The 72089-nt window shown below is 44.4% G+C and overlaps 2 long non-coding RNA genes across 4 annotated transcripts; both read right to left on the bottom strand.

Annotated features, from left to right (window-relative positions):
- Positions 1-16817: 16817 nt before the first annotated feature.
- LOC123486232 lies at positions 16818-22237 on the bottom strand. 3 transcript variants are annotated; one of them, XR_006659293.1, is made up of 4 exons: positions 22183-22237; positions 21903-21943; positions 21016-21102; positions 16818-16903 (listed from the first exon to the last, which is right to left on the bottom strand). It is a non-coding gene; the product is annotated as an uncharacterized LOC123486232 (long non-coding RNA). The 3 variants fall into 3 exon arrangements; XR_006659295.1 differs by having other exon boundaries at positions 21016-21099; XR_006659294.1 differs by lacking the exon at positions 16818-16903 and adding an exon at positions 19874-19987.
- A 10980-nt stretch (positions 22238-33217) lies between these two features.
- LOC123486233 lies at positions 33218-70953 on the bottom strand. The gene is made up of 3 exons (XR_006659296.1): positions 70846-70953; positions 61281-61392; positions 33218-33240 (listed from the first exon to the last, which is right to left on the bottom strand). It is a non-coding gene; the product is annotated as an uncharacterized LOC123486233 (long non-coding RNA).
- Between the last annotated feature and the right edge of the window lie 1136 nt (positions 70954-72089).

Below are 72089 nucleotides of genomic sequence, written 5' to 3'. Positions count from 1 at the left end.
AAAATGACAGTCTCACATACATTTCACGTTCCTTTTCCCTCTCTGGTTTTGTCACGCCGGGTTGTTCGCTCCAAAGGTGAGATATTTCATAAACTCTACTCTTTACACAAATAACTGAAATACTGCCAGGCTTTTGACGTGGAGAAACATGAACATAGATACAGCGGTAGGTTTACGATTACTACCCAAGACAGGTCTGCTAAAATAAATATTGCAGCCAAACATTACACAGGAGAGAGACAGCCTACGCCAGGGTGTCAAACGTCCGGCCCAGCTGGGCCGGATCAGGCCCGCATAACGGGTTTAATCCGGCCCGCGAGATGATAAAAAAATATATATATATACAGTGGGGAAAGTATTTAGTCAGCCACCTATTGTGCAAGTTCTCCCACTTAAAAAGATGAGAGGCCTGTAATTTTCATCATAGGTACACGTCAACTATGACAGACAAAATGAGAAAAGAAAATCCAGAAAATCACATTGTAGGATTTTTTTATGAATTTATTTCCAAATTATGGTGGAAAATAAGTATTTGGTCACCTACAAAACAAGCAAGATTTCTGGCTCTCACAGACCTGTAACTTTCTTCTTTAGAGGCTCCTCTGTCCTCCACTCGTTACCTGTATTAATGGCACCTGTTTGAACTTGTTATCAGTATAAAAGACACCTGTCCACAACCTCAAACAGTCACACTCCAAACTCCACTATGGCCAAGACCAAAGAGCTGTCAAAGGACACCAGAAACAAAATTGTAGACCTGCACCAGGCTGGGAAGACTGAATCTGCAATAGGAAGCAGCTTGGTTTGAAGAAATCAACTGTGGGAGCAATTATTAGGAAATGGAAGACATACAAGACCACTGATAATCTCCCTCGATCTGGGGCTCCACGCAAAGATCTCACCCCGTGGGTCAAAATGATCACAAGAACGAAGTGAGCAAAATCCCAGAACCACACGGGTACTCTGGTGAATGACCTGCAGAGAGCTGGGACCAAAGTAACAAAGCCTACCATCAGTAACACACTACGCCGTAGGGGACCTCCAAATCCTGCAGTGCAAGATGTGTCCCCCTGCTTAAGCCAGTACATGTCCAGGCCCGTCTGAAGTTTACTAGAGTGCATTTGGATGATCCAGAAGAGGATTGGGAGAATGTCATATGATCAGATGAAACCAAAATAGAACCTTTTGGTAAAAACTCAACTCGTCGTGTTTGGAGGACAAAGAATGCTGAGTTGCATCCAAAAGAACACCATACCTACTGTGAAGCATGGGGGTGGAAACATCATGCTTTGGGGCTGTTTTTCACTGCAAAGGGGACCAGGACGCACTGATCCGTAAAGGAAAGAATGAATGGGGCCATGTATCGTGAGATTTTGAGTGAAAACCTCCTTCCATCAGCAAGGGCATTGAAGATGAAGCATGGCTGGGTCTTTCAGCATGATAATGATCCCAAACACACGGCCCGGTCAATGAAGGAGTGGCTTCGTAAGAAGCATTTCAAGGTCCTGGAGTGGCTTAGCCAGTCTCCAGATCTCAACCCCTATAGAAAATCTTTGGAGGGAGTTGAAAGTCTGTGTTGTAGCGTACAGCCCCAAAACATCACTGCTCTAGAGGAGATCTGCATGGAGGAATGGGCCAAAATACCAGCAACAGTGTGTGAAAAACTTGTGAAGACTTACAGAAAAAAGTTTGACCTGTGTCATCTGCCAACAAAGGGTATATAACAAAGTATTGAGAAACTTGTGTTATTGACCAAATACTTATTTTCCACCATAATTTGCAAATAAATCCATTAAAAATCCTACAATGTGATTTTCTGGATTTTCTTTTCTCATTTTGTCTGTCATAGTTGACGTGTACCTAGTGATGAAAATTACAGGCCTCTCTCATCTTTTTTAAGTGGGAGAACTTGCACAATTAGTGGCTGACTAAATACTTTTCCTTTCCCACTGTATATATATATATATATATTTTTTTTTTAAGTATAAAAAATGCGCTGCAATTTTCAATAAAATAAACTGCTGTTCAAATTGCGCGTCCACTGGATGGCGTAATAGCAATTGTGTTAAGCAAGCAAACTGTTTATACGGGGCAGAGCAAGTAGGTCAAGCACGTGCAGCCAATGAGCTACTTTGTTTTGCCCGCAATATTCTTATCACGGCTTCTACTTTTAACATTATGTGCTTTGGCACCCTCATTGCCCCAATATGTCTCTGTCAAAAAATAGAAAAGTGGACGTAGAGTGCAGAGTGTTCCAAGAAAAGTGGTCATCCTATTTAATCACGGAATTGAATGGGAAATCTGTATGTTTGGTGTGTTCAGGAGCATGTTGCAGTGCTGAAAGAATATAACCTTCGTGCCGCCACTATGTGAGTCTTCATGCCGACAAATATGACAACTTTCAAGGACAGGGAGATGAGAGAAGGTGAATGAACTGTTGGCGGTCTGAAGAAACAGCAGTCTGTGTTTACTCACAGCCTGAGACATCAGTGACGCTGCAGTGAAAGCTAGCTACCTCGCCCATTGCTAATGAAATTGCAGTGGCTTCAAAACCATTTAGTGAGGGTGAATTTGTAGTAAAACATGCATGATGAAGGCAGCGGAGATTGTGTGCCCTGAAAAGCGGCAGGCTTTTGCAAATATCAACCTGACAAGAAACAGTTGCAGACAGGATTTCCGATCTTTCAGTGGATTTGGACAGCCAGTTGAAGCAAAAGTAAAGTCATTTATTGCATTTTCGGTTGCAACTGATGAAAGCACGGACATTACAGATGTTGCACAACTGGCCATTTTTTCATTACATTTACATTTACATTTAAGTCATTTAGCAGACGCTCTTATCCAGGCGACTTACAGGAGCAATTAGGGTTAAGTGCCTTGCTCAAGGGCACATTTACGTCATTTGCTAGACGCTCTAGTCCAGAGAGCGACTCACAAATTGATGCATTCACCCTATAGCCAGTGGGATAACCACTTTACAATTTTTTTGGGGGGTAGAAGGGATTACTTTATCCTATCCCAGGTATTCCTTAAGAGGTGGGGTTTCAAATGTCTCCCGGAAGGTGGTGAGCGACTCCCGCTGTGTGTGGGGGTGGGGGGGTAGAATGATCACTTTATCCTATCCCAGGTATTCCTAAAGAGGTGGGGTTTCAAATGTCTCCGGGAAGGTGGTGAGTGACTCCGCTGTGGGGGGTTTAGAAGGATTACTTTATCCTATCCCAGGTATTCCTTAAAGAGGTGGGGTTTCAAATGTCTCCGGAAGGTGGTGTGAGCGACTCCGCTGTGTGTGTGGGGGGTAGAAGGATTGCTTTATCCTATCCCAGGTATTCCTTAAAGAGGTGGGGTTTCAAATGTCTCCGGAAGGTGTTGAGTGACTCCGCTGTCCTGGCGTCGTGAGGGGAGCTTGTTCCACCATTGGGGTGCCAGAGCAGCAGAACAGTTTTGACTGGGCTGAGCGGGAACTATGCTTCCGCAGAGAGAAGGGGAGCCAGCAGGCCAGAGGTGGATGAACGCAATGCCCTCGTTTGGGTGTAGGGACTGATCAGAGCCCGAAGGTACAGAGGTGCCGTTCCCCTCGCTGCCTCCAAAGGCAAGCACCATGGTCTTGCTAACGGATGCGAGCTTCAACTGGAAGCCAAGTGGAGTGTGCGGAGGAGGGGGGGTGACGTGAGAGAACTTGGGAAGGTTGAACACCAGACGGGCTGCGGCATTCTGGATGAGTTGTAGGGTTTAATGGCACAGGCAGGGAGGCCAGCCAACAGCGCAGTTGCAGTAGTCCAGACGGGAGATGACAAGTGCCTGGATTAGGACCTGTGCCGCTTCCTGTGTAAGGCAGGGTCGTACTCTCCGAATGTTGTAGAGCATGAACCTGCAGGAGCGGGTCACCGCCTTGATGTTGGCGGAGAAACGACAGGGGTGTTGTCCAGGGTCACGCCTAGGCTCTTTGCACTCTGGGAGGAGGACACAGCGGAGTTGTCAACCGTGATGGCGAGATCATGGAACGGGCAGTCCTTCCCCCGGGAGGAAGAGCAGCTCCGGTCTTGCCAGGGTTCAGCTTGAGGTGGTGATCCGGTCATCCATACTGATATGTCTGCCAGACATGCAGAGATGCGATTCGCCACCTGGTTATCAGAAGGGGGAAAGGAGAAGATTAGTTGTGTATCGTCAGCGTAGCAATGATAGGAAAGGCCATGTGAGGATATGACAGAGCCAAGTGACTTGGTGTATAGGGAGAAGAGAGAGAGGGCCTAGAACTGAGCCCTGGGGGACACTCCAGTGGTGAGAGCACGTGGTGCGGAGACAGCTTCTCGCCACGCCACTTGGTAGGGAGCGACCGGTCAGGTAGGACGAATCCAGGAGTGAGCCGCACCGGAGATGCCCAGCTCGGAGAGGGTGGAGAGGAGGATCCGCGGAGTTGATGACACATTGACCGTCACCGAGGAGTTCGTGGAGTTGGTGCCGAGTGACAGATACAACGACAGCAGCTGATATTTTTTACGGCACTCGTCGGCGCTGGACAGGGTCGGAGTGGACTGGTCCCTCGCTGTCAGCCTGGCTACAGATGGTGCGCCCTCAATGATCGGGAAAAAGCAGGCGTTGTGACAAAGTTCAGAGAGAAAGTGCAATCTGCAAATGGAGGACGTGATTTTTTTGACTTTTCACTGTATTTTGCACCAGGAGGCTTTGTGTTGCAAGTCATTAAAGATGGATAACGTCATGAAGGTGGTCATCCAAACTGTTAATTTCATCCGATCCAGAAGCCTGAATCACCGTCAGTTTGACAGCCTTCTCAGAGAAAGACCACATCTATGGCCTGCCATACCACACTGAGGTAAGATGGTTAAGCCGAGGTGCTGTGCTGAGGGCGTTTCTTTGATTTACGAAGAAAAGAAATTGAACAGTTCATGGAAGAAAAGGGCAAACCAGTGTTAGAATTTCATTCCGCAGAATGGATGCCGGACCTTGCATTTATGGTGGATGTTACAGAGCACCTGAATAACTTGAACAAACAGCTGCAAGGGCGCAGCAAAGTTGTCACAGCAGTATTATGACAGCATACGTTCTTTCTTGTGAAGCTGTCATTGTGGAGACGCAACTTGCCGGTGGTGATGCAGCTCACTTCCCTGTCTGAAAAATGTGTGCGCGACCCAACATGTGGCAGACATGAAGCGTTCAAAGATAAAATAACTGGACTGTTACGGGAGTTTGAGCAACGCTTTCAGATTTATGTTTATATGTTTTTATGTTGATGTGCTATTGTTTTTAATTGATTTTATTTTATTTGTATATTTAACCTATTCTTGACTCTGTGGTTCTTGCACTTGTTTGGGGAACAGGATTTCATTATTTTGATCTACATTTCTGCCTGAGAAATGACACCTGATATAGTTCTGTGATCTGTGATATACTTCTGCTGAATCACTGAGGCATTGTGTGTTTGTGTGTTCTTTGTCCTCAGAACTTTCAAATAACTTGAGGTGTTTTATGATTAATAGTGATGTTGTGCTTTTGGACACTGTCCTCAGGCTCCAGCTTTATGTTTATATGTTTTTATGTTGATGTGCTATTGTTTTTAATTGATTTTATTTTATTTGTATATTTAACCTATTCTTGACTCTGTGGTTCTTGCACTTGTTTGGGGAACAGGATTTCATTATTTGTATCTATATTTCTGCCTGAGAAAATGACACCCTGATATAGTTCTGTGATCTGTGAAACAGTTCTGTTAATCACTGAGGCATTGTGTGTTTATGTGTTATTTTTCTTTAGAATTTTCAAATAAATTTGACGTGTTTTATGATTAATAGTGATGTTGTGCTTGTACTATTTTGGACACACTGTCCTCAGGCTCCAGCTTTATGTTGTATGTTGATCGTATTATTAAACAAAGAAAACAATCTGAAGTTGTTGTTTTTAGGTTATATCTACCATGATTTTTCCGGTCCGGCCCACTTGGGAATAGATTTTCCTCCATGTGGCCCCTGAGCTAAAATGAGTTTGACACCCCTGTCACGTAATCGGCCCTTCTGTTTTTTTAATTAGCTCTTCACTGACAGATTTACCCAGTGCTTTAGAACGTATATGTGGCTGGCTGGCTTCCAACTGAACCTGGCTGGCTTCTTTAGACATCAATGACACTAATGCATGTCTGTAGAAGTCGCACCTTTACCTTCAATTTTAAGTTCAACTGGTCTTTAACTTTACCTTGAGGATTTATGAATGAATTGTCCCGTTCGATGAATTGTATAATCATTTTACAGTATGTCATTAAAGTATAATATAGGCCTATGAGATTATCATCTATTCTTAGTGTAGCTAACATTATTTTTGCAAATACATGAATTGCCTATGTCCATTGTTGGTCAAATTCTAACTACATTGAGCATTTATTTTCATTGTAAAATCTTGCACTTGGAAAGCTTTATGCCTCTATAATTTGGACAGTGCAGTGAATGGAAAAATATTATATAGCATAGCATGTGACATGTGTTATCAAAATCCAATGTCTTGTGTGACATTGGCAGGAAGGACTCCACATCTGGTCACATCATTGATGTGTGGATGATGTCCCACCATGATCAATGCAATGCAATATGTCATGCAACACACTCTATACTGTAGGGGTACCTGATGTCCTAGGGACAGTGAGGCTATACTGTAGGGGGTACCTGATGTCCTAGGGACAGTGAGACAATACTGTAGGGGTACCTGATGTCCTAGGGACAGTGAGACAACACTGTAGGGGTACCTGATGTCCTAGGGACAGTGAGACAATACTGTAGGGTAGTCCCTGATGTCCTAGGGACAGTGAGACTATACTGTAGGGGTACCTGATGTCCTAGGGACAGTGAGGCTATACTGTAGGGGGAAACCTGATGTCCTAGGGACAGTAGAGGCTATACTGTAGGGGTACCTGATGTCCTAGGGACAGTGAGACTATACTGTAGGGGGTACCTGATGTCCTAGGGACAGGTGAGCCTATACTGTAGTGGTACCTGATGTCCTAGGGACAGTGAGGCTATACTGTAGGGGTACCTGATGTCCTGGGGACAGTGAGGCTATACTGCAGTGACCTGATGTCCTAGGGACAGTGAGGCTGTACTGTAGGGGTACCTGACCTACTAGGGACATGTGTATATACAGTATATATTATTTTATAAATTCCTCACATGTGACTAGTAATAAGACTAAGCAATTAGCCATTTAAAATGTTTATCTGACTCCATAAAGATGATTTAGCAATATGCAAGAACACTATAGTTGAGTTACAGTAATAGGCAGTCAAGAAATGTCTGAGAATGGAATTCAAGTGTCTTTAATTACTTTGAAAAAACATTAACAAGCATCACAAGGCATTATTCTAAGTGTAAACAAAGAGATGCCTAGAAGCCTAGGAAATGAGAATTGATCGTATAACCTTCCTCCATGAACTGGATACAGGATAAGACAGTGAACAAAGGCATTTAATTCCATTTATAACATCTGAAGGTGTCACCTTTCAATCCAAAACCAACCACCATTGACCAATCAAATGATACCACGATTACACAACCTAAACACTCCCAGGCACAATCTCCACAGGGTGTCACAGCTTTTAAAGGCTTGTGTGGGGAATGAGACCAATGTAAACAAGACAGAATTCCTGAGAAGACAATCAAACACCTTTGCATAATAGAGTAATTCAGAGTTACCACAGAGATCATACATCCAAATAGATGGCATCAGAGTTATCTTCAGTGAACAAGTTTCAGAGAGATACCAAACATGGATACTATGGCATTATTCTGTCACAGTAGTCAGTCCTTTGGATACTGTAACAGAGAGATATATTTTGGCCCCTCAGAGGGGGAAGGACTGTGTCATTATCGTCGGGAACAGAGGAGTACCAAGGCGCAGCGTGGAATGCGAACATATTTATTAATTGATGATCACACGAACAAAACAACAAAACGAAAACGTGACGTCCCTGGTTACATTCACAAACCAACACAGAACAAGAAACCACACCAAATGAATGCCTAACGGCTACTTAAGTATGGCTCCCAATCAGAGACAACGAGCTACAGCCGTCTCTGATTGGGAGCCACCCTGGCCAACATAGAAATACAACAACTAGAACAAACACAAATGAAAACTCACACCCTGGCTCAACATACTAGAGTCCCCAGAGCCAGGGCGTGACAGACTGACTAGTCCTTGGGCATTGTCCTTTGTGCATTCCTTGTGTTCCTGGACAATTTGCCATGCAACTCCAGGTAACAGAGAGAACATAAAGTAGGGCCGAGCCTACAAATCCCCCTGGACAGAAGCTGTACATGGACAGCCTGTGTCCAATATAGGAAGAAATGGCCCGCACTCACACGAGAATTCCTTCTTGAGTCTTCAGTCCAACTTATGGAACCTAACTTCTAGTCCTTGGGCCCATGACATCTGGAGGGTCTTCCGGGGAATCGTTGACAATGTGCATTCCTTCAACCAAGCTCAATGAAACATAATTCTTTGTTGAGGGCAGAAAGATTAGTTCAGTCAGTTCTCAACATTTGATGAAACATTATTACAGTCAAGAGTTACTAGTCACTGTTTGGCTTTGTATGTTGGTCAGATTGGTTGGTCTGGTCAATGGTATCCCTCAAAGTTTAGCAAGTATGAATCAGATGGATATTAAATGGAATGAAAGGCCATTAAATGCATAATTAAAGTTATACTCTACCAAGTGTTAAATTGCACTTTTCTTTGAGAAAGACAGAAAGTTTAATTGAAAGAGCCTCTCTCCCTCTGGAAGTTTGCCTTGAAAATATGAAAACCCTATTGATGAAAACAAATCACCCCGAAGATCAATTCTTGAGTTTAGATGAATAGAACCAGAACATAATAATAACACATCATGTTAAAAGCAAAAAAACGATGTTCTGTAAAACAGTTAAATAACAACATTAAAGGTAGTATGTCTATGTGTAGTAAGAATTAGCAAATATGAATAATTCAGTCATTTGTTAACCCAATCTGAGCCCCCTCCCAAGTTGAAACCTGTCCTATGCGTAACCAAGACAACCACAGCATAATAAACTCTCATTGTGTGTAGGCCAGTGACAGAAAATCTCATTTTAATCCATTGTACATTCAGACGGTAACACAACAAAATGTGGAAAAGGTCAAGAGGTCTGAATACTTTCTGAAGGCATTTTAGCTATAGCTGTCTTTAACTCTCTTCCTGCTTCTGTTTGAGTGTATATGCCCCCCTCAGTGGCAGATAGAAACTATTACATTCTATGAACTAGTTGTAACATAAGGCTCTAAGGCACTACAACTGATTACCTTAATTAATTAGCACATTTGTATATCTTATATCAAATAAAATCACGTATAGTGTTAATAAAGATGGATGAACCAGCAGCCTATTTAGTTGGTGTTGAGAAGCAACAGAAGAGATGGAGTCAGAGGTCTCAGGCGCAAAAATATATATATTTTACAGTGAAGGTGATGAAGACTGGATCCAGAGGTTGTATTTACAAAAATTTACAGAGGACAAAAATGATTAATTATTAACTGGCAAAACTACACTTACCTGGCCAATAGCAACATACAACAATATGTAACCTCAAATCGAAACTAAAGCAAAACAGCCTACAGGACACATTTACACTCCTGAATACAGTTTTGCACCAGCGTTTTAAACTCACTGAGGGGCACTAGAACATCAAGATGAAGCATAGTTTGCAGACTATTCCATGCCTCTGGTGCACAATAGAAAAAGGCAGTCTTGTCTAACTGGGTAACGGCCCTGGGGACTTTATTTAGCAACCACCTAGTAGACCATGTCTGGTAACTGCTAGTGGTGAAGGAGAACAGGCTACAGAGGTAGTGGGGGAGTTTACCCAGAAGGGCTTTATTTATGAACACATACCAATGTAGTTGTCTCGCGCATTTAAAGCAAAGTCCAGGCCACCCCTTTGATACAAGGGCGCAATGGTGGGTGAGCGACTTGGCATTCGTAACAAAGCACAAGGATGCATGATAGACTGAGTCTAGTCTCTGTAGCACAGAGGAGGCTTAATGCATGTACATTAAGTCACTATAATTAATTACTGAAAGAAAAGTGGCTTGAACAAGGCTTGTTGCGAAAAAATAGAAACCCAATATATGTTTAAGTTTCCTCACAAGATTATCCATATGAACTTTGTAGTACAGCTTATTGTCCAACCATATACCTAGTTATTTGTAGGATGACACCTTTTTTATGGAGCAAAAATGGAGCCCGGGGTACACCTCTAGTAATCTAAAAAGGAAGCTAGACTTGGATTCTCAGCATAGACGCATTGTGTTCTGTCTGCGAGATAGTTTCTTAACCAGTTGACAGCCCCTTCAATGAGACCAACGTTATTGAGTCTGTCTTGCAACAGTTTGTGGTCAACAAAGCCAGACTGAACCCCCACACAGGATGTTGTTTCAAGTAGGAATTTATTTAGCTGAGAGTTCACTAGAGATTCAGTCTTTTACCATTTATTTCATTTATACTTAATCATTAACAGCAACAATGTATTTGGGCAGAGACACAACTTTCTAAGAATATCTTAATTGATTTGAAAGTTTATTAACAAAGCACAATTTATTTTAACATATAAAGCAGACAGAATAGTACAGTAAGGCTATGATTCAGTGAATTAGATCAACTATGAAACAAATCATATTTGGGGCAACAACATACGGACTAAAAAGTAAAATTAGGTCAAAGACATAGGTAAAATGTACCATTGTCACGCCCTGGCTCTGGGGACACTGTTATGTTGAGCCAGGGTGTGTAGATCTATGTATTCTATTTCTTGGTTGGGAGTTCTAGTTTGTTTATTTCTATGTTGGCCTGTGTGACTCCCAATCAGAGGCAACGAGTGTCAGCTGTGAATGGTTGTCTCTGATTGGGAGCCATATTTAAACTGTCTGTTTTTCCCTTTGTGTTTGTGGGTTCTTGTTTCCAGTCGGTTTGTGTTAGGCCGTGAACTGTCACGTTATCGTTTTTGTTCTTTTGGTCGTTTGACGCTAATAAAGAGTATGTTTGGCTGCAACGCTGCGCCTTGGTCCTCATCTGTTCCTGACGATCGTGACAGAAGAACCCACCAAGACAGGACCAAGCAGCGTGAAGAGGGAGAGAGGATGGACCTGGGATCAGTGGAGTAGGAGTCTCGACTGGGCCCAGCCAAGTGAAGAGCAGAGAGGCTGGTCTATGGAGCAATGGATGAAGAGTCTCGACTGGGTCAAGCCGGGTGAGCAAGAGAGGGGGCTTGACGTGGAAGGAGAAGGGCGAAAGGCTGGCGAAGAGTATGGAGACCTGGTCCACGGGTAGGAAAGAACCCCAGAAAATTTTTAGGGGGCTCACGACGTCGGGGCAGCAGGAGGCCGCGAGAAGAGGCGGTCCAGCGGGTTGGCAGAGGAGGCCGCCAGGTTACGGGGCCACTGGTCGAAGAGGGGATGGAAGGTGTAGAGGCACGGCGAGAGGTACTGGGGTGTGTTACCAGTCCGGTCCGGCCCGTTCCAGATCCCGGTGTAGGGCCAGTGGTGTGTGTCCCCAGTACGGTCCGGTCTGTTCCTGCTCCCCGCAACAAGTGTACGGTGCGCGTCGCCAGTCCAGCCCGGCCTGTTCCTGCCCCTCGCACCAAGCCTACGGTGCGCTTCGCCAGCCCGGCTCGGCCCGTTCCTGCCCCTCGCACCAAGCCTACGGTGCGCTCGCCAGCCCGGCTCGGCCGTTCTGCTCCCCGCACCAAGTCAGTGGTGCGCTCGTCAGCCCGGCTCGGCCCGTTCCTGCTCCCCGCACCAAGTCAGTGGTGCGCCCCGTCAGCCGGCTCGGCCCGTTCTGCTCCCCGCACCAAGTCAGTGGTGCGCTCATCAGCCCGGCTCGGCCCGTTCCTGCTCCCCGCACCAAGTCAGTGGTGCGCTCGCCAGCCCGGCTCGGCCCGTTCCTGCTCCCCGCACCAAGTCAGTGGTGCGCCCGTCAGCCCGGCTCGGCCCGTTCCTGCTCCCCGCACCAAGTCAGTGGTGCGCTCGTCAGCCCGGCTCGGCCTGTTCCTGCTCCCCACACCAAGCCAGTGATGTGCGTCGTCAGTCCTGTTCCACTGGTGCCTGGTTCAGCACGGGTCAGCTGCTTCACGCCGGAGCTAGAGCAATCCGCTCCACCAGTGTGCAGTCCAGCTCCGGTCAGCAGGGCCAGACCGGACCAGGGGTACTTTGGGGGGTTAGAGAGGGAGTGGGGATCATGCCCGAGCCGGATCCGCCGCCAAGGCGGAGTGCCCACCCGGTCCCTCCCCTGTGGTATTTGGTTGGCGCGGTCGGAGTCCGCGCCTTTAGGGGGTACTGTCACGCCCTGGCTCTGGGGACACTGTTATGTTGAGCCAGGGTGTGTAGATCTATGTATTCTATTTCTTGGTTGGGAGTTCTAGTTTGTTTATTTCTATGTTGGCCTGTGTGACTCCCAATCAGAGGCAACGAGTGTCAGCTGTGAATGGTTGTCTCTGATTGGGAGCCATATTTAAACTGTCTGTTTTTCCCTTTGTGTTTGTGGGTTCTTGTTTCCAGTCGGTTTGTGTTAGACTGTGAACTGTCACGTTATCGTTTTTGTTGTTTTGGTCGTTTGACGCTAATAAAGAGTATGTTTGCCTGCAACGCTGCGCCTTGGTCCTCATCTGTTCCTGACGATCGTGACAACCATAAATGAAAAGTTTCTTATTTTGTGTGTTTTATCCCTGAAAAAGCAGGTGCAAGAAGTAAATCTGTCCCTTGGTCTCACCAGAGAGACCTATCTGGTTTCTACTCATCCTCAGTTTTACCTTGGAGTCAGTTTGCCCTGAACTTCACCACAGCAATGATGGTGCACAGGAGGAAGAGCACTGCATTACCAATTTTTGGCAGGTAGAAGAATGTTCTCCCCGTCTGTAGAATAATTAAAAGCTTTAGAACATGTTCCTCTGTAAATTGCTGTAATACAAGGACAATTTTTTAAGGGAAAACTTCGTTTTGCTAAAGGCAGTGTATATTTAACAGTTTGCAGCGGCAGTGATGATTTTGACTGCACAAGGTATTTAATGAGTGTGGATCATTGAAGGTGGTAGTGTAGTTATCTTCCATGTGACTAGAACACCAGCTATCACCACCACCAGCATGCCCAGAGGAACCAGTAGGACTTTTAGATCTATGGAACTGATGGTGAAAGTCTGTTTATTGGTAAATAAAGTCCATGAAACATCATAGATAAATAGACATGTTTGTGCTGCTATGACGAAATTGAATTATTTGTTCAGCTCTTCACACTTTTCATGTGTGGAACTTGACCATACAAGTCTGTTCTATATCTCTCAGATATAGAACAGACACTTCAGAAGAAACTTCCATTATATATTTTTTTGACTACCTGTTGTTCCTTGTAGAGAATTTGTTATTAAATGTGTTTCTGTTGGCTAATATCAGTAATTCCAAAATCAATAATAATATGCAATTTTATCAAAGCGACTTGTGTGCATACATTTTTACGTACGGGTGGTTCCGGGGATCGAACCCACTACCCTGGCATGACAAGCGCCATGCTCAACCAATTGAGCTACAGAGGACCACAATGTTTCATCCAATAATGTTTGTATATATTTGTTTGATACCTAAAGGGGTCTAGAGGGATAACAGATATGTGGTGATAATCAAAACAAGCACAGCAGACTGTCTTCAGTAGTTTATGGACACAACAAGGAGACATGGGTGAGTTAGGAGGTGTGGGAAGAAGCATATTGGAGGCAGATAGATAGTCATGACGCATGTTGTGACACGGAGGGGGAGTGGGCTGTCCTTCCAGGATAAGGGCTCTTTAGGACCAAGATCTTAACTCAGTCAGTCACTGCTGTGTTGCTGCCCTCTGCTGGAAAGAAAGTAGTCTGGTGCACAATACAGGCATGTTCCAGAAATAATGATAACAATGTAGTCAGCTTCTCTGCATGATAAGGATAAGAAATGTGTGGCTAAAGAGTGATGTATTGTACACATACAATAGTAATGTATGGTCTTGTCTGTTTCTTTGTTGAGAGATTAGCATCATCTGTGTAGGTACATGAGAGAGAAGATAAGTCAACACTGACCTGTGTGTGTAGGGCTAGTGAGCTGTAGACCACATTATCATCTGGTTCTGTCTAGAAGAGAGGAGGGACACACACGGTAGAGAGGTGAAGAGGGACAATCTGTGATGATGGAATGTAGACTACAGCTTGGAATCACTTCAACCATTTGTTGCAGAATTGCTGAAACGGGATGAGATACATAAAGACATGAAAACTCAGAAATGTTTACAGCTTTACACATTTTCAGTGTCTACACCCTAAACACCAATGACTGCCAAAACACGGACCACAAAACCCTCCTTTTCAAGTATTCTGACTACGGAGCCATCCTGTTCCTCCTGAAGGAACCCCCCATCATTCCAGCAATATCAATCATCCGTTACCCAATTAGTTGAATGGTGCCGCAATAACTACCTGGATCACAACGTCTCCAAAACTAAATAAATAACCATTGACTATCCCAAAACCCCCCACCTGTGACGGCCCTATCATCAACAGAGAGGCCGTTGAAATGATTCCTTCATTCAACTACCTCTGAATTACAATAGACCACAAGCTAACCTTTGATCAACACACCACTGAAATAACAAAGAAGTCCCAGCATCTTCTGTCTATCATCAGGCGTCTGATCAACCTGTCTGATAAACCCAAACTCCTTCTGCTACTCTACCGGAGCATCATCACCACTACTCATCTACTGAAGTATCTGCTACCACAACCTGCTCACAGTCTCACACCACAATAAACTATTAAGGATCACCAACACAGCATCTAAACTGATTGGACTCCCCACTCCATAGTGGTCCCTTCTTAATATCGGACACTTAAATGTCTCACTGCAAGCTTCAGGAGGAGTTTCATCCCAGGGACAATGACAATTCTAAACAGTTCCATGTATCTTCCTCCCATGGGCAGGTGGGTGGGACTATTTATGTCTAACTGTTGTTTGTTTCCTGATGTTCCTCTTGTAGGACAATAAACCTGATTCTGATATGTGACTTCATCTATAACCCCATGCACCAGTCTGCCACATAGCCAATAGAACAACACAGATACAATTTCATCTATTAACATCATAGTGATCAGAATAGCAGCCTTACCTTGGTCTGTACATTTAGCTGGTTCCTCCTCTTGGGGACAACAGTGCTGTAAGTCACATCATCACCATTGGCAGGGAAATGGGTCCCGCTGGTAGAAACACACAAAGGGGGTTGATGATAAAAACTCATCATCAGTCTACATGTATGAGATATCTTTGTACATTTACATAATCCACAATATAAGGCATGTATTTGTTTTAACAACATTAAGATATGAGCTTTCTTCCTCTCAAACAGCACAGTGTCAGTCAGGTCAAATAGGAACAGGACAGAGAAGCAACATAGGCCTACTGTGTCTGCAAAGCTGACCAGGAAATCACCTTCAAGACCCACTGCAGCCTCCCTACAACATCATTTATCACCTGATTTACTGAACAAATGGCACATATCAATAGGTGGTCCAGGTGTCCTCTGACATGGCAGAAGTGTGTGTGTGTGTGTGGGGTGTGTAGTTTGTCTATTCTTGTCTATTCTTCCCGGAAGTGTTGCCAAACCCTTGAATTTTGCGATTGCATCTAAAAATATATATATTTTTACTCAGGTCATATTTTTTTTACCTTAAGTATATGTACTTTACTGTATTTATACTTGGAATATCCTTTTCAACTGGAATAGTTCAGAAATAGCTGGAGTGGTACTTTAACCAGAAACTGAAATCACACTGTCTCTACAGTCCTGGGTATGTTTCATTGACTGTAAATATAGAGTTAACATGTATAAATTATACAGTTACAATGGACATGACGCTGTAGCTGAAGAGCTAATGTGTTATTTAAGTCCATCTGATGTCCATGTCCTGTCCATGGCCACGTCCTGCATTTTTTCACAGACAGGGTCTTACCCACAAGGCCTTGAGTCAGATGAGAGGAACATGAGTGTAGCCTACCAATGAGGTGTTTGTTGTCTGGTCCATGGCCTTATTGTCCTCTGGAATAAAGAAAGAGAGATGCAGTATTAGAGACCTCTGAGATACACTAGAATAATACTGAATACATTCATCATAGAAGAGTTATACTTTGAGTCTCCTCCTCTTATGTCAAGATACATTGGTTATAACATAGGCTAATACAGTTGTCTTCAAGGAAAATATTGATTGTCTCATGAAAATATCTCCAAAATCAAACGTATCACTTTTTTATTACAGTCATTATAGAATGAATACTTACTATGCTTTCTCCACATCTTCCATGTGACTAGGACACCAGCTATCACCAACACCAACATGCCCAGAGGAATCAGTAGGACTTTTAGATCTATGGAACTGATTGTGAAAGACTATGTTTACTGTAAAATAAAGTATTTTTTTTGCATTATGTTTTTGTGCTGTTCTGACTAAATGGAAATATTTGTTCAGCTCTTCACACATTTTATGTGTGAAACTTGACCATCAAAGAATAGAATGCTGCTACTTCTACAACCACAGAGATATGAGGAAGCGATAAATGTCTCTATGAGAACGGTGTCTTTTTGGTCTATACTTAGTGTGGAAACATTTAAGGAGGGTATTTTTGTGTAGTGTGAAAAACAGAAAAGGTTACGTTTCTTCATATTTCTATTGCCATCCATTTTTAAGAGTAAGTGTACAGCTGAATGAGTGATCATTACCTCATGGTGTCCTTCTCCTTGCCCCCTCAGGTCCTTGGACTGTGTTGTCAGTCTGAACAGGCTCAGCAGTTGGAGAGAAAGAGGATTGTTCAGTGGTTGGAGCTTGGGTTGCTGTGAGGTAAAAACAACAATGGTATTATGACTGGTGTACCAGAGAGACACAGGGTAGACTGAACTGTAACAAGACATTGTGGCTAAGCTATGACCTTCTTGTCCAGCGTATTTCATTTACCCCCAACGTGGATTTTAACTTCATATTAGCACTGTTGAGTTCAAACCAATGGTAGGACCACAAAGTATTCCCAAAAGCCTTGAATCAGGTTAAAATCCAATTTGTTTTAGATGATCAGCCAGCAAGACTGGATAAAACCAGGTTAGTAATTAATTCTACAGTATCTGATTGCTCTCTACTCACTGGTCATAGTGGTGGTACTTTGTGTGGTGGTTTGTCGTCTGACAGTGATGTGAACAGGCATCATAAGGTCTCCCACTCTACACCTGTACCAGCCAGTGTTCTACATCTTCAGTCCACTCATAGTCACCGCTAAGACTGCTGTATGGTCAATGATGTTACATCAGTGGAGGCTGCCGGAGGAGAAAGGGGAGGACCATCCTCCTCAATGAATTTCATAAAAATTAAAATTGTGGAACATTTAAAATGTTATCCTTTTTAGATAGAACTATACTAAATATATTCACGTCACCAATTAATTGATTAAAACACACTATTTTGCAATGAAGGTCTACAGTAGCCTCAACAGCACCCTGTAGGGTAGCACCATGGTGGAGCCGGAGGACAGATAGCTTCTGTCCTACTCTGGGTACATCGACTTCAATACAAAACCATGGTTCTCACCCCCTTCCATAGACTTACACTGTAATAATGCCAACTTGTGGAGGCGTCCTCCAACCTATCAAAGATCTTCCATCAGGAACCTACATGTTGTCAACCAGATTCAAAGGATCAGAGAATGAATCTAGTATTGAAAGCATAAGCTACAGCTAGCTAGCACTGCAATGCATAACATGTGGTGAGTAGTTGACTCAAAGAGAGAAAGACAATAGTTGAACAGTTTTTAACAAAGATAGCTATGATTTGTCTTTTTTTTAAACTTTAACTTTAACTTATTTAGCTAGTGAATGCAGCTAACTAGTTTAGCCTACTCAAAAACCTGTCTCAAACAGAGGGATGCTATGTTAGCTAGCTGGCTATGACTATCCAACACTGGAACTCTTCTAAGTCAAGGTAAGCTTTTGGTTTTACTAATTTGTTGCCACTGGGGCCCACCGGTGTAACTTCTAAACAGCTTACTGACTGTACACTGTACTGCATGATTGTAGCGGGTTTACTAACACGTTGGCTATTTCTAGTATCTATGTTGACTATGAAATTAGCTAATATGGTGACAATGATGTAGGCTGTGTGTAGCGGTTAGCGGATATGATATGAAGGTTTGGCTTGAAAGGTTTTTTCGCCTGGTCAAATGCATCTGTTGTGCATTGATGTCCACAAGATAAGGTGAGAGGTTTAGAGCGCATGCGAGAAGCAATACAACGTGGCTGCTATGAAAGTGGACTGTGTTTACTTGTGATCAGGGGTGTATTCATTCCGCCAATTCTGTTGAAAAACGTTTCTTAAACAAAAGCAAACAGAACAATACAGGAATAAACATACCTGAATTTGTCCAATAGAAACTCTCGTTTGCAACTGTTGGACTAATAATTACACCCTAGATCAGCTAGATGCAGGCAAGAGTGTGCAAGTGTATTGAATGTGTCACTCTCTGTCCATGTGTTACTGTCTGTCTCCTCAAATGTTTCTCTCAACCTGTGTGCACCTATGTTGTAAACTTTCATTCATAGGCTAGTTTGTAGCAACCTCATGATGTGTATAGGGAAATTGTTAGTATCATGTAGTAGCCTAAACCTATCGATGTTACATTGAACTGGGTGACTGGAGTTGAAGGAGGGAGTGACATTGTAAATTGTTACTATAGTAACGTTGGAAATAGGAAGTGGTGGTGTAGGATGTTTGACAGTATGTCCTGTGTGGAGGGGGAATTCTGGTACTATAGATGGAACACAGTGGCGGTCGGTGCCATTTAAGATGAGGGAGGATGCTACTTTTGTTATGAGCATGGCCTTGTTTCAATTACATTATATTGGATATATGCTGTAATAGAAATAAGGCCATGCTCATAAATTGTTTGATCATCCTCCCTCATCTTAAATGGCACCGACAACCACTGTGTTACATGAAGAAGATGAGGAGTAGGATGGAGAGGGAGAGATGAAAAACATTTATGGGAATGTGTCTCCGTATGTTATATGGTACCAATGCACAATGTGTGTGTCAAGGACCAAGGCACCAAAGAGAATGACTGAACTTCCTAATAGCTATAGCTGTCTTTAACTCTCTTCCTGCTTCTGTTAGAGTGTATATGACCCCTCAGTGGCAGATAGAAACTACTACATTCTATGGACTAGTTGTAACCTACTTTTTAAATACTAATAATTACATATTTCATTCAGCATTAGCTATTTATTTTGTTACACAGCTTGTACATTTAATATACACATGATCAGTTAAATTTGACAAGATACATGATATCAATAAGATGGTGATGTGGGGAAAAAGTGACAAGGGAAAAGGGCATTGGAGCGGGTGGGCGGGACATACAGTAACTAATATAACAGATATGTGGTGATAATCAAAACAAGCACAGCAGACTGTCTTCAGTAGTTTATGGACACAACAAGGAGACAGGGGTGGGTTAGGAGGTGTGGGCAGAAGCATATTGGAGGCAGATAGATAGTCATGACTCATGTTGTGACACGGAGGGGGAGTGGGCTGTCCTTCCAGGATAAGGGCTCTTTAGGACCAAGATCTTCACTCAGTCAGACACTGCTGTGTTGCTTCCCTCTGCTGGAAAGAAAGTAGTTTGGTGCACAATACAGGCATGTTCTAGAAATAATGATAACAATGTAGTCAGCTTCTCTGTTTGATAAGGATAAGAAATGTGTGGCTAAAGAGTGATGTATTGTACACATACAGTAGTAATGTATGGTCTTGTCTGTTTCTTTGTTGAGAGATTAGCATCATCTGTGTAGGTACATGAGAGAGAAGATAAGTCAACACTGACCTGTGTGGTGTAGGGCTAGTGAGCTGTAGACCACATTATCATCTGGTTCTGCCTAGAAGAGAGGAGGGACACACACAGGTAGAGAGGTGAAGAGGGACAATCTGTGATGATGGAATGTAGACTACAGCTCGGAATCACTTCAACCATTTGTTGCAGAATTGCTGAAACGGGATGAGATACATAAAGACATGAAAACTCAGAAATGTTTACAGCTTTACACATTTTCAGTGTCTACACCCTAAACACCAATGACTGCCAAAACACGGACCACAAAACCCTCCTTTTCAAGTATTCTGACGACACAGCCATCCTGTTCCTCCTGAAGGAACCCCCATCCTTCCAGCAATATCAATCATCCGTTACCCAATTAGTTGAATGGTGCCGCAATATTTACCTGGATCGCAACGTGTCCAAAACTAAATAAATAACCATTGACTATCCCAAAACCCCCACCTGTGACGGCCCTATCATCAACAGAGAGGCCGTTGAAATGATTCCTTCATTCAACTACCTCTGAATTACAATAGACCACAAGCTAACCTTTGATCAACACACCACTGAAATAACTAAGAAGTCCCAGCAACGTCTGTCTGTCATCAGGCGTCTGATCCACCCTGTCTGTCAAACCCAAACTCCTTCTGCTACTCTACCGGAGCATCATCACCACTACTCATCTACTGAAGTATCTGCTACCACAACCTGCTCACAGTCTCACACCACAATAAACTATTAAGGATCACCAACACAGCATCTAAACTGATTGGACTCCCCACTCCATAGTGGTCCCTTCTTAATATCGGACACTTAAATGTCTCACTGCAAGCTTCAGGAGGAGTTTCATCCCAGGGACAATGACAATTCTAAACAGTTCCATGTATCTTCCTCCTATGGGCAGGTGGGTGGTACTATTTATGTCTAACTGTTGTTTGTTTCCTGATGTTCCTCTTGTAGGACAATAAACCTGATTCTGATATGTGACTTCATCTATAACCCCATGCACCAGTCTGCCACATAGCCAATAGAACAACACAGATACAATTTCATCTATTAACATCATAGTGATCAGAATAGCAGCCTTACCTTGGTCTGTACATTTAGCTGGTTCCTCCTCTTGGGGACAACAGTGCTGTAAGTCACATCATCACCATTGGCAGGAAATGGGTCCTGCTGGTAGAAACACACAACGGAGGTTGATGATAAAAACTCATCATCAGTCTACATGTATGGGATATCTTTTGACATTTACATAATCCACAATATAAGGCATGTATTTGTTTTAACAACATTAAGATATGAGCTTTCTTCCTCTCAAACAGCACAGTGTCAGTCAGGTCAAATAGGAACAGGACAGAGAAGCAACATAGGCCTACTGTGTCTGCAAAGCTGACCAGGAAATCACCTTCAAGACCCACTGCAGCCTCCCTACAACATCATTTATCACCTGATTTACTGAACAAATGGCACATCTCAATAGGTGGTCCAGGTGTCCTCTGACATGGCAGAAGTGTGTGTGTGTGTGTGTGTGGGTGTGTAGTTTGTCTATTCTTGTCTATTCTTCCCGGAAGTGTTGCCAAACCCTTGAATTTTGCGATTGCATCTAAAAATATATATATTTTTACTCAGGTCATATTTTTTTACCTTAAGTATATGTACTTTACTGTATTTATAAATGGAATATCCTTTTTCAACTGGAATAGTTCAGAAATAGCTGGAGTGGTACTTTAACCAGAAACTGAAATCACACTGTCTCTACAGTCCTGGGTATGTTTCATTGACTGTAAATATAGAGTTAACATGTATAAATTATACAGTTACAATGGACATGACGCTGTAGCTGAAGAGCTAATGTGTTATTTAAGTCCATCTGATGTCCATGTCCTGTCCATGGCCACGTCCTGCATTTTTCACAGACAGCGTCTTACCCACAAGGCCTTGAGTCAGATGAGAGGAACATGAATGTAGCCTACCAATGAGGTGTTTGTTGTCTGGTCCATGGCCTTATTGTCCTCTGGAATAAAGAAAGAGAGATGCAGTATTAGAGACCTCTGAGATACACTAGAATAATACTGAATACGTTAATCATAGAAGAGTTATACTTTTGAGTCTCCTCCTCTTATGTCAAGATACATTGGTTATAACATAGGCTAATACAGTTGTCTTCAAGGAAAATATTGATTGTCTCATGAAATATCTCCACAATCAAACGTATCACTTTTTTATTACAGTCATTATAGAATGAATACTTACTATGCTTTCTCCACATCTTCCATGTGACTAGGACACCAGCTATCACCAACACCAACATACCCAGAGGAATCAGTAGGACTTTTAGATCTATGGAACTGATTGTGAAAGACTATGTTTACTGTAAAATAAAGTATTTTTTTTGCATTATGTTTTTTGTGCTGTTCTGACTAAATGGAAATATTTGTTCAGCTCTTCACACATTTTATGTGTGAAACTTGACCATCAAAGAATAGAATGCTGCTACGTCTACAACCACAGAGATATGAGGAAGCGGTAAATGTCTCTATGAGAACGGTGTCTTTTTGGTCTATACTTAGTGTGGAAACATTTAAGGAGGGTATTTTTGTGTAGTGTGAAAAACAGAAAAGGTTACGTTTCTTCATATTTCTATTGCCATCCATTTTTAAGAGTAAGTGTGAAATACAGCTGAATAAGTGATCATTACCTCATGGTGTCCTTCTCCTTGCCCCCTCAGGTCCTTGGACTGTGTTGTCAGTCTGAACAGGCTCAGCTGTTGGAGAGAAAGAGGATTGTTCAGTGGTTGGAGCTTGGGTTGCTGTGAGGTAAAAACAACAATGGTATTATGACTGGTGTACCAGACAGACACAGGGTAGACTGAACAGTTACAAGACATTGTGGCTAAACTATGACCTTCTTGTCCAGCTTATTTCATTTACCCCAACATGTGGATTTTCACTTAGTATTAGCACTGTTGAGTTCAGACCAATTGTAGGACCACCATAAGTGTTCCCAAAAGCTCAGAATGTTGATTTGTTAACATGAAGTAAAAACAACAATGGTATTATGCAGGGGTGCAACTTTGGTTTTAGAAGTGGGGGAGACATAACCGCTCTGAGGCATCTGCATGGTCCTAAAGCACAACGGTGCAATGATACAACTGGGGGGCAAACACGCAATTTCAGAATGTGGGGGGGTCATGTCCCCCCTGTCCCAAGTGAAGGTTGCGTCCCTGGTAAAATGACTGGTGTACCAGAGAGACACAGGGTAGACTGAACAGTAACAAGACATTGTGGCTAAACTATGACCTTCTTGTCCAGCTTATTTCATTTTCCCCAACATGTGGATTTTCACTTAGTATTAGCACTGTTGAGTTTAAACCAATGGTAGGACCGCTAAGTATTCACAAAAGCTTTGAATCAGGATACAGTTCAATTTGTTTCAGATGATAAGCCAGCAAGACTGGATAAAACCAGGTTAATACTTAATAATACAGTATCTGATTGCTCTCTACTCACTAGTCATAGTGGTGGTACTTTGTGTGGTGGTTTGTCGTCTGACAGTGATGTGAACAGGCATTATAAAGTATCCCACTCCACAACTGTACCAAGTGTTTTTTTGTAACAACTGACCACAAATATCATAATTGTGATATGATGGATAGAGAACAGAAAGCAGACATATACCAACATTCCTCATGTCAACTTGAACAATAATAGTGATACCAGTAAATGAAACCAGAACACCAGTCATGTAATCATATGGAAGAGTTGCAGGGATCTTACCTGGAGTGACAGATAGGTCGAACCATCCTGTCTGGACTACTGGTCCACCACTGATCTCTATAACACACCAGTAACGTCCAGAGTCCTCTGGCTCCAGATCAATCATGGTAACATTGATTGTTTGCTGGTTGATGTCATCAGAGATTGAGACCTTATTTGTGCTTTTAGGAGGGTCAGTGTGTACAACAGGGGAGCAACTATAAAAATAGTATCCTTTACATAAGTATGTCACATGGGTTTTGTATTTCTGATCATAGCGACATGGGATGGTGGAGGAGCCTCCTGTCTTCACAGACACACGATAAGCACCTGTAGACACAACAACAGAAAACACATTAGATTGGAATTCAAGCAAATTCTCACAACAGGAAAATGACATTCCATCTGGACTATAACACACATAATACAGGAAGTGTTATTGATAAGACAAGCTACTGCTCCTGTCTTGTAAAATCTTGCACTTGGAAAGCTTTATGCCTCTATAATTTGGACAGTGCAGTGAATGGAAAAATATTATATAGCATAGCATGTGACATGTGTTATCAGAATCCAATGTCTTGTGTGACATTGCAGTGAAGGACTCCACATCTGGTCACATCATTGATGTGTGGATGATGTACCCACCATGATCAATGCAATGCAATATGTCATGCAACACACTCTATACTGTAGGGGTACCTGATGTCCTAGGGACAGTGAGGCTATACTGTAGGGGTACCTGATGTCCTAGGGACAGTGAGACTATACTGTAGGGGTACCTGATGTCCTAGGGACAGTGAGACTATACTGTAGGGGTACCTAATGTCCTAGGGACAGTGAGGCTATACTGTAGGGGTACCTGACCTACTAGGGACAGTGAGACTATACTGTAGGGGTACCTGACCTACTAGGGACAGTGAGACTATACTGTAGGGGTACCTGATGTCCTAGGGACAGTGAGACTATACTGTAGGGGTACCTGATGTCCTAGGGACAGTGAGACTATACTGTAGGGGTACCTGATGTCCTAGGGACAGTGAGGCTATACTGTAGGGGTACCTGATGTCCTAGGGACAGTGAGGCTATACTGTAGGTAGACTGAACTGTAACAAGACATTGTGGCTAAACTATGACCTTCTTGTCCAGCTTATTTCATTTTCCCCAACATGTGGATTTTCACTTAGTATTAGCACTTCAGCACTTCATAGATACATGTTAACCCTTTTGTTATTTTTTTGGCCCATCCACCGCTCCCAGAATATATTTGTTTGTACAGCGTTTTCCTGTTACATTTACATTCTACACATATCTTATATACATGGCACTTTTGGTACACAGTAGTTACATAACAACATATAGTTATTAGATATACATTATATCTGTATAGATAGTACTTAAACACATCCAGTATACAGTTGTAGGCCCTCTCCTATTCTCGCTATACACCAAGTCACTTGGCTCTGTCATATCCTCACATGGCCTCTCCTATCATTGCTACGCAGACGACACACAACTAATCTTCTCCTTTCCCCCTTCTGATAACCAGGTGGCGAATCGCATCTCTGCATGTCTGGCAGACATATCAGTGTGGATGACGGAGCACCACCTCAAGCTGAACCTCGGCAAGACGGAGCTGCTCTTCCTCCCGGGGAAGGACTGCCCGTTCCATGATCTCGCCATCACGGTTGACAACTCCGTTGTGTCCTCCTCCCAGAGTGCGAAGAGCCTTGGCGTGACCCTGGACAACACCCTGTCGTTCTCCGCTAACATCAAGGCGGTGACCCGATCCTGTAGGTTCATGCTCTACAACATTCGGAGAGTACGACCCTGCCTTACACAGGAAGCGGCACAGGTCCTAATCCAGGCACTTGTTATCTCCCGTCTGGATTACTGCAACTCGCTGTTGGCTGGGCTCCCTGCCTGTGCCATTAAAAATTTCCCTCATTAAAATGCAAATCAATTTATAACATTTTTAGCATGCGTTTTTCTGGATTTTTTTTGTTGTTATTCTGTCTCTCACTGTTCAAATAAACCTACCATTAAAATTATAGACTGATCATTTCTTTGTCAGTGGGCAAACTTACAAAATCAGCAGGGGATCAAATACTTTTTTCCCTCACTGTAATTCCACTTTGACATGATGGGGTATTGTGTGTAGGCCAGTGACACACAAAATCTCAATTTAATAAATGTTGAATTCAGGCTGTAACACAACAACATTTAGAAAAGTCAAGGGGTGTGAATACTTTCTGAAGGCACTGTAGATCATGGGCTTCTATTTCCACTCCTCAGCTGCTCTCAGCCCATCCCACCTACAGTGGGGAAAAAAAGTATTTAGTCAGCCACCAATTGTGCAAGTTCTCCCACTTAAAAAGATGAGAGAGGCCTGTAATTTTCATCATAGGTACACGTCAACTATGACAGACAATATGAGAAAAAAATATCCAGAGAATCACATTGTAGGATTTTAAATGAATTTATTTGCAAATTATGGTGGAAAATAAGTATTTGGTCAATAACAAAAGTTTCTCAATACTTTGTTATATACCCTTTGTTGGCAATGACACATGTGAAACGTTTTCTGTAAGTCTTCACAAGGTTTTCACACACTGTTGCTGGTATTTTGGCCCATTCCTCCATGCAGATCTCCTCTAGAGCAGTGATGTTTTGGGGCTGTCGCTGGGCAACACGGACTTTCAACTCCCTCCAAAGATTTTCTATGGGGTTGAGATCTGGAGACTGGCTAGGTCACTCCAGGACCTTGAAAATCTTTTTACGAAGCCAGTCCTTCGTTGCCCGGGCGGTGTGTTTGGGATCATTGTCATGCTGAAAGACCCAGCCACGTTTCATCTTCAATGCCCTTGCTGATGGAAGGAGGTTTTCACTCAAAATCTCACGATACATGGCCCCATTCATTCTTTCCTTTACACGGATCAGTCGTCCTGGTCCCTTTGCAGAAAAACAGCCCCAAAGCATGATGTTTCCACCCCCATGCTTCACAGTAGGTATGGTGTTCTTTGGATGCAACTCAGCATTCTTTGTCCTCCAAACACGACGAGTTGAGTTTTTACCAAAAAGTTATATTTTGGTTTCATCTGACCATATGACATTCTCCCAATCCTCTTCTGGATCATCCAAATGCACTCTAGCAAACTTCAGACGGGCCTGGACATGTACTGGCTTAAGCAGGGGGGACACGTCTGGCACTGCAGGATTTGAGTCCCTGGCGGCGTAGTGTGTTACTGATGGTAGGCTTTGTTACTTTGGTCCCAGCTCTCTGCAGGTCATTCACTATGTCCCCCCGTGTGGTTGTGGGATTTTTGCTCACCGTTCTTGTGATCATTTTGACCCCACGGGGTGAGATCTTGCGTGGAGCCCCAGATCGAGGGGAGATTATCAGTGGTCTTGTATGTCTTCCATTTCCTAATAATTGCTCCCACAGTTGATTTCTTCAAACCAAGCTGCTTACCTATTGCAGATTCAGTCTTCCCAGCCTGGTGCAGGTCTACAATTTTGTTTCTGGTGTCCTTTGACAGCTCTTTGGTCTTGGCCATAGTGGAGTTTGGAGTGTGACTGTTTGAGGTTGTGGACAGGTGTCTTTTATACTGATAACAAGTTCAAACAGGTGCCATTAATACAGGTAACGAGTGGAGGACAGAGGAGCATCTTAAAGAAGAAGTTACAGGTCTGTGAGAGCCAGAAAAGTTTGTTTGTAGGTGACCAAATACTTATTTTCCACCATAATTTGCAAATAAATTCATTAAAATCCTACAATGTGATTTTCAGGATTTTTTTTCTCATTTTGTCTGTCATAGTTGGCGTGTACCTATGATGAAAATTACAGGCCTCTCTCATCTTTTTTAAGTGGGAGAACTTGCACAATTGGTGGCTGACTAAATACTTTTTTCCCCCCACTTTATCTCTGTAAACCACCCTCTTATGATTTCATGTGCCATATCTATTGAACAAAAATGTAAACGAAACATGCAATAATTTCAACAATTTTACTGAGTTACAGTTCATATAAGGAAATCAGTCAATTGAAATAATGAAATTAGGCCCTAATCAATTGATTTCACATGACTGGGCAGGGGTGCAGCCATGGGTTGGCCTGGGAGGGCATAGACCCACCCACTTGGGAGCCAAGCCCACCCACTGAGGAGACAGGCCCAGCCAATCAGAATGAGTTTCCCCCACAAAACGGCATTATTAAAGACAGAAATACTCCTCAGTTTCATCAGCTGTCCGGGTGGCTGGTCTCAGACGATCCAGCAGGTAAAGAAGTCGGATGTTGAGGTCCTGGGTTGGCGTGGTTACACGTGGTCTGCGGTTGTGAGGCCGGTTGGACGTACTACTAAATTCTCTAAAATGACGTTGGAGGCGGCTTATGGTAGAGTAATTAACATTCATTTATCTGGCAACAGCTCTGGTGGACATTCCTGCAGTCAGCATGCCAATTGCACACTCCCTCAAAACTTGAGGCATCTGTGGCATTGTGTTGTGTGACAAAACTGCACATTGTAGAGTGGCCTTGTATTGTCCCCAACACAAGGTGCACCTGTGTAATGGTCATGCTGTTTAATCAGCTTCTTTATATGCCTATCAGCAGAGAGACATTTTTCATGTAGTTCTTATTATATCCTGTTATATTTCCGTAAAAGGAAGAAAGAAGAAGGAAAATACATTTTAACAGCCACTGATGACTGAGAGTAAATATTTGTCTTCCACATCACACTACCCATAAAGGGATACATACGTTTAACTTATAATCGACCCCGACACAGCCAGGGCAAGATAGCAATAACGTACATGCAGTTCTGTCAATCTAGAGAGAGTAAACCTGTAAACCAACCTTCTCTCCACACACACACACTTATAGTTGCTCTATCACTTCGACTGTTTTACACATAGGCCTATAGCATTGGGGACAAATGATAAGGGTAGCGTATATAGATTGTGTAAAAAAACAATATACTTCTCGCTTAGAGAATGGCTTCCATAAGCCAGCTATTGTGTTGACTCTACTGATTAATTTAGTCTATAATTGTTTAAATCCAGTGTTAACCAGCCAGCCGCACGCTAGCAGAGTTAACAGACCCTGTTGACAACACCCAACCCATTTACCGGTATATATTTAGATAGAGATGTATTGTTTAAATGGTGTTAAAAGATAGTGATACCAATTGTTATAGGATTGTATTGTCCTACTCCAGTAGAGAACCTAGACAGGTTATTAACCCTCCTCCTATATCAATACTTTATCCTATCCGAGCCCCACAGAGCTGTCAATATTTTATTTTCTTAAATTCGATTCGTTCCGATTCACATCCATCAAAAAAGGCAACACAGTATAACAGCATTCAATTCATAATATACCCCAATCTCTACAATTAGCTTGTATCAGATCAAACTCAAAACCCAACATTGGTTTTTCCAATTTAACGCCTGTGCAGTATTCAAAATAAACAAAAACGTCCCATGAATTTAAACTTATTTTTTAAGTCCACATAGTCCAAGGTTCTGTATTGCATGAGTAAAAAAGGATGAGTCCATCATGCATAAAAAATAAATAATAATAATAATAAAGGATTGTAATGTGTAAAAATACAAATAATAATGTGTAGTGCGGTGCAATTTTTAGGTCTATTGAGGGATACTTCAGCATGAGGTATCATTCACAGCCACGTTGTAATCTTCCAATCCTTGAACAATGACTTGTTTACATACAACTTATCGACCACCAGAAGAACATTCTGCTTCTCTGTTTGGAGCATTTTGAAAGTGGGGTACAGGGAACTTTGTCTCTCCACTATTTCATGGGGAAATCGCTCATTAATAGAGAACAGTTTGCTCTTCAGACCCCTACCCCATCGTAGAAAGGCAATCTTAATTTTGTAGTGAGTTAGCCTAGCTACTATCAGACAGTGCCCACTGGTGTAAAGCACTACAGTAAAAAATACATTGAAGTACTACTTAAGTCATTTTTTGGGGTATCTGTACTTTAATATTGAACTTTTACTTCACTAGATTCCTCAAGACAATAATGTATTTTTTACTCCATCCATTTTCTCTGACACCAAAAAGTACTTGTTACATTTTGAATGCTTAGAAGGACAGGAAAATTGTACAATTCCCACACTTATCAATAGAACATCCCTGGTCATCCCTACTGCCTCTGGTCTGGCAGACTCACTAAACACACCTGCTTCGTTGGTAAATTATGTCTGCGTGTTGGTGTGGAGACAAACAAAGAGGTGTAGTGGGTTCTCACTCAAAAATATGGAGCATAAAGCTTACTTCATTATTCAATGGTTTACATTTTTTACTGAATCTGCTTAATATAAGGAATTTGAAATGATTGATACTTTTACTTTAGATGCCTAATTACATTTTAGCAATTAATTACATAATTACATATTAAGTATGTATATATTTTTTTTAAAAATACTTATACAGTATTTTACTGGGTAACTTTCACTTTGACTTGAGTATTATTCTATTGAGGTATCTTTACTTTTACTCAAGTATCACAATTGGGTACTTTTTTCACCACTGAGAGTGTCTTCCCTCCACTCTGACACCAAAACGCAGAGGCCTTTGAAAATAAATTGTATCCACTGTCACGGTTTCGGCCGAGGCTGCTCCTTCTCCTTGTTCGGGCAGGCTTTGGCGGTCGTCGTCTCCGGAGTACTAGCTGCCACCGTTCGTTGTTTCTGTGTTTGTTTGGTTTGGTCTGTTTTGGTACACCTGTTTCTCATTTTGTCTTGATTATGTGTCCTTTAAGTTCTCGTTGTTTCTGTCTTGTGGTTGTGTGTAGTTGTTCCTTGTCAGCTGGTGCTTCCAGTCAGTTAGTGCTCTATTTTGTATTAGATAGAGAGTCCGCACTTGTTGTGCGAGTTTGCTGTGTTTTGCATTTATACGCTGTGTGCGTAAGTTTTCTCGTGCCTCCGGCTCTGTTTGTAGCCGTTCTTTTGTGGACTTTACTAAAGTATTTTTGGACTAGCATCTGTGTCCTGCATCTGATTCCTACACCACACCTACGCCCGTTCTGACAGCCACCTTTTCCTCCATCTTGAGATTACGTGTCATGAAAACCTTGACTTTATCCTCAGTTGCCTGATAGTTTTAGTTTTCATCCTCCTTTATTCCCATTATGACAATATTATTCTTCATACTTCTGCACTTCAGACCAAGTAATTCTGTTTCCATTGTGTTATTATCATACCATAGCCTCTCAGTAGTGCAGGGTTCCCCAACTGGCGACCTGCGGCCGGAATTTGGTCCACGTGGGATTTTATTTGGCTCCCACATTTTTCAGAACTAAATAAAGTATAATATATTTTTCAATTGTTAAACATAAAATACAGTAAAAAGACCAGCATATCAGCTCCAAGTGATTTACATTTTGGAAGTCTGTTCCAAGGTATAACCACGCATAATAGAAAGATATATGTATTTTTATACTAATGTAAGCAAGGTTTGAAGTGATTATGTTTTAGTCATTTGTTTGGGCTTCTTGCTGTCAATTTGGAGTCTATGAATTATTTGTAATTATATTCTGGCCCCCCTGACCATCCGCTTGAGAAAAAATCGTCCCGCAGCTGAATCTAGTTTCTGATCCTTGACTTAAACTGTAAAATATATTTTAAAAATCTAAACTGTTGCTGCTCAACACCAACTAAAAGGGCTGCTGGGTCCTCCATCTTTATTAACACTATACGCGATTTTATATGATATAAGATTTACAAATGTGCTAATAAAATAAAATAATCAATTGTAGTGCTCTTGTTCGCATCGATGTGTACGATTCTGGTTTGAGCATTTCAAAGTGTTGATCAATAAATAGTTGCAGGTTCTCTATATTATCCAGAATGTTTGTTTTACAGTTATCAGCTAATCCTCAATTTTACAATTAATTAATGGATCAAGCTGTGCCTACCACACTGCCTCTTGCCATGTCATTTCCCCCCTAAATAACTTGTTAACCTTACCTGAGAGTCTGGAGAAGATGAGGAGGAGGATGGAGAGGGAGAGATGAGAAGCCATTTCTGCACTAAAGAGAATGACTGAACTTCCTAATAGCTGTCTTTAACTCTCTTCCTGCTTCTGTTTGAGTGTATATGCCCCCCTCAGTGGCAGATAGAAACTATTGCATTCTATGAACTAGTTGTAACATAAGGCTCTAAGGCACTACAACTGATTACCTTAATTAATTAGCACATTTGTATATCTTATATCAAATAAAATCACGTATAGTGTTAATAAAGATGGATGAACCAGCAGCCTATTTAGTTGGTGTTGAGAAGCAACAGTTGAGATAGAGTTCAGGTGCAAAAATATATATATTTTTACAGTGAAGGTGATGAAGACTGGATCCAGAGGTTATATTTACAAAAATGTACAGATTATACCATATACCATGACCATGTCTGGTAACTGCTAGTGGTGAAGGAGAACAGGCTACAGAGGTAGTGGAGGAGTTTACTCAGAAGGGCTTTATATATGAACACATACCAATGTAGCTGTCTGCCCATGTAAAATGAGGTCTAGCCCACCATTTGATACAAGGTGCAATGGTGGGTGAGCGACTTGGCATTTGTAACAAAGCACAAGGATGCATGATAGACTGAGTCCAGACTTTGTAGCACAGAGGAGGCTTCATGCATGTACATTAAGTTACCATCATTAATTACTGAAAGAAAAGTGGCTTGAACAAGGCTTGTTGCGTAAAAATAGAAACCCAATATATGTTTAAGTTTCCTCACAAGATTATCCATATGAACTTTGTAGTACAGCTTATTGTTCAACCATATACCTAGGTATTTGTAGGATGACACCTTTTTTATGGAGCTAAAATAGAGCCCCGGGGTACACCTCTAGTAATCTAAAAGGGAAGCTAGACTTGGGATTCTCAGCATAGACGCATTGTGTTCTGTCTGCGAGATAGTTTCTTAACCAGATGACAGCCCCTTCAATGAGACCAACGTTATTGAGTCTGGTTAGCAACAGTTTGTGGTCAACAAAAGCCAGATTGAACCCCACACAGGATGTTGTTTCAAGTAGGAATTTATTTAGCTGAGAGTTAACTAGAGATTCAAATACTTTTACCATTTATTTGAGGAAGAGCACTGCATTTCCAATTTTTGGCACGTATGTCACGGTTTCGGCCGAGGCTGCTCCTCCTCCTTGCTCGGGCAGGCTTCGGCGTTCATCGTCCCCGGAGTACTAGCTGCCACCGTTGTATGTTATCGATGTTTGTTTGGTTTTGTCTTCCTTGTACACCTGTTTCCTTTTAGTGTTAATTATGTCTCCTATAAGTTTCTCGTTTTGTTAGTCGTGAGTTGTGTGTAATTGTTCCGCCTGTCTTTTGGTGCTGCTCTTTTTGCCTATTATATGTTTAGGACCGTCGCACTGTTTTCGTGCGCTGTTAGTATTTTGGTGTTTTACGCACTGCTGCGTAATCGTTCGCCTCCGGGTTTGTTGAGGCCCATTTCGTTGATTCCTACACCACATCAACATCAGCCGCTTGACAACGTAGAAGAATGTTCTCCCTCGTCTGTAGAATAATTAAACGATTTAGAACATGTTCCTCTGTAAATTGCTGCAATACAAGGACCCTTTTTTTATGGGAAGTTGTAAATGGAAGACTTCCTTTTTCTAAAGGCAGTGTATATTTAACAGTTTGCAGTGGCAGTGATGATTTTGACTGCACAAGGTATTTAATGAGTGTGGATCATTGAAGGTGGTAGTGTAGTTATCTTCCATGTGACTAGGACACCAGATATCACCACCACCAGCATGCCCAGAGGAACCAGTAGGACTTTTAGATCTATGGAACTGATGGTGAAAGTCTGTTTATTGTAAAATATTGTCCATAAAAGATATAAGATAATACAATTTTTTAACTTATAATTTTTCCAATATAGTCATTATAGAATGAATACTTACTATGCTTTCTCCACATCTTCCATGTGACTAGGACACCAGATATCACCACCACCAACATGCCCAGAGGAATCAGTAGGACTTTTAGATCTATGGAACTGATGGTGAAAGTCTGTTTATTGTAAAATAAAGTCCATGAAACATCATAGATAAATAGACATCTTTGTGCTGCTATGACTAAATGGAATTATTTGTTGAGCTTTTCACACTTTTCATGTGTGGAACTTGACCATACAATAATAGAATGCTACTACTTCTGCAAACCACAGAGACATGAGGAAGTGGTAAATGTCTCTATGACAACCGTGTCTTGGCCTATACTGTTATGATTTAACTGGATAGAACCCAAATGCAGACAAGTACACCAAGCCAGAGAAGTTTTAACAGGTTTATTATAATGTTCAATAGTCCAGGTTTCCAATAAATGGGGAAGAGCAAGTCCAGGTTACAGGGAGGGTACAGATCCAGGTCAGGGCAGGTGTGGTACCGTAATGTCCTAGTGTCCGTGGTGAGTCCAAAGGAGAGGCCCGATAGTGGAGAGCAGGATGGTGGTGGCAGGAGTGAAGCGGAGGCAGGAGTCAGGTTCCAAATATCTGTGGCACAGGAGAAAAAGTAAATAAACAGTCCAAAAAACACAAGAGCGAAAACAGACAGGTTGAGTCGGCAGCGAGACTAACATGGTTGTCTTGACTATGATCTGACGATGAGTGGAAAGTTTGACCGGGTCTTAAAGGCTGAGGTGATTATGGTGAATGAGCTGCAGCTGGAACCCTGACTCCCGCACACCAGACTTCACTCCTGCAATCAAGGACAGACAGAGGGAAGGGGGAGAGCAGAGAGAGAGCTACCTAGCAGCAGTAGGCCTAACAGTACCCCCCTCTACGGACGCCACCTGGCGGCCGACAGGGTTTATCAGGATGTAACCTATGAAACTCACGAACCAGAGCAGGATCCACAATGAAGCTCCTGGGCACCCAGGAACGTTCCTCAGGACCATAACCCTCCCAATCCACCAGGTACTGGAAACCACGACCCCGGCGAACATCCAGAAGTCGCCGGACAGTGTAGACCGGACCCCCCACCCACGATCTTGGGCGGAGGAGGGGGACGAGAGGGCGGGCACAAAGGGCTAACCGACACAGGCTTAATCTGGGAAACATGAAAGGTGGAATGAACCCGTAGGGAGGCAGGAAGCTGTAGCTTAACCGCGCAGGGGTTAACAATAGACAGTATCTTGAACGGTCCTATAAAACGAGGCGCCATCTTCTTCGACTCCACCTTCAATGGAAGGTCCCGTGACTTCAGCCATACCTCTTGACCAGGAGAGTAACCGGGAGCCTGGGACCGGTGACGGTTGGCTTGCCTCTGCATGTACGCCGGAGCTCGGGACAGAGCTACCCTGGCCTTCCTCCAGACCTTGCAGCAGCGGCGCATGTGGGACTGCACCGAGGGTACCGCAAGTTCCCTCTCTTGGGAAGGGAACAGGGGAGGTTGATAACCCAGAGCACACAGAAAAGGAGACAAACCAGAGGAAGCGTTAGTCAAGGTGTTATGAGCATATTCCACCCAGGGGAGCATGGAGCTCCATGACCCAGGGTTAGACCCAGTGACACAGCGAAGTGCGGTCTCCATCTCCTGGTTCGCTCTCTCGGCTTGCCCGTTGGTCTGGGGGTGATATCCAGAGGACAGGCTGGATGTAATGCCCAAAGCTTTACAGAAAGCTTTCCACACCTGGGAGACAAACTGGGGACCCCTGTCAGAGACAATATCCGTGGGTAGACCATGAGAGCGGAACACATGTTCAACCAAAATATCAGCCGTCTCTCTGGCAGTGGGCAGTTTAGGTAGGGCCAAAAAATGAGCGAACTTAGAAAAACGATCAATCACCGTAAGAATGACAGTCTTACCAGATGAGGGGGAAGTCCAGTGACAAAATCCATAGCGATATGCGACCAGGGCCGGCTGGGTATAGGTAGAGGTCGTAGATGACCAGCGCTGGCCTGGGTGGAGTTCTTACTTCGTGCACATACCGTACAAGCAGCAATGAAGGCTCGAGTGTCCGCCTCCATCGTGGCCCACCAGAACTTCCGTCGCACAAAGTCAAGGGTCCGCGAAACTCCAGGGTGACAGGTAAGGGGAGACGAGTGAGCCCACTGAAGTACCTGGGAGCGAGCAGACTCAGGGACAAACATCCGGTTAGGAGGACCCCTCCCAGGGTCAGCTTGATGATGTTGAGCCTGTCTAACAATCCCCTCGATGTCACATGTGATGACTGCAATACTGCAGGTAGGAGGCAAAATGGGTTCAGGGTTACTACCAGTATCAACAGCCGAATGAACACGAGACAGGGCGTCAGGCTTGACGTTGCGTGACCCAGGACGGTAAGACAGAGAAAAATTGAATCTCCCAAAAAATAGTGCCCACCTGGCTTGACGGGGGTTGAGCTGCTTCGCTGACTGGAGGTAAGCCAGATTCTTATGATCCGTCCAAACGATGAAGGGTTGTTCGCCCTCCAACCAATGTCGCCACTCCTCGAGAGCCAGCTTAACGGCGAGCAGTTCACGATTTCCAACATCATAATTCCTCTCTATCCAAAAAGCTTTCGTCGGCACCAGAGTCAATCAGCGCACTAACAGAGAAATTCTGGGACTGCCACTGGAGGGATGCCTGGAGCAGAATGCGGGGAGAAGAGGAAGAATCCGCTGCTCGGCTCACCAAAACTTCTCCCATAAATGATGAGCCGGCCCTTTTCCCCGGACGAACTGGGCAGGAAGGAACGAAATGACCAGCTTCTCCACAATACAGGCAGACCCGAGCCTGAATACGACGTGCACGCTCCTCTGAGGACAACCGTGCACGACCCACCTCCATGGCTTCGGGTTCAGTGCTCCTCGTATCGACTCGGGAAGACACGGCTCTCTCCGTAGGGGACGATGCAGGGAGGAGCTTGTTGATGACAGACAGGTTGCTTGGAACTAACACTCCTCTCCCGGCGGCGCTCCCGAATCCGATTATCCAACCTGATAGTGAGTGAAATAAGATTATCCAGCGTAGGCGATTCATCATATGACACCAATTCATCTTTTAAAGTCTCAGACAAAGCATTGATGAACACTCCTTGTAATGCCTCGTCATTCCAACCACTCACTGCTGCTAAAGTCCGAAACTCCACTGCCATCTCCGCCACACTACGAGCCCCCCTGCCGAAGAGAAAACAACCGTTTCGCAGCCTCCTTGCCTCGTGCGGGGTGGTCAAAAACCTTCCTCATCTCCGTGGTGAAGGCCACGTAAGCGTTGCAAATGTCCGACTGACTCTCCCAGACCGCGGATCCCCAGGCACGAGCGGAACCGCTAGTAGAGTTGATAAGGTAGGCAATACGGGCTCTTTCTGAGGCGTAGGTGAGGGGCTGTTGTTCAAACACTAACGAGCATTGAGTCAAAAAATCGCCACAGGTTCCCATGTTCCCGTCATAGCGCTCTGGAGCAGGAACAAAAGGCTCTCTGATCTGGGCTGAAGGGGTAGTAAGAGCAGACACTTGATTGGTGAGTAATTGAACCTGATTAAGCAGCACCTGACTGTCCTCAGCAATCGTCTTAAACAGGGTATCATGTTGGCCAAGTAGAATGCCCTGATTGGCTATGGCAGTCCAAATTTGAGTGCACTCTGGGGTGGTATCCGAGCTACTGTCTGCTGGGTTCATGTTGGTCAGATCATACTGTTATGATTTAACTGGATAGAACCCAAATGCAGACAAGTACACCAAGCCAGAGAAGTTTTAACAGGTTTATTATAATGTTCAATAGTCCAGGTTTCCAATAAATGGGGAAGAGCAAGTCCAGGTTACAGGGAGGGTACAGATCCAGGTCAGGGCAGGTGTGGTACCGTAATGTCCTAGTGTCCGTGGTGAGTCCAAAGGAGAGGCCCGATAGTGGAGAGCAGGATGGTGGTGGCAGGAGTGAAGCGGAGGCAGGAGTCAGGTTCCAAATATCTGTGGCACAGGAGAAAAAGTAAATAAACAGTCCAAAAAACACAAGAGCGAAAACAGACAGGTTGAGTCGGCAGCGAGACTAACATGGTTGTCTTGACTATGATCTGACGATGAGTGGAAAGTTTGACCGGGTCTTAAAGGCTGAGGTGATTATGGTGAATGAGCTGCAGCTGGAACCCTGACTCCCGCACACCAGACTTCACTCCTGCAATCAAGGACAGACAGAGGGAAGGGGGAGAGCAGAGAGAGAGCTACCTAGCAGCAGTAGGCCTAACATATACTCGGTGTGAAAACATTTAAGGAAGATGTTTTTGTGCCCTGAGCTCTAGTGTGAAAACCAGAAAAAGTTACATACCTTCATATTTCTATTGCCATCCATTTGGAAGGGTAAGTGTTAAATACAGCTGAATGAGTGATAATTACCTCATGGTGTCCTTCTCCTTACCCCTCAGAACCTTGGACTGTGTTGTCAGTCTGAACAGGCTCAGCAGTTGGAGAGAAAGAGGATTGTTCAGTGGTTGGAGCTTGGGTTGCTGTGAGGTAAAAACAACAATGGTATTATGACTGGTGTACCAGAGAGACACAGGGTAGACTGAACTGTAACAAGACACTGTGGCTAAGCTATGACCTTCTTGTACAGTTTATGTCATTTACTCCAACATGTGGGTTTTACTTAGTTTTAGCACTGTTGAGTTCAAACCAATGTTAGGACTACTGTAATCAGGTTATAATCCAATTTGTTTCAGATGATAATCAAGCAAGACTGAATAAAACAAGGTTATTACTTTAAAAACCCTAGAGTCGATTGATGCACCGTGTGTCAATCTAAGTGACATAATAAAAAAATCCCCATAAAAATCTGTCTGTTGAAGCTAAAGATATCTTCTATATCTGATATTGTGTCAATCCAAAGCATCTGCCTGTGTCGCAATTCCGGCGGTGAAAAGATTCCAAGATGGCATAGCAGTGCGGTCGTGTATTATGTTGTGTCCTCGTGTAAATAGCCTGTTTCTTGTTGTTTTTTCCGTATATATTTCTCTCTCACTTTCCATCCTTAACCATATATACTTTCCTGCAACCCGCCTCACCCAATGTGGAACAGATTCTATTATTTCCCACTCAACCTGCCTCAGATAGCATCCTTGTCCCACCCCCCATACACGCGGAGACCGGCTCAATCGGTACCTCCAGTGATGCTATCTCTTTCATCGTTACCCAATGCTTAGGTGTACCTCCACTGTACTCATATCCTTCCATATCCTTGTCTGTACATAATGCCCTGAATCTATTCTACAATGCCCGGAAATCTGCCCCGTGTATGCTCTGTACCCAACGCACTAGAAGACCAGTTCTTAAAGCCTTTAGCCTTATACTTGTTATATTCCTCCTCTGTTCCTCTGGTGATGTAGAGGTTAACCCAGGCCCTGTAGCCCCCAGTATCACTCATACTCCCCAGGCGCTATCATTTTTTGACTTCTGTAACCGTAAAAGCATTGGTTTCTTGCATGTTAACATCAGAAGCCTCCTCCCAAAGCTTGAGTTATTCACTGCGTTAGCACACTCTGCCAACCCTGATGTTCTAGCAGTGTCTGAATCCTGTCTTAGGAAGGCCACCAAAAATTCAGAAATGTCCATCCTGAATTACAACATTTTCCGTCTAGATAGAACTACCAAAGGGGGCGGAGTTGCAATCTACTGTAGAGATAGCCTGCAGAGCTCTATCATACTATCCAGGTCTGTGCCCAAACAGTTTGAGCTTCTACTTCAAAAAATCCACCTTTCCAGAAATAAGTCTCTCACTGTTGACGCTTGCTACAGACCCCCCTCAGCCCCCAGTTGTGCCCTGGACACCATATGTGAATTGCTTGCCCCCAATCTATCCTCAGAGTTCGTACTGCTTGGTGACCTAAACTGGGATATGCTTAACACCCCGGCCGCCCTACAATCTAAACAAATTATCAAGGAACCTACCAGGTACAACCCAAAATCCGTAAACATGGGCACCCTCATAGATATCATCCTGACTAATTTACCCTCTAAATACACCTCCGCTGTCTTCAACCAGGATCTCAGCGATCACTGCCTCATTGCCTGCGTCTGTAATGGGTCCGCGGTCAAACGATCACCCCTCATCACTGTCAAACGCTCCCTAAAACACTTCAGCGAGCAGGCCTTTCTAATTGACTTGGCCGGGTATCCTGGATGGATATTGACCTCATTCCGTCAGTAAAGGATGCCTGGATGATCTTCAAAAGTGCTTTCCTCTCCATCTTAAATAAGCATGCCCCATTCAAAAAATTCAGAACTAAGAACAGATATAGCCCCTGGTTCACCCCAGACTTGACTGCCCTTGACCAGCACAAAAACATCCTGTGGCGTACTGCATTAGCATCGAACAGCCCCTGCGATATGCAACTTTTCAGGGAAGTCAGGAACCAATATACACAATCAGTTAGGAAAGCAAAGGCTAGCTTTTTTAAACAGACTCCAAAAAGTTTTGGGACACTGTAAAGTCCATGGAGAATAAGAGCACCTCTTCCCAGCTACCCACTGCAATGAGGCTAGGAAACACTGTCACCACCAATAAATCTACGATAAGCATTTTGCTACGGCTGGCCATGCTTTCCACCTGGCTACCCCTACCCTGGCCACCAGCTCTGCACCCTCCGCTGCAACTTGCCCATGCCCCCCGCTTCTCCTTCACCCAAATTCAGATAGCTGATGTCCTGAAAGAGCTGCAAAATCTGGACCCTTACACATCAGCTGGGCTAGACAATCTGGACCCTTTCTTTCTAATATTAGCCGCCAAAATTGTCACAACCCCTATTACTAGCCTGTTCAACCTCTCTTTCGTATCGTCTGAGATCCCCAGAGATTGGAAAGCTGCCGCGGTCATCCCCCTCTTCAAAGGGGGTGACACTCTAGATCCAAACTGTTACAGACCTATATACATCCTACCCTGCCTTTCGAAAGTATTTGAAGGCCAAGTTAACAAACAGATCACCGACCACTTCAAATCCCACCGTACCTTCTCCGCTATTCAATCTGGTTTCCGAGCTGGTCATGGGTGCACCTCAGCCACGCTCAAGGTCCTAAACGATATAATAACCGCGATTGATAAAAGACAGTACTGTGCAGCCGTCTTCATCGACCTGGCCAAGGCATTTGACTCTGTCAATCACCGCATTCTTATTGGCAGACTAAATAGCCTTGGTTTCTCAACTGACTGCCTCGCCTCGGAGGGCCTGTTGTCTGGACCTCTGTCAGTCTCTATGGGGGTGCCACAGGGTTCAATTCTCGGGCCGACTCTATTCTCTGTGTATATCAATGATGTCGCTTTTGCTGCTGGTGACTCACAGATTCACCTCTACGCAGACGACACCATTTTGTATACATCTGGCCCTTCATTGGACACTGTGTTAACAAACCTCCAAATGAGCTTCAATGCCATACACCACTCCTTCCGTGGCCTCCAACTGCTCTTAAACACTAGTAAAACTAAATGCATGCTCTTCAATCGAACGCTGCTTGCTCCCGCCCGCCCGACTAGAATCACTACTCTTGGCGGGTCTGAATTAGAATATGTGGACAACTACAAATACCTTGGTGTCTGGTTAGACCGTAAACTCTCCTTCCAGAATCACATTAAGCATCTCCAATCCAAAGTTAAATCTAGAATCCTTCACTCCTGCTGCTAAATATGCCCTCGTAAAACTGACTATCCTACCGATCCTTGACTTCGGCGATGTCATGTACAAAATAGCTTCCAACACTCAACTCAGCAAATTAGATATAGTCTATCACAGTGCCATCCGTTTTGTCACCAAAGCCCCATATGCTACCCACCAATGTGACCTGTACGCTCTCGTTGGCTGGCCCTCACTACATATTCGAAATTGGGCCCACCTGGCTTGACGAGAGTTAATCCGTTTCACTGCTGTCTGGGCTCCAAATTCCGGTGGTCAGTAAGAATCCGGAATGGATGGACTGCGCCCTCCAGCCTGTGTCTCCATTCCTGCAGATCGAGGACCACCGCCAACAGCTCCCTGTCTCCCACTCCATAGTTCATCTCTGTGGGGGTAAGCTTTTTAGAGAAAAAGGCACAGGGATACATTTTCTCTGGCTTACCGTGCCGCTGGGAGAGGACCGCACCCACGGACTCCTCCGATGCGTCCATCTCCAGGATGAAAGGACAAGATGGATCTGGGTGTTTTAGGATGGGCGCTGTGGTGAACCTCTCCTTCGGCCTCTTGAAGGCAGCGTCAGCCTCAGGGTTCCAGGCCAGCATCTGAGGCCCACCCTTAAGGAGAGAGGTGGGCGGGGCGGCTATGGCGCTGAAGGACCTGATGAAACGCCGGTAGAAATTAGCGAAGCCCAGGAAGCTCTGTTGGCCCTTGATGGCGGTGGGAACCAGCCATGACCTGACGGCGTCCGTCTTCACTCCTTCAATGAACACCCCCTGAGGACTGATCTGGTATCCCAGGAAGGAGATGGCCTGTTGGTGGAATTCACATTTCTCCCCCTTCACCAACAGGCTGTGTTCCCTGAGGCGGAGTAGGACAGCTCGGATGTCCCTGACGTGCTCCTCGAACGTAGCCGAGTAGATCAGGATATCGTCGATGTACACCACCACCTGTCTACTCAGCATGTCCTGGAACACGTCATTGACGAAGGACTGGAACACATTGGCGAGGCCGTAGGGCATGACACAGTATTCATAGTGGCCTGAGGTAGTGCTTAATGCCGTCTTCCACTCGTCTCCTTCCCGGATTCGGATCAGGTTGTAGGCACTCCTCAGGTCCAACTTGGAAAAGTACCGGGCCCCTCGTAGCTGCTCAACGGCCGACGGAACCAGAGGGAGGGGGTACTGGTACTTGGTGGTGACTGCGTTCAGCCCCCTGTAGTCAACGCATGGTCTCAGTCCTCCGTCTTTTTTTGCCAAGAAGAAGAAGCTGACGGAGGCAGGAGAGGTAGAGCGTCTGATGAACCCCAGTTTCAGGGTCTCCGCCACATACTTCTCCATGGCCTCAGTCTCCTCCATGGAAACTTAACAATGACACAGAGAAATAACAAAGATAGAGTAAACGACACGAAGCTAAACAATAAATATATATAAATAAATAAACAATCACACACAACATCATCCAGAACAGTCCAGGGCTAAATAGGAGTGGTGATGAGATGATGAGGTGCAGGTGAGCTGGAGGTGATTAGGGTGCGTTGGGTTTCCATTCCGGTGTTGCCGAGGTGGTGCGCTCAGACCGGTGGCTCAGTAGACCGGCGAATCAGAGCGCCGGAGGGGAGCAACAGGAGGAGACGTGACATTAACAAAAAAGTCCATACCAGAGGTGGCCAACCTTCCTCCACTCCCTGATCTACTGGGTGAGCAGACTTCTATTCCAGCGTAGCAATAATACACATTATTATCAACTCATTAGGTTTGATAAGTTGAATCAGGTGTGTTAGTGCTGGGCTGGAACAGAAGCCTGCACACCCAGCATACCTCAGGAGAAGGATTGGCCTGCTACAGTTGTAATAAGTTTGCAGACTACATTGTGTGACTTTTAACTGTATTGTAGTATACAACATTAGCTAACATACGTACACATACTACCCATGGCATACAAGGATGTGCCAGCAGTCTCTTGGGACATTCATTGGGACCTCTTCATCCGCATACAGGCTTTCACAGCTCTTCATATCTGAGGACAGACATCACAAAGAAACAGGCTTCATTTTATTACAATTAGACAGCCCTGACTATTATCTCCTTGTCTGTCTTCATAGTTTTCATCTCTAGGACTAGAACACCAGAATATTTGCTTAATGTCATCCCACAACCTGCCCTGTCTAACTAGCTAGTACACCTACTCTCTTTTCTGACAGCTGGAGCAGAAAATCATTTCACCCTCTTCCATTGCTGTTATCTACAAATGCATTTGGAGCATGAGTTTTTAATTTACAATGATAAATATGCATCAAGATAACAAGCTAATATGATGTTAACTAGCTGTAGTATGTACGGTTAGCTAACAAGCAGCGCATTAGCCTACACACAGTGGCCTGACTCCATTACCCGCAGTATTAGACTTAAAACGAATCACCCAGCGATCATACACTGTTTACCAGGGGCAGGGCTACCGACGTTAAGGCTAATCTAAAGATGGTGCTGGCTAAAGCTAAAACTGGCGAGTGTAGAGAGTATAGAGATATTGTTATCCACGTCGGCACCAACGATGTTAGGATGAAACAGTCAGAGGTCACCAAGTGCAACATAGCTTCAGCTTGTAAATCAGCTAGAAAGATGTGTCGGCATCGAGTAATTGTCTCTGGCCCCCTCCCAGTTAGAGGAAGTGACGAGCTCTACAGCAGAGTCTCAGCACTTAATCGCTGGTTGAAAACTGTTTTCTGCCCCTCCCAAAAGATAACATTTGTGGATAATTGGCCCTCTTTCTGGGACTCACCCACAAACAGGACCAAGCCTGACCTGCTGAGGAGTGACGGACTCCATCCTAGCTGGAGGGGTGCTCTCCTCTTATCTACCAACATAGATAGGGCTCTAACTCCTCTAGCCCCACAGTGAAATAGGGTGCAGGCCAGGCAGCAGGCTGTTAGCCAACCTGCCAGCTTAGTGGAGTCTGCCAATAGCACAGTCAGTGTAGTCAGCTCAGCCATACCCATTGAGACTGTGTCTGTGCCTCGACCTAGGTTGGGCAAAACTAAACATGGCGGTGTTCACCCTAGCAATCTTATTAGGATAAAGACCTCCTCCATTCCTGCCATTATTGAAAGAGATCGTGATACCTCACATCTCAAAATAGGGTTACTTAATGTTAGATCCCTCACTTCAAAGGCAGTCATAGTCAATGAACTAATCACTGATCATAATCTCGATGTGATTGGCCTGACTGAAACATGGCTTAAGCCTGATGAATTTGCTGTGTTAAATGAGGCCTCACCTCCTGGTTACACTAGTGACCATATTCCCCGTGCATCCCGCAAAGGCGGAGGTGTTGCTAACATTTACGATAGCAAATTTCAATTTACAAAAAAAAAATGGCGTTTTCATCTTTTGAGCTTCTAGTCATGAAATCTATGCAGCCTACTCAATCACTTTTTATAGCTACTGTTTACAGGCCTCCTGGGCCATATACAGCGTTCCTCTCTGAGTTTCCTGAATTCCTATCAGACCTTGTAGTCATAGCAGATCATATTCTAATTTTTGGTGATTTTAATATTCACATGGAGAAGTCCACAGACCCACTCCAAAAGTCTTTCGGAGCCATTATCGACTCAGTGGGTTTTGTCCAACATGTCTCTGGACCTACTCACTGCCACAGTCATACTCTGGACCTAGTTTTGTCCCATGGAATAAATGTTGTAGATCTTTAATGTTTTTCCACAAAATCCTGGACTATCGGACCACCATTTTATTACATTTGCAATCGCAACAAATAATCTGCTCAGACCCCAACCAAGGAGCATCAAAAGTCGTGCTATAAATTCTCAAACAACACAAAAATTCATTGATGCCCTTCCAGACTCCTTCTGCCTACCCAAGGACGTCAGAGGACAAAAATCAGTTAACCACTTAACTGAGGAACTCAATTTAACCTTGCGCAATACCCTAGATGCAGTTGCACCCCTAAAAACGAAAAACATTTGTCATAAGAAACTAGCTCCCTGGTATACAGAAAATACCCGAGCTTTGAAGCAAGCTTCCAGGAAATTGGAACGGAAATGGCGCCACACCAAACTGGAAGTCTTCCGACTAGCTTGGAAAGACAGTACCGTGCAGTACCGAAGAGCCCTCACTGCTGCTCGATCATCCTACTTTTCCAACTTAATTGAGGAAAATAAGAACAATCCAAAATTTCTTTTTGATACTGTTGCAAAGCTAACTAAAAAGCAGCATTCCCCAAGAGAGGATGGCTTTCACTTCAGCAGTGATAAATTCATGAACTTCTTTGAGGAAAAGATCATGACCATTAGAAAGCAAATTACGGACTCCTCTTTGAATCTGCGTATTCCTCCAGGGCTTAGCTGTCCTGGATCTGCACAGCTCTGCGAGGGCCTGGGATCGGGAGAGACACTTAAGTGTTTTAGTACTATATCTCTTGACACAATGATGAAAATAATCATGGCCTCTAAACCTTCAAGCTGCATACTGGATCCTATTCCTACTAAACTGCTGAAGGAGCTGCTTCCTGTGCTTGGCCCTCCTATGTTGAACATAATAAACAGCTCTCTATCCACCGGATGTGTACCAAACTCACTAAAAGTGGCAGTGATAAAGCCTCTCTTGAAAAAGCCAAACCTTGACCCGGAAAATATAAAAAACTATCGGCCCTATATCGAATCTTCCATTCCTCTCAAAAATTTTAGAAAAAGCTGTTGCGCAGCAACTCACTGCCTTTCTGAAGACAAACAATGTATACGAAATGCTTCAGTCTGGTTTTAGACCCCATCATAGCACTGAGACTGCACTTGTGAAGGTGGTAAATGACCTTTTAATGGCGTCAGACCGAGGCTCTGCATCTGTCCTCGTGCTACTAGACCTTAGTGCTGCCTTTGACACCATCGATCACCACATTCTTTTGGAGAGACTGGAAACCCAAATTGGTCTACACGGACAAGTTCTGGCCTGGTTTAGATCCTACCTGTCGGAAAGATATCAGTTTGTCTCTGTGAATGGTCTGTCCTCCGACAAATCAACTGTACATTTCGGTGTTCCTCAAGGTTCCGTTTTAGGACCACTATTGTTTTCACTATATATTTTACCTCTTGGGGATGTTATTCGAAAACATAATGTTAACTTTCACTGCTATGCGGATGACACACAGCTGTACATTTCAATGAAACATGGTGAAGCCCCCAAAAATTGCCCTCGCTAGAAGCCTGTGTTTCAGACATAAGGAAGTGGATGGCTGAAAACTTTTTACTTTTAAACTCGGACAAAACAGAGATGCTTGTTCTAGGTCCCAAGAAACAAAGAGATCTTCTGTTAAATCTGACAATTCATCTAGATGGTTGTAAAGTCGTCTCAAATAAAACTGTGAAGGACCTCGGTGTTACTCTTGACCCTGATCTCTCTTTTGACGAACATATCAAGACTGTTTCAAGGACAGCTTTTTTCCATCTACATAACATTGCAAAAATCAGAAATTTTCTGTCCAAAAATGATGCAGAAAAATTAATCCATGCATTTGTTACTTCTAGGTTAGACTACTGCAATGCTCTATTTTCCGGCTACCCGGATAAAGCACTAAATAAACTTCAGTTAGTGCTAAATACGGCTGCTAGAATCCTGACTAGAACCAAGAAATTTGATCATATTACTCCAGTGCTAGCTTCCCTACACTGGCTTCCTGTTAAGGCAAGGGCTGATTTCAAGGTTTTACTGTTAACCTATAAAGCGTTACATGGGCTTGCTCCTACCTATCTTTCCGAGTTGGTCCTGCCGTACATACCAATACGTACGCTACGGTCACAAGACGCAGGCCTCCTAATTGTCCCTAGAATTTCTAAGCAAACAGCGGGAGGCAGGGCTTTCTCCTATAGATCTCCATTTTTATGGAACAGTCTGCCTACCCATGTGAGAGACGCAGACTCGGTCTCAACCTTTAAGTCTTTACTGAAGACTTATCTCTTCAGTAGGTCATATGATTGAGTGTAGTCTGGCCCAGGAGTGTGAAGGTGAACGGAAAGGCTGGAGCAACGAACAGCCCTTGCTGTCTCTGCCGGGCCGGTTCCCCTCTCCACTGGGGTTCTCTGCCTCTAACCCTGTTGCAGGGGCTGAGTCACTGGCTTGCTGGTGCTCTTTCATGCCGTCCCTGGGAGGGGTGCGTCACTTGAGTGGGTTGAGTTACTGACGTGATCTTCCTGTCTGGGTTGGCGCCCCCCTTGGTTTGTGCTGTGGTGGAGACCTCTGTGGGCTATACTCGGCCTTGTCTCAGGATTGTAAGTTGGTGGTTGGGGATATCCCTCTAGTGGTGCGGGGGCTGTGCTTTGGCGGAGTGGGTGGGGTTATATCCTTCCTGTTTGGCCCTGTCCGGGGTTTCTTCGGATGGGGCCACAGTGTCTCCGGACCGCTCCTGTCTCAGCCTCCAGTATTTATGCTGCAGTAGTTTATGTGTCGGGGGCTGGGGTTAGTTGGTTATACCTGGAGTACTTCTCCTGTCTTATCCAGTGTCCTGTGTGAATTTAAGTATGCTCTCTCTAATTCTCTCGTTCTCTCTTTCTCTCTGAGAACCTGAGCCCTAGGACCATACGTCAGGACTACCGGGCATGATGACACCTTGCTGTCCCCAGTCCGCCTGGCCTTGCTGCTATTCCAGTTTCAACTGTTCTGCCTGCGGCTACGAAACCCCTACCTGTCCCAGACCTGCTGTTTTCAACTCTTTAATGATCGGCTATGAAAAGCCAACTGAGAGACCTGAGCCCTAGGACCATACGTCGGGACTACCGGCCGTGGTGACTCCTTGCTGTCCCCAGTCCGCCTGGCCTTGCTGCTATTCCAGTTTCAACTGTTCTGCCTGCGGTTATGGAACCCCTACCTGTCCCAGACCTGCTGTTTTCAACTCTTAATGATCGGCTATGAAAAGCCAACTGAGATTTATTCCTGATTATTATTTGACCATGCTTGTCACTTATGAACATTTTTGAACATCTTGGCATGGTTCTGTTATAATCTCCACCCGGCACAGCCAGAAGAGGACTGGCCACCCCTCATAGCCTGGTTCCTCTCTAGGTTTCTTCCTAGGCTTTCGCCTTTCTAGGGAGTTTTTCCTAGCCACCGTGCTTCTACACCTGCATTACTAGCTGTTTGGGGTTTTAGGCTGGGTTTCTGTACAGCACTTCGAGATATTAGCTGATGTAAGAAGGGCTATATAAAATAAAATTGATTGATTGACCTAGCTAGCTAATAATACATAAAGAAAAACAAAAAAAAAACATTGTCAAAAATGTTTTGAAATATATTTAGCTACTTACTTGAATAGGTTCACGCCTACGCCCATGCACACAAAGCGTTTTGTTCTACAACCCTCACAAGTGTCATGGGACTCGTCTGAAGGTAACCGGTACCGGTTGAACAAAATTATTATATTTCTTTACTGTATTTTTTTCTATTTATGAATGTCTTATTCAATGTTTTTCACAGGCTATAGTAGTAATTCAATTCAATAGCCAAATTCAATATTTTAGCAAATAATTTCTTTATACCTAAAGGGGTCCTAAAATTCAAAATCAAATAGCAAAATGATCCATAGTATGACCATCTTAAAACAATTGTCAACCCCTCACGACTTAGACTTTTAAGAATTAATTCTACAGTATCTGATTGCTCTCTACTCACTGGTCATAGTGGTGGTACTTTGTGTGGTGGTTTGTCGTCTGACAGTGATGTGAACAGTCATCATAAGGTCTCCCACTCTACACCTGTACCAGCCAGTGTTATCCATCTTCAGACCACTCATAGTCACCGTTAAGACTTTTCCTCTGGTGGCATCGGTGGTCTGCTGTAGGGTCACTGATGTTCCATCTAGAGTCCCCAAATTCCCCCACATACAGGAGATACTGTCACCAATCCTGCACCACTTCCTATTTCCAGTGTCACTATAGTAACAATTTACCATGACACTCCCTCCTTCAACTCCAGTCACCTCCAGTTGGTCCACATAGAGTTCTGGAGTACCTGAACACAGAGGTACTGTCACCAAAGACAGTCTTGAGTGATCAAGTGTTTTTTTGTAACAACTGACTACAAATATCATAATCATGATATGATGGATAGAGAACAGAAAGTAGACATATACCAACATTCCTCATGTCAACTTCAACTATAATAGTGATGGAGTAAAAAATGCATTATTGTCTTGAGGAATCTAGTGAAGTAAAAGTTAAATAGTGAAGTACATATACCCCAAAAAACAACTTAAGTAGTACTTCAAAGTATTTTTTACTAAAGTACTTTATACCAGTGGGCAGTGTCCGATAGTAGCTAGGCTAACTCACAACAAAATGAAGATTGCCTGGCTACAATGGGGTAGGGATCTGAAGAGCACACCGTTCTCTATTAATGAGCGATTTCCCCATGAAATAGTAGAGAGACGAAGTCTCAAAAGGCTCCAAACAGAGAAGCAGAATGTTCTTCTGGTGGTTGATAAATTGTATGTAAACAAGTCATTGTTCAAGGATTGGAAGATTACAACGTGGCTGTGAATGATACCTCATGCTGAAGTAGTCCTCAATAGGCCTACACATTGCACCGCACTACACATTACAATCCTATTTTTTATGCATGATGGACTCATCCTTTTTTACTCATACAATACAGAACCTTGGCCTATGTGGACTTAAAATTAAGTTTAGATTAATGGGACGTTTTTGTTTATTTTGAAGACTGCACAGGCGTTAAATTGGAAAAACCAACGTTGGGTTTTGAGTTTGATCTGATACAAGTTAATTGTAGAGATTGGGGTATATTATGGCTTGAATGCTGTTGTACTGTGTTGCCCTTTTGCCGGATGTGAATCGGAACGAATAGAATTTAAGACAATATATATTGACAGCTCTGTGGGGCTCGGATAGGATAAAGTATTGATATAGGAAGAGGGTTAATGACCTGTCTAGGTTCTCTACTGGAATAGGACTATACAATCTATAAAAAATGGTGTCACTATCTTTTTAACACCATTTAAACAATACATTTTAATTTAAAAAATGCAAAGGACATATTATTATTCCGATACACACCGGATAATGGGTTGGGTGTTGTCAACAGGGTCTGTTAACTCTGCTAGCGCGGGCTGGCTCGTTAACACTGGATTAAAACCAATTATAGCCTAAATTAATCAGCCAATTAATCAGTGTATGATCTTATTATTCGTATCAAAGAACCATTTGCTTTGCTAATTAGAGACTAATGTTAGCTAGTTAACATTGAACCTGGTTTGTTAGCGACCTGCAGATTCATGCAGGGTAGTAACATCATGAGTTGGGATTATGGTTCATTGTTTACCTAGCTAGCTAGCTAAATGTCTTACCAAAAGACTCCACTATGCAAGCAACCATTTTGGGTGCGTTCGTAAATTCAGTCTGAGTATGCCAGAGCATAGGTGAAACGGAATGAGTAGGTGTGTCCAACTCAACAGTGCTAATACTATGTTAAAATCCACATGTTGGGGTAAATTAAATAAGCTGGACAAGAAGAACATATCTTAGCCACAATGTCTTGTTACAGTTCAGTCTACCCTGTGTCTCTCTGGTACACCAGTCATAATACCATTGTTGTTTTTACCTCACAGCAACCCACGCTCCAACCACTGAACAATCCTCTTTCTCTCCAACTGCTGAGCCTGTTCAGACTGACAACACAGTCCAAGGACCTGAGAGGGTCAAGGAGAAGGACAACATGAGGTAATTATCACTAATTCAGCTGTATTTCACATTTATTTTTCCAAATGGATGGCTATAGAAATAGGAAGAAAGGTAACATTTTCTGTTTTCACAATAGTTTAGGGCACAAAACACCCTCCTTAAACGTTTTCACACCAAGTATTGGCCAAGACACTGTTATAGAGACATTTTTTGCTACTGCCTCATATCTCTGTGGTTTGTAGAAGTAGCAGCATTATTCACATTAAAAGGTGTGAAGAGCTGAACAAACATTTCCATTTTGTCATAGCAGCAGAAAAAACATAACAGAAAATAGAAAATGTTATGGAATGTATTTGACAATAAACATAGTATTTTACCATCAGTTCCATAGAACTAAAAGTCCTACTGATTCCTCTGGGCATGTTGGTGTTGGTGATAGCTTGTGTCCTAGTCACATGGAAGATGTGGAGAAAGCATAGTAAGTATTCATTCTATAATGACTGTAATGAAAAAGTGATACGTTTGATTTTGGAGATATTTTCATGAGACAATACATATTTTCCTTAAAGACATTACATTTTTACATTTTAGTCATTTAGCAGACGCTCTTATCCAGAGCGACTTACAGGTAGTGAATGCATACATTCTTTTTATTATTTAACAAACCCACAACCCTGACATTGCAAACGCCATGCTCTACCAACTGAGCTACATCCCTGCCGGCCGTTCCTCCCATACCCTGGACGACGCTGGGCCAATTGTGCGCCGCCCCATGGGTCTCCCCAGTCGCGGCCAGCTACGACAGAGCCTGGATTCGAACCAGGATCTCTAGTGGCACAGCTAGCACTGCGATGCAGTGCCTTAGACCACTGCGCCACTCGGGAGACCTGTATTAGCCTATGTTATAACCAATGTATCTTGACATAAGAGGAGTAGACTCAAAAATATAACTCTTCTATGATTCACGTATTCAGTATTATTCTAGTGTATCTCAGAGGTCTCTAATAATGCATCTCTCTTTCTTTATTCCAGAGGACAATAAGGCCATTGACCAGACAACAAACACCTCAGTGGTAGGCTACACTCATGTTCCTCTCATCTGACTCAAGGCCTTATGGGTAAGACCCTGTCTGTGAAAAATGCTGGACTCCGGCCATGGACAGGACATGGACATCAGATGGACTTAAATCACACATTAGCTCTTCAGCTACAGCTTCATGTCCATTGTAACAGTACAATTTATATATGTTAACTCTATATTTACAGTCAATGAAACATACCCAGGACTGTAGAGACAGTGTGATTTCAGTTTCTATAAGTGGTTTGCTTGGTAGAGCTAAAAATCGGATCTGTAGTGAGGTCAGTGGTTAAGGTGTTGTGATTTCCTGTTGAGCTTTGCAGACACAGTAGGCCTATGTTGCTTCTCTGTCCTGTTCCTATTTAACCTGACTGACACTGTGCTGTTTGAGAGGAAGAAAGCTCATATCTTAATGTTGTTAAAACAAATACATGCCTTATATTGTGGATTATGTAAATATCCAAAGGTATCTCATACATGTAGACTGATGATGAGCTTTTATCATCAACCCCCTTTGTGTGTTTCTACCACCAGGACCCATTTCCTACCAATGGTGATGATGTGACTTACAGCACTGTCGTCCCCAAGAGGAGGAACCAGCTAAATGTACAGACCAAGGTAAGGCTGCTTTTCTGATCAACTATGATGTTAATAGATTAAGTTGTAGCTTGTACTGTCAGCTATGTGGCAGACTAGTGGGGTTAGAAATGAATTCACATATTTGTGAGACTCTGAAAATGTGTTATGCTGTAAACACATGTTTGTTTTAATGTCTTTATATATCTCTTTCCCCGTTTCAGCTATTCTGTTTCCAATCCTTGAACAATGACTTGTTTACGTACAATTTATGGACCACCAGAAGAACATTCTGCTTCTCTGTTTGGAGCATTTTGAAAGTGGGATACAGGGAACTTCGTTTCTCCACTATTTCATGGGGAAATCGCTCATTTATAAAGAACGGTGCTTTTCAGATCCCTACCCCGTTGTAGCCAGGCAAACTTAATTTTGTAGTGAGTTAGCCTAGCTACTATCAGACAGTGCCCACTGGTATAAAGTACTTTAGTAAAAAAATACTTTGAAGTACTACTTAAGTTGTTTTTTGGGGTATATGTACTTCACTATTTAACTTTTACTTCACTAGATATTCAAGATAATAATGTCATTTTGACTCCATCCACTTTCCCTGACACCCAAAAGTACTTGTTACATTTTGAATGCTTAGCAGGACAGGAAAATTGTACAATTCACACACTTATCAAGAGAACATCCCTAGTCATCCCTACTGCCTCTGATCTGGCAGACTCACTAAACAGACCTGCTTCATTGGTAAATGATGTCTGAGTGTTGGTGTGGAGACAAACAAAGAGGTGTAGTGGGTTCTCACTCAAAAATATGGAGCATAAAGCTTACTTCATTATTCAATGTTTAAAATGCATTTACTCCATCTGATTTGCTAATATAAGGAATTTGAAATTATTTATACTTTTACATTTGATACTTAATTACATTTTAGCAATTAATTACATGTACTTTTGAAACTTAAGTATATTTTTACAAATACTTTTAGACTTTTACTCAAGTAGTACTGTATTTTACTGGGTAACTTTCACTTTTACTTGAGTATTATTCTATTAAGGTATCTTTACTTTTACTCAAGTATCACAATTGGGTACTTTTTCCACCACTGACGGTGTCTTCTCTCCCCTCTGCCACCAAAACACTGAGCCCTTTGAAAATAAATTGTATCCACCTTTTCCTCCATCTTGAGATTACGTGTCATGAAAACCTTAACTTTATCCTCAGTTGCCTGATAGTTTTAGTTTTCATCCTCCTTTATTCCCATTATGACAATATAATTCTTCATACTTCTGCACTTCAGACCAAGTAATTCTGTTTTCATTGTGTTATTGTCACGGTTTCGGCCGAGGCTGCTCCTCCTCCTTGTTCGGGCAGGCTTCGGCGGTCGTCGTCTCCGGAGTACTAGCTGCCACCGTTCTATGTTTCATGTTCGTTTGGTTTTGTCTGTTTGTAACACCTGTCCCTTGTTTGTGTTGGATTGTGTTCCCTATTTAGTTTCGTTTATTCGGGTCAGGTGTTATGTGTGATTGTTATTGTCAGCTTGCCTCCGAGGAGTTTTCTCTCTCGTTTGTTGATATTTCGAGAGTTCGCACTGCGTGCGCTTTTTCTTGTTTTCCGCACTGTGTGTTGTGCGTAATTGTTCGTGCCGCCCGGTTGGGTTGGCGACTCATTCCCTGTTTTGGAAAGTACTAAAGTCTGTTGAAGAACATCCTTGTCCCTGCGCTTGATTCCCTTCACTACATCCACACGCAACACTCTGACAGAATCACACATCATCCATGGAATCAGCAGGAGCGACCGCGCCAACAGCAAGCCTGGAGGAACGTCTCCGTGGACAGGAGGACCGGATTCACCAGGTCTGTCATGCCCTGGAGGGGGTGATGAACACTCTCCACCGATGGGAAACCAGCGGGGTACCCACGACCCCACCTGCCGAACCATCCCCATCGGTCAGTCTTCCTGTCCCATCTCCGGAACCCAGTGGGATTCGGCTCTCGCTCCCGAGGGCGTACGACGGCTCTGCTGCCGGGTGTCAAGGGTTCCTGCTGCCTTGGAATTCCGGACTCTAGCGGCCGATGCAGGGTGGAATGAGCGGGCCCTTATAGACCACTTCCGTTGCAGCCTCCGGGAGGACGTCCAGCGAGAGTTGGCGTGCAGGGACACCTCGTTGACGTTTGACCAACTTGTCGACATGGCCATTCGGCTGGATACCCTGCTCGCCACCCGTGGACGTCCCGGGTGGGGTTCGCCCATTCCACTCTCCAGCACCTCCGAGCCGAGCCCTATGGAGCTCAGGGGTGCTGGCGCTAGAGAACGGAGGAGTAGGAACCCGAGGGGGGCCGTTCCCTGCACTAACTGTGGCCGTGGAGGGCACACCGCGGCTGGGTGTTGGGGAGGGTCCCCCGGTGGAGGAGAAGGCAGGTCAGGCATTGGGGGTCCCCCCAGGTGAGTAGGCGCCCTACTTACCCAGAGCTTTCTGTCGTTCACCTAACCTTGCCTGTTTGTTTTCCACAGGTTGCACCTCGTTCCCAGCATAAGGCGCTGGTAGATTCAGGCGCAGCTGGGAATTTTGTAGATCGCCAGTTTTGTATAGAGTTAGGGATTCCCCTCCTTCCAGTTGATAAGCCTTTCCCTGTTCATGCCCTAGATAGCCGTCCGTTAGGGTCTGGGTTGATTAGGGGAGGTCACAGCACCCCCTTAAAATGAGGGCGCAGGAGGGTCATGAGGAGACGATTCAGCTCTATCTGATTGACTCTCCTGCGTATCCGGTAGTGCTGGGCCTTCCCTGGTTGATGACCCATGACCCTACTATTATGTGGCGAGAGAAAGCTCTTAAAGGTGGTCTGCCCAGTGTGAGGGGCGGTGTCTGGGTGTTTCCATAGGGGCAACCTCGGTGGAAAGTCCGAATCTAATGCCAGCACTGCATATTCCCCCCGAGTATGAGGATTTGAAACTGGTGTTTAGTAAAACTAGGGCGGCGCAGCTGCCGCCTCATAGACGGGGGGATTGTGCGATAGATCTCCAGTCAGGAGCAGCTCTCCCGCGGAGCCATGTGTATCCCTTGTCTCAAGAGGAGAGGAAGGCAATGGAGACGTACATCGCTGAGTCTCTGAGACAGGGATACATACGGGCCTCCACTTCACCCGCTTCCTCGAGTTTCTTTTTTGTGAAGAAGAAGGATGGAGGTCTGCGCCCGTGTATTGATTACCGCGGTCTCAATCAGATTACGGTGAAGTACAGCTATCCACTTCCTCTGATTGCGACTATGACGGAGTCATTGCACGGTGCGCAGTTCTTTACAAAATTGGATCTCAGGAGCGCATATAACTTGGTGCGCATTAGAGAGGGCGATGAATGGAAGACAGCGTTTAGCACGACTTCCGGACACTACGAGTATCTAGTCATGCCATATGGGTTAATGAATGCTCCCTCAGTCTTCCAATCCTTCGTCGATGAGATTTTCCGGGACATGCAGGGACAGGGAGTAGTCGTGTACATCGACGATATTCTGGTGTACAGTCCTACCCGAGCAGAGCATGTAGCCCTGGTGCGCCGAGTATTGAGGAGGCTGTTGGAGCATGACCTATATGTCAAGGCAGAGAAATGTCTGTTTTTTCAGAAGTCGGTCTCCTTTCTGGGTTATCAGTTGTCTGCGTCAGGGGTGAAGATGGAGGTAGACCGGGTGTCAGCTGTGCGTTATTGGCAGACCCCAACCACTGTGAAGGAGGTGCAACAGTTCTTGGGTTTTGCAAATTATTACCGGAGGTTTATCCGGGGTTTTGGACAGGTGGCAGCTTCCATAACGTCTCTGTTGAAGGGGGGTCTGGTGCGCTTGCGGTGGTCAGCTGAGGCGGACAGGGCTTTTGGGAAACTGAAGGACCTGTTTACCTCAGCGCCGGTGTTGGCGCATCCGGATCCCTCTTTACCTTTCCAGGTAGAGGTGGACGCGTCAGAGGCCGGTATAGGGGCCGTTCTTTCCCAACGTTCTGGCACACCACCTAAACTCCGTCCCTGTGCGTTTTATTCTAAAAAGCTCAGTCCGGCGGAGCGGAATTATGACGTAGGAGACAGGGAGCTGTTAGCCATGGTACAAGCCCTAAAGGTGTGGCGGCATTGGCTCGAGGGGGCTCAACACCCTTTCCTCATTCTAACTGACCATCGTAACCTGGAATACATCCGGGCAGCTAGGAGACTGAATCCTCGCCAGGCCCGCTGGACTATGTTTCTAGCCCGGTTTGTGTTTAAAATCACTTACATCCCTGGGTCCCAGAACGGGAAGGCAGATGCTCTGTCTCGGCGGTATGACGCGGAGGAGAGGTCCGTTGAGCCCACGCCCCATACTACCAGAGTCTTGTCTGGTTGCACCGGTGGTGTGGGAGGTTGATGCCGAGATCGAGCGGGCGTTACGCACCGACCCAAGTCCTCCACAGTGTCCAGTGGGTCGGACGTACGTTCCGCTCGAGGTACGCGATCGCCTCATTTGTTGGGCTCATACGTCCCCCTCCTCTGGCCATCCGGGTATCGGCCGGACAGTGCACTGCCTTAGCACGAAGTACTGGTGGCCAACGTTAGCTAGGGATGTGAGGATTTATGTCTCCTCCTGTTCGGTGTGTGCCCAGTGTAAGGCGCCCAGACATTTGCCCAGGGGTAAGCTACAACCCCTGCCTATTCCACAACGACCCTGGTCCCACCTCTCGGTGGATTTTGTTACCGACCTTCCCCCTCACAGGGGAATACTACCATCCTGGTCATTGTGGATCGGTTCTCGAAGGCCTGTCGTCTCCTTCCCATGCCGGGTCTACCCACTGCCCTACAGACCGCTGAGGCTCTGTTTACCCATGTCTTCCGGCATTATGGGGTACCCGAGGATATAGTGTCTGACCGAGGCCCCCAGTTCACCTCCAGAGTGTGGAGAGCGTTTATGGAACGGTTGGGGGTTTCGGTAAGCCTTACCTCGGGTTACCACCCGGAGAGTAATGGGCAGGTTGAACGTGTTAACCAGGAGGTGGGTAGGTTTCTGAGGTCTTATTGCCAGGGCCGGCCGGAGGAGTGGGCGAGATACGTTCCGTGGGCCGAAATGGCACAGAACTCTCTCCGCCACTCCTCCACCCAACTAACCCCTTTCCAGTGTGTGTTAGGGTACCAGCCGGTTCTGGCACCTTGGCACGAGAGCCAGATCGAGGCCCCTGCGGTGGATGAATGGGTACGGCGCTCGGAGGAAACATGGAACGCTGCCCACGTACATCTGCAGCGGGCCATCCGTCGGCAGAAAACGAGTGCCGATCTCCACCGCAGTGAGGGGCCTGTGTACGCACCTGGAGATCGAGTCTGGCTCTCGACCAGAAACCTGCCCCTCCGCCTGCCCTGCCGGAAGCTGGGTCGGCGGTTTGTGGGGCCATTCAAAGTCCTGAGGAGGTTGAACGAGGTGTGTTACAGGTTAGAACTGCCTATTGACTATAGGAATATTAACCCCTCGTTCCATGTGTCTCTCCTCAGGCCGGTGGTAGCTGGTCCACTCCAGGAGTATGAGATAGAGGAGACTCCTCCGCCCCCGTTGGACATCGAGGGGGCTCCGGCGTACACTGTGAGGTCCATCCTTGATTCGAGACGCCGGATGGGTGGTCTTCAATATCTCGTGGAGTGGGAGGGGGTACGGCCCGGAGGAGCGGTGCTGGGTGCCAAGGAGGGACATATTGGACCAGTCCCTGCTGACCGAGTTCCATCGGGGTCATCCTGCGCGCCCTGCTCCGCGTCGTCCGGGTCGTCCCCGAGCCCCGGGTCGGCGCACGGCTGGAGCCGCGCGTCAAGGGGGGTACTGTCACGGTTTCGGCCGAGGCTGCTCCTCCTCCTTGTTCGGGCAGGCTTCGGCGGTCGCTCGTCTCGGAGTACTAGCTGCCACCGTTCTATGTTTCATGTTCGTTTGGTTTTGTCTGTTTGTAACACCTGTCCCTTGTTTGTGTTGGATTGTGTTCCCTATTTAGTTTCGTTTATTCGGGTCAGGTGTTATGTGTGATTGTTATTGTCAGCTTGCCTCCGAGGAGTTTTCTCTCGTTTGTTGTTATTTCGAGAGTTCAGCACTGCGTGCGCTTTTTCTTGTTTTCCGCACTGTGTGTTGTGCGTAATTGTTCGTGCCGCCCGGTTGGGTTGGCGACTCATTCCTGTTTTGGAAAGTACTAAAGTCTGTTGAAGAACATCCTTGTCCCTGCGCTTGATTCCCTTCACTACATCCACACGCAACACTCTGACAGTTATTATCATACCATAGCCTCTCAGTAGTGCAGGGTTCCCCAACTGGTGGCCCGTGGCCAGACTTTGGTCCACGTGGGATTTTATTTGGCTCCCAAATTTTTCAGAGCAAAATAAAGTATATATATTTTTTTATTGTTGGACATAAAATACTGTAAAAAGACCAGCAAATCAGCTCCAAGTGTTTTACATTTTGTAAGTCTGTTCCAAAGTATTACCACGCAAAATAGAAAGATATATGTAATTGTTTACAAATATTTACAGATGACAAAAATGACAAAAACATTCCAACTCCTCCTGAATAGAGTTTTGCACCAGAGTTTTAAACTCACTGAGGGGCGCTAGAACGTCAAGGTGAAGCATACTTTGCAGACTATTCCATGCCTCTGGTGCACAATAGAAACAGGTGGTCTTGTCTAACTGGGTAACGGCCCTGGGAACTTTAAGTATCAACCACCTAGTAGACCGTTTCTGGTAACTGCTAGTGGTGAACGAGAACAGGCTACAGAGGTAGAGGAGAAGTTTACCCAGAAGGGCTTTATATATGAACACATACCAACGTAGCTGTCTGCCCATGTAAAATGAGTTCTAGCCCACCATTTGATACAAGGTGCAATGATGGGTGAGCGACTTGGCATTTGTAACAAACACAAGGATGCGTGATAGACTGAGTATAGTCTCTGTAGCACAGTGGAGGCTTAATGCATGTACATTAAGTCACTATAATTAATTACTGAAAGAAAAGTAGCTTGAACAAGCCCTGTTGCGAAAAAATAAAAACCCAATTTCAGTTTAAACTTCTTCACAAGATTATTCATATGAACTTTGTAGTACAACTTCTTGGTCAACCAAATACCTAGGTATTTGTAGGATGACAAATTTTTTTATGGAGCTAAAATAGAGCCCCGGGGTACACCTCTAGTAATCTAAAAGGAAGCTAGACTTGGGATTCTCAGCATAGACGCATTGTGTTCTGTCTGTGAGATAGTTTCTAAACCAGTTGACAGCCCCTTCAATGTTATTGAGTCTGGCTATCAACAGTTTGTGGTCAACAAAAGCCAGACTGAACCCTACACAGGATGTTGTTTCAAGTAGGAATTTATTTAGCTGAGAGTTCACTAGAGATTCAATAGTTATTTACATCTGAAGGGTCTCCACCCTTTAGTAGGGGTTGAACATATGCTGATTTCCAAATATTGGGTATTGAATATGTTGTTGTTTTTATTAATACATTTTTTAAATGTATTCTTAATCATTAACAGTTCAAGCATATATGGTGCTTGCATGCACACACAACTCAGAAACAATGTATTTGGGCAGACACAACTTTCTAAGAATATATTAATAGATTTTAAAGTTTATTAACAAAGCACACATTTTCTTTACATATAGAGCAGACAGAATAGTACAGTAAGACTATGATTCAGTAAATTAGATCAACTATGAAACAAATCATATATGGGCAATAACATATGGACTAAAATGTCAAATTAGTTCAAAGACATAGGTAAAATGTACCATAAATGAACAGTTTCTTATTTTGTGTGTTTTATCCCTGAAAAAGCAGGTGCAAGAAGTAAATCTGTCCCTTAGTCTCACCAGAGAGACCTGTCTGGTTTCTACTCATCCTCAGTTTTACCTTGGAGTCAGTTTCCCCGAACTTCACCTCAGAGTCAGTTTGCCCTGAACTTCACCACAGAGTCAGTTTGCCCTGTACTTCACCACAGCAATGATGGTTCACAGGGGAAAGAGCACTGCATTACCAATTTTTGGCTTGTAGAAGAATGTTCTCTCCTGTCTGTAGAATAATTAAAAGATTTAGAACATGTTCCTTTGTAAATTGCTGGAATACAATGACCATTTTTTAAGGGGAATTGTAAAGGGAAGACTTCCTTTTGCTAAAGGCAGTGTATATTTAACAGTTTGCAGCGGCAGTGATGATTTTGACTGCACAAGGTATTTAATGATCATTGAAGGTGGTAGTGTAGTTATCTTCCATGTAACTAGAACACCAGATATCACCACCACCAGCATGCCCAGAGGAACCAGTAGGACTTTTAGATCTATGGAACTGATGGTGAAAGTCTGTTTATTGCCAAATGCAGTCCATAAAATATCACAAATAAATATATATTTGTTTAGGATATTTTTTGTGCTGCTATGACAAAATGGAAATGTTTGTTCAGCTCTTCACACCTTTAATGTGTGAAACTTGGCCATACAAGAATAGAATGCTGCTACTTCTACAAACAACAGAGATATGAGAAAGTGATAAATGTCTCTATGACAACAGTGTCTTGGCCTATACTCGGTACGTATTTCTATTGCCATCCATTTGGAAGAGTAGTTATTAAATACAGCTGAATGAGTGATAATTACCTCATGGTGTCCTTCTCCTTGACCTTCTCAGGTCCTTGGACTGTGTTGTCAGTCTGAACAGGCTCAGCAGTTGGAGAGAAAGAGGATTGTTCAGTGGTTGGAGCTTGGGTTGCTGTGAGGTAAAAACAATAATAGTATTATGACTGGTGTACCAGAGAGACACAGGGTAGACTGAACTGTAACAAGACACTGTGGCTAAGCTATGACCTTCTTGTACAGTTTATGTCATTTACTCCAACATGTGGGTTTTACTTCGTTTTATCACTGTTGAGTTCAAACCAATAGTAGGACCACTGTAATCAGGTTATAATCCAATTTCTTCCATGATTTAGGGTTTCCACCACTTCCAAATTCGCCCCCATTCATTTTCATCGGGAGCATGCAGAGCAATGCCCAGGGGATTGTGGGAAGGTAAGCCGTGCGAACCCTGCTAAGCGGTACGATAGAAAAAGTTCAGCTCTGCTGTACTTTATGCAAATTACACCCGGCCACCCCCTGCCGTTAACTTATCATGTGAGGAGCAGATGTTTGCTTGAAAATCTTCTGTTCTTGAAACAGTTCCGCCGGTCATTAGTTCCAGGCATGAGCAACCAAAAAAGATGGAAGAAAGCCAATCTTCTGTTCTTGAAACAGTTCCGCTGGTCATTAGTTCCAGGCATGCGCAACCAAAAAAGATGGAAGAAAGCCAATCATCGCTTTTTTCCCAATTCTATATGAGTTTGCTTTGCCAGAATACAGAGACAAAATCATAAGGTCAATGGCATAGAGGAGGATTGCAGAGATTGTTGGAGTTGATGGTGGGTGAAGAGAGATTTGCACAACGTTTGCTTGTGCTGCTAGCTAGCTATGAACATCAAGCAACCTAAACCTCAAAACTGTGATCAAAGCCACCGTTTGTAAATGTGTTGAGTAAATTAAATTGTGAAATTTGCCCACCAAAGGATATAAAATCAGCAGTAACACGCATTATAACATTATATATGATACAGTAAGCATGAATTTCCCATGTAATATGCTACCAATTGGATTATGGTATCTTAACATTATGATTCTCATATATTATAGCTTATGGCTCTTTCATGATACTGGTGTCATGACATTGATGATTAAAGGCCTACATGCACATGAATGGGTACTTTGGGTAAAGGAAATTGTGGCTTTGACTTGCAAACATTGTCGTGCAAATCTCTCTTTACCCATCATCAACACTAACATCTCTGCAGACCTCCTCCATGCCATTGACCTTCTGATTTTGTCTCTGTATTCTACAATCATTCTCAGCAAATAAATGAGGTAGAATTACGAGGTAGAATTATAATGCTCTCCACGCCACATTATTTTCCTTTTTGATATTTGTAATTAGCCTACAAAGCCAGCAGCTTATTTTCATGTACAGTACTGTACCTAGCATACAATGGTTGGATTTGCAGTAAACAATTTCATGTTAGAAAAATGTATTGTATTGTAGTATACAACATTTGCTAACATACGTATACATTCAACCCATGGCATACAAGGATGTGGCAGCAGTCACATTACAATTAGATTTACAATTAGACAGCCCTGACTATTATCTCCTTGTCTGTCTTCATAGTTTTCATCTCTAGGACTAGAACGCCAGAATATTTGCATAATGTCATCCCACAACCTGCCCTGTCTAACTAGCTAGTACACCTACTCTCTTTTCTGACAGCTGGAGCAGAAAATCCTTTCACCCTCTTCCATTGCTGTTATCTACAAATGCATTTGGAGCATGAGTTTTTAATTTACAATGATGAATAGGCATCAAGATAACAAGCTAATATGACGTTAACTGTAGTATGTAAGGTTAGCTAACAAGCAGCTCATTAGCCTACACACAGTGGCCTGCTGTACCTAGCTAGCTAATAATACATCCGTTTTTAAAAATTTTATTTTATGCAAAATGTACTTAGCTACTTACTTGAATAGATTCACGCCCACACCCACAAAGCGTTTTGCTCTACAACCCCCACAAGTGTCATGGGACTCGTCTGAAGGTAACCGGTACCGGTTGAACAAAATTATTGAAAGTATATATTTCTTTACTGTATTTTTTTCCATTTATGAATGTCTTATTCAATGTGTTTCTCAGGCTATTGTAGTAAAGGCCAAATTCAATATTTTAGCAAATCATTTTTTTATACCTAAAGGGGTCCAAAAATTCAATTTCAAATAGCAAAATGATCCATAGTATGACCATCTTAAAACAATTGTCAACCCCCACGACTTAGACTTTTAAGAATTAAATATAGAGTATCTGATTTCTCTCTACTCACTGGTCATAGTGGTGGGCCTTTGTGTGGTGGTTTGTCGTCTGACAGCTATGTGAACAGAGTCCTCTGGGTCAAGATCAGGCATGGTCACAGTGATCGTTTGCTGGTTGATGTCATCAGCGATTGAGGCCTTATCTGTGCGCTTAGGAGGGTCAGAGCGTACAACAGGGGATCAACTATAAAAAGAGGCTCCTTTACACCAGTATTTCACATGGGTTTTGTATTCCTGAATATAGGGACATGGGATGGTGGAGGAGCCTCCTGTCTTCACAGACACACGATAAGCACCTGTAGACACAACAACAGTGTCACGCCCTGGCTCTGGGGACACTGTTATGTTGAGCCAGGGTGTGTAATTCTATGTTTGTATTTCTATGTTGGCCTGAGTGACTCCCAATCAGAGGCAACGAGTGTCAGCTGGTTGTCTCTGATTGGGAGCCATATTTAACTGTCTGTCTTTCACTTTGTGTTTGTGGTTTCTTGTTCTTGTTTGGTTTGTGTTAAACCGTAGACATCACGTTATCGTCCGTTGTTTTGATCGTGTGATCATTCTATTAATAAATATGTACGCATTCAACGCTGCACCTTGGTCTCTCCCTGACGTTCGTGACAAACAGAAAATACATTAGATTGGAATTCAAACAAATTCTCACTGCAGGAAAATGACATTCCATCTGGACTATAACACACATAATACAGGAAGTGTTATTGATAAGACAAGCTACTGCTCCTGCCTTCAGAGTGTCAGCATGTGTCCAGTCCCAGTCCCTGACCTCAACTTCAGCACTTCATAGAAACATGTTACCCTTACCTGAGAGTCTGGAGAAGATGAGGAGGAGGATGGAGAGGGAGAGATGAGAAGCCATTTCTGGGTATGTGTCTCCGTATGTTATATTTACATTTACATTTGAGTCATTTAGCAGACGCTCTTATCCAGAGCGACTTACAGTTAGTGAGTGCATACATTATATATATATATATAATTTTTTTTTCATACTGGCCCCCCTTGGGAATCGAACCCACAACCCTGGCGTTGCAAACGCCATGCTCTACCAACTGAGCTACATCCCTGCCGGCCATTCCCTCCCATACCCTGGACGACGCTGGGCCCATACCCTGGACGACGCTGGTACCAATGCACAATGTGTGTGTCAAGGACCAAGGCACCAAAGAGAATGACTGAACTTCCTAATAGCTATAGCTGTCTTTAACTCTCTTCCTGCTTCTGTTATAGTGTATATGACCCCCTCAGTGGCAGATAGAAACGATAACATTCTATGGACTAGTTTTAACCTACTTTTTAAATACTAATACTAATTTCAATCCATTTTTGATTCAGCCTTAACTATTTATCTATTTTTACACAGCTTGTACATTTAATTTACACATTTGATCATGATCAGTTACATTTGACTAGATACATGACATCAATAAGATGGTGATGTGGGGAAAAAGTGACAAGGGAAAAGGGCATTGGAGTAGGTGGGCGGGACATACAGTAACTAATATAACAGATATGTGGTGATAATCAAAACAAGCACAGCAGACTGTCTTCAGTAGTTTATGGACACAACAAGGAGACAGGGGTGGGTTAGGAGGTGTGAGCAGAAGCATATTGGAGGCAGATAGATAGTCATGACTCATGTTGTGACACGGAGGGGGAGTGGGCTGTCCTTCCAGGATAAGGGCTCTTTAGGACCAAGATCTTCACTCAGTCAGTCACTGTGTGTTGCTGCTCTCTGCTGGAAAGACAGTAGTTTGTTGCACAATACAGGCATGTTCTAGAAATAATGATAACAATGTAGTCAGCTTCTCTGTATGATAAGGATAAAAAAAGTGTGTGGCTAAAGAGTGATGTATTGTACACATACAGTAGTAATGTATGGTATTGTCTGTTTCTTTGTTGAGAGATTAGCATCATCTGTGTAGGTACATGAGAGAGAAGATAAGGCAACACTGACCTGTGTGGTGTAGGGCTAGTGAGCTGTAGACCACATTATCATCTGGTTCTGCCTAGAAGAGAGGAGGGACACACACAGGTAGAGAGGTGAAGAGGGACAATCTGTGATGATGGAATGTAGACTACAGCATTCCAACCCCCCCATCTCCATCAAGTATTAGGCAGGTAGCCTACTGGTTACGAGCGTAAGGGGCCAGTAACTGAAAGGTCCAATCCCGAGCTGAATAGGTGGAAAATATGTTGATGTGCCCTTGAGCAATGCACTTAAACCTAATTGCTCCTGTAAGTCGCTCTGGATATTAGAGTCTACTAAATGACTTAAATGTAATTAACTGTAGCAATATCAATCGTCCGTTACCCAATTGAGTGAATGTTGCTACATTAACTACCTGGATCTCAACGTCTCCAAAACCCCACCTGTGACAGCCCTATCCTCATCAACAGAGAGGCTGTTGAAATTGTTCCTTCATCGAACCACTACTCATCTACTGAAGTATCTGCTACCACAACATGCTAACAGTCTCACACCACAATAAACTATTAAGGATCACCAACACAACATCTAAACTGATTGGACCCCCCACTCCATACCAGTCCCTTGTTAATGAACTAGCTATCTAGCGTAAAGCCCGTCACATGATGTCCAGCCCAAACCCCCCAATCTTCTCCCATCAGGCTGGAGACATCAGACTATTAAATGTCTCACTGCAAGCTTCAGGAGGAGTTTCATCCCAGGGACTATCACAATTCTAAACAGTTCCATGTATCTTCCTCCTATGGGCAGGTGGGTGGTACTATTTATGTCTGACTGTTGTTTGTTTCCTGATGTTCCTGTTGTAGGACAATACATTCTGATATGTGACTTCATCTACAACCCCACCAGTCTGCCACATAGAAAACAGTACAACACAGCTATAACTAAATCCATCATTACAGGTGTTGCATATCAAGTGCCTGATTAAACAGCATTATCATTACACAGGTGCAACTTGTGCTAGGGACAATAAAAGGCCACTCTAAAATGTGCAGTTTTGTCACGCAACACAATGCCACAGATGTCTCAAGTTTTGAGGGAGCGTGCAATTGACGTGCTAGCTGCAGGAATGTCCACCAGAGCTGTTGCCAGAGAATTGAATGTTCATTTCTCTGCCGCAAGCCGATTCCAACGTCGTTTTAGAGAATTGAGCAGTACGTCCAACCGGCATCACAACCGCAGACCAAGTGTATGCCGTCGTGTGGGCGAGCGGTTTGCTGATATCAACGTTGTGAACAGAGTGCCCCATGGTGGCGGTGGGGTTATGGTATGGGCAGGCATAAGCTATGGACAAGGAACACAATTGCATTTTTTCGATGGCAATTTGAATGCACAGAGATACAATGACGAGATCCTGAGACCCATTGTCGTGCCATTCATCCGCCGCCATCACCTCATGTTTCAGCATGATAATGCACGGCCCCAAGACTCAAGGATCAGTACACAATTCCTGGAATCTGAAAATGTCCCAGTTTTTCCATAGCCTGCATACTCACCAGACATGTCACCCATTGAGCTTGTTTGGGATTCTCTGGATTGACATGTATGACAGTATGTTCCAGTTCCCGCCAATATCCAGCAACTTTGCACAGACATTGAAGAGGAGTGGGACAACATTCCACAGGCCACAATCAACAGTCTGATCAACTCTATGTGAAGGAGATGTGTCGTGCTGCATGAGGAAAATAAAGTGGGTTGAGTCTATTCCTTTAAACATTGAACCGCTGTGGTTCACAACAATTCTGATTTCTAAAGGCGGAAGTTGGGAGAGTTTTTGTTCGGGTGGTTCAGTGAAACAATTTTAGTTTCTGAGGTAGACGTTTTTGGTGAGGGAGGCCCTGCTCTCTCCGCTCCCAGATGCTTAGCTCATTTCATTCCGATCTCCTCTGCATTTTTGTAGCCATTTGCTACAGCCTGTCAACTATGCCTCTGCCTATCCCTGTTCTCTCCCTCTCTGCACAGGCTACACAAACGCACCACACCGCGTGGCTGCTGCCTCTCTAACCTGGTGGTCCCTGCACGCACCACCCACGTGGAGTTCCAGGTCGCAGGCAGCCTCTGGAACTGCCGTTCTGCTGCCAACAAAGCTGACTTCATCCCAGCCTATGCCAACCTCCAGTCCCTCGACTTCCTGGCGCTGACGGAAACATGGATCACCACTGAAAACACTGCTACTCCTACTGCTCTCTCCTCGTCTGACCATGTGTTCTCGCATACCCGAGAGCATCTGGTCAGAGGGGTGGTGGTACAGGAATCCTCATCTCTCCCAAGTGGACATTCTCAATTTTTCCCCCTAACCCATCTGTCTATCTCCTCATTTGAATTCCATGCTGTCACAGTCACTAGCCCATTTAAGCTTAATATCCTTGTCATCTATCGCCCTCCAGGTTCCTTGGAGAGTTCATCAATGAGCTTGACGCCTTGATAAGTTCCTTCCCTGAGGATGGCTCACCCCTCACATTTCTCTCTGCCTCCTTCTTTCCACTCCTCTCCTCTTTTGACCTCACCCTCTCACCGTCCCCCCTACTCACAAGGCAGGCAATACGCTTGACCTCATCTTCACTAGATGCTGCTCCTCTACTAATCTCACTGCAACTCCCCTCCATGTCTCCGACCACTACTTTGTTTCCTTTTCTCTCTCGCTCTCCTCCCACACTACTCACTCTGCCCCTACACAGATGGTAATGCGCCGCCGCAACCTTCGCTCTCTCTCTCCCACTACTCTCTCCTCTTCCATCCTATCATCTCTTCCCTCTGCTCAATCCTTCTCCCTCCAATCTCCTGATTCTGCCTCCTCAACCCTCCTCTCCTCCCTTTCTGCATCCTTTGACTCTCTGTGTCCCCTATCCTCCCGGCCGGCTCGGTCCTCCCTCCAGCTCCGTGGCTTGATGACTCCATTGCGAGCTCACAGAACAGAGCTCCGGGCAGCGGAGCGGAAATGGAAGAAAACTAAACTCCCTGCCGACCTGGCATCTTTTCCTCCCTCTCTACATTTTCTTCATCTGTTTCTGCTGCTAAGGCCACCTTCTACCACTCTAAATTCCAAGCATCTGCCTCTAACCCTAGGAAGCTCTTTGCCACATTTTCCTCCCTCCTGAATCCTCCCCCCCCTCCTCTCTCTCTGTGGATGACTTCGTCAACCACTTTGAAAAGAAGGTTGACGACATCCGATCCTCGTTTGTTAAGTCTAATGACACTGCTGGTCCTGCTCACACTGCCCTACCCTATGCTTTGACTTCTTTCTCCCCTCTCTCTCCAGATAAAATCCTGCGACTTGTGACTGCAGGCCGCCCAACAACCTGCCCGCTTGACCCCATCCCCTCCTCCCTTCTCCAGACCATCTCCGGTGACCTTCTCCCCTACCTCACCTCGCTGATCAACTCATCCTCGACCGCTGGCCATGTCCCTTCCGTCTTCAAGAGAGCGAGAGTTGCTCCCCTTCTCAAAAAACCAACACTCGACCCCACTGATGTCAACAACTACAGACCAGTATCCCTTCTTTCTTTTCTTTCCAAAACTATTGAGCGTGCCGTCTTTAGCCAACTCTCTTGCTATCTCTCTCAGAATGACCTTCTTGATCCAAACCAATCAGGTTTCAGGACTGGTCATTCAACTGAGACTGCTCTTCTCTGTGTCACGGAGACTCTCCGCACTGCTAAAGCTAACTCTCTCTCCTCTGCTCTTGTCCTTCTAGACCTGTCTGCTGCCTTTGATACTGTGAACCATCAGATCCTCCTCTCCACCCTCTCCGAGCTGGGCATCTCCGGCGCGGCTCACTCCTGGATTGCGTCCTACCTGACCGGTCGCTCCTACCAAGTGGCGTGGCGAGAAGCTGTCTCCGCACTACGTGCTCTCACCACTGGTGTCCCCCAGGGCTCAGTTCTAGGCCCTCTCCTCTTCTCCCTATACACCAAGTCACTTGGCTCTGTCATATCCTCACATGGCCTTTCCTATCATTGCTACGCTGACGATACACAACTAATCTTCTCCTTTCCCCCTTCTGATAACCAGGTGGCGAATCGCATCTCTGCATGTCTGGCAGACATATCAGTATGGATGACGGATCACCACCTCAAGCTGAACCCTGGCAAGACGGAGCTGCTCTTCCTCCCGGGGAAGGACTGCCCGTTCCATGATCTCGCCATCACGGTTGACAACTCCGCTGTGTCCTCCTCCCAGAGTGCGAAGAGCCTAGGCGTGACCCTGGACAACACCCTGTCGTTCTCCGCCAACATCAAGGCGGTGACCCGCTCCTGCAGGTTCATGCTCTACAACATTCGGAGAGTACGACCCTGCCTTACACAGGAAGCGGCACAGGTCCTAATCCAGGCACTTGTCATCTCCCGTCTGGACTACTGCAACTCGCTGTTGGCTGGCCTCCCTGCCTGTGCCATTAAACCCCTACAACTCATCCAGAATGCCACAGCCCGTCTGGTGTTCAACCTTCCCAAGTTCTCTCACGTCACCCCCCTCCTCCGCACACTCCACTGGCTTCCAGTTGAAGCTCGCATCCGCTACAAGACCATGGTGCTTGCCTATGGAGCAGTGAGGGGAACGGCACCTCTGTACCTTCAGGCTCTGATCAGTCCCTACACCCAAACGAGGGCATTGCGTTCATCCACCTCTGGCCTGCTGGCTCCCTTCCTCTGCGGAAGCATAGCTCCCGCTCAGCCCAGTCAAAACTGTTCGCTGCTCTGGCACCCCAATGGTGGAACAAGCTCCCTCACGACGCCAGGACAGCGGAGTCACTCACCACCTTCCGGAGACATTTGAAACCCCACCTCTTTAAGGAATACCTGGGATAGGATAAAGTGTTCCTTCTAACCCCCCCCAAATTGTAAAGTGGTTATCCCACTGGCTATAGGGTGAACGCACCAATTTGTGAGTCGCTCTGGCTAAGAGCGTCTGCTAAATGACGTTAATGTGCCCTTGAGCAAGGCACTTAACCCTAATTGCTCCTGTAAGTCGCTCTGGATAAGAGCGTCTGCTAAATGACTAAAATGTAAAAATGTAATGAAAATGGTGGTCACACCAGATACTGACTGGTTTTCTGATCCACGCCCCTACCTTTTTTTTTTTATGGTATCTGTGACCAACAGATGCATATCTGTATTCCCAGTCATGTGAAATCCATAGATTAGGGCCTAATCATTTATTTCAATTGACTGATTTCCTTACATGAACTGTAAATCAGTAGAATCTTTGAAATTGTTGCATGTTGCATTTGTATTCCTGTTCAATATATTTACATCATAGTAATCAGAATTGCAGCCTTACCTTGGTCTGTACATTTAGCTGGTTCCTCCTCTTGGGGACAACAGTGCTGTAAGTCACATCATCACCATTGGCAGGAAATGGGTCCAGCTGTAGGGATAGTGAGCTGTAGACCACATTATCATCAGGTTCTGCCTAGAATAGAGGAGGGACACACACACACACACACACACACACACACACACACACACAGGTAGAAAGGTGAAGAGGAACAATTTGTGATGATGGAATGTAGGCTACAGCTTGGAAACACTTCAACCATTTGTTACAGAAAAGCTGAAATGGGGAAGAGATACATAAAGACATTAAAACAAACAAATTGTTTACAGAATAACACATTTTCAGTGTCTCACAAATATGTGACTTCATCTATAACCCCCCTAGTCTGCCACATAGCTGACAGTACAACACAGCTACATCTTAATCTATTAACATCATAGTGATCAGAATAGCAGCCTTACCTTGGTCTGTACATTTATCTGGTTCCTCCTCTTGGGGACAACAGTGCTGTAAGTCACATCATCACCATTGGCAGGAAATGGGTCCTGCTGGTAGAGACTATCGTATATGAAGATTATGTCTTTGTTAAATGTTTTTCATGAAGAAATGGAATGTTGTTTATGTTAGTATATGTTTTAGTGTAACGTCACGTACAACAGACAGGAAGTGTGTTGTAGACAGGGGAGACTGGTGATTGGCCAGAAGAGGGAGCATCATTGTTTATAAATAGGGGCTAGACTACAGAAAGGGCAGAACGGCCATGGCAATCTGAGGAGCCGTTCTCCGGACACCGCGGGTCTGTACTTATGCTGTAACCTCGTGATTTTAATAAAAGCCTCTAACACGATGCAGCATAAACGGACTCTTTGTTGACAGCAATAATATGCCACCATTCACCCGATACGACATAATGGCGCCCAACGTGGGGCTGGTCTGCGCCTCTTCTTTGTTTCGTAGCCGCCAGGCTAACTCGCTTTGAAGCATGGCCAAACAAGGGTGAGTTTTTCTTACCGCTTCGGAGTTTGTTAGATTGGATACGACTTGTGTACACTGGAGAGATGTACCATTACGACCTTGCCTCGGGTGGCGTTATTGCTGATGACTAGAGTCTGCTAAAATGTTATTCCATTGAAACGGCAGATAATTGGAATTTAGAGCATAAAACGGTAGGAATTAAGTATTGAAGGTGTACAATTAAAACGGATATGCGCATTCATTAGGGCACTGTACCGCTTTAAGACCCGGGG

This window comes from Coregonus clupeaformis, unplaced genomic scaffold, assembly GCF_020615455.1.
Source record: "Coregonus clupeaformis isolate EN_2021a unplaced genomic scaffold, ASM2061545v1 scaf1078, whole genome shotgun sequence".
NCBI classification, from domain to species: Eukaryota; Metazoa; Chordata; class Actinopteri; order Salmoniformes; family Salmonidae; genus Coregonus; species Coregonus clupeaformis.
The sequence above is the reverse complement of the archived record's forward strand: the minus strand, read 5'-3'. Positions and strand labels throughout refer to the sequence as shown.